General features: G+C 41.9%; 3 protein-coding genes and 1 long non-coding RNA gene across 6 annotated transcripts in view; 2 read left to right on the top strand and 2 right to left on the bottom strand.

Moving 5' to 3' along the window:
* LOC106567809 (plastin-3) overlaps positions 1-3,439 on the bottom strand; it is a 28,739-nt gene extending 25,300 nt beyond the window's left edge. Inside the window, exon 1 of one of the 3 annotated variants that reach the window (XM_014137565.2) lies at positions 3,309-3,439. The gene's annotated coding sequence lies outside the window, so the exon portion shown is untranslated. Of the gene's footprint in view, positions 1-2,188; positions 2,320-2,978; positions 3,217-3,308 lie in introns of those variants that run through there. The other 2 variants (XM_014137566.2, XM_014137564.2) reach the window with 2 other exon arrangements.
* Positions 3,440-29,862: 26,423 nt separating this feature from the next.
* On the top strand, positions 29,863-66,757 carry LOC106567810 (transcriptional regulator ATRX). The gene is made up of 35 exons (XM_014137568.2): positions 29,863-30,116; positions 30,629-30,738; positions 30,836-30,891; positions 30,997-31,049; positions 31,175-31,302; positions 31,438-31,554; positions 31,641-31,750; positions 31,906-31,973; positions 32,092-33,929; positions 34,058-34,124; positions 39,083-39,234; positions 39,523-39,687; positions 39,805-39,922; positions 40,062-40,167; positions 56,196-56,378; positions 56,527-56,671; positions 56,783-56,892; positions 58,150-58,293; positions 58,402-58,579; positions 58,694-58,831; positions 58,973-59,148; positions 59,290-59,407; positions 59,508-59,638; positions 59,728-59,765; positions 59,917-60,059; positions 60,222-60,378; positions 61,096-61,196; positions 61,304-61,412; positions 61,618-61,795; positions 63,424-63,618; positions 63,712-63,855; positions 65,639-65,755; positions 65,891-65,986; positions 66,104-66,232; positions 66,335-66,757. Exons 1-35 carry the CDS (start codon positions 30,097-30,099, stop codon positions 66,449-66,451), a joined length of 5,955 nt encoding a protein of 1,984 aa, XP_013993043.2. The 5' UTR covers positions 29,863-30,096; the 3' UTR covers positions 66,452-66,757.
* Positions 51,010-56,342, bottom strand: LOC106567812 (uncharacterized). The gene is made up of 2 exons (XR_001320179.2): positions 56,176-56,342; positions 51,010-51,131 (listed from the first exon to the last, which is right to left on the bottom strand). It is a non-coding gene; the product is annotated as an uncharacterized lncRNA (long non-coding RNA).
* Positions 66,758-67,430: 673 nt separating the features above from the next.
* On the top strand, positions 67,431-71,134 carry LOC106567811 (cysteinyl leukotriene receptor 2). Its single transcript, XM_014137569.2, has 2 exons — positions 67,431-67,664; positions 69,887-71,134. Exons 1-2 carry the CDS (start codon positions 67,628-67,630, stop codon positions 70,924-70,926), a joined length of 1,077 nt encoding a protein of 358 aa, XP_013993044.1. The 5' UTR covers positions 67,431-67,627; the 3' UTR covers positions 70,927-71,134.
* Positions 71,135-72,089: the final 955 nt, after the last annotated feature.

Below are 72,089 nucleotides of genomic sequence, written 5' to 3'. Positions count from 1 at the left end.
CAAATCAGATCACACCTCCATCCTGCCTATAGGCAGAAACTTAAACTGGAAGCACCCGTGGTAAGGACTGTTCAACTTTGGTCTGACCAATCAGAATCTATGCTCCAAGACTGTTTTGATCAAGCAGACTGGGTAATGTTCAGGTCGCCTCTGGGAATAGTAGCGATATACACTGCACAAAGGCGGAGGTAGCAGTCCTGCTGCTGGGTTGTTGCCCTCCTACGGCCTCCTCCACGTCTCCTGATGTACTGGCCTGTCTCCATGCTCTGGACACTACGCTGAGACACAGCAAACCTTCTTGCCACAGCTCGCATTGATGTGCCATCCTGGATGAGCTGCACTACCTGAGCCACTTGTGGGTTGTAGACTCCGTCTCATGCTACCACTAGAGTGAAAGCACCGCCAGCATTCAAAAGTGACCAAAACATCAGCCAGGAAGCATAGGAACTGAGAAGTGGTCTGTGGTCACCACCTGCAGAACCACTCCTTTATTGGGGTGTCTTGCTAATTGCCTATAATTTCCACCTGTTGTCTATTCCATTTGCACAACAGCATGTGAAATTTATTGTCAATCAGTGTTGCTTCCTAAGAGGACAGTTTGATTTCACAGAAATGTGATTGACTTGGAGTTACATTGTGTTGTTTAAGTGTTCCCTTTATTTTTTGAGCAGTGTATTTCATTTGAGATTCTTCAAAGTAGCCACCCTTTGCCTTGATGACAGCTTTGCACACTCTTGGCATTCTTTCAACCAGCTTCACCTGGAAAGCTTTTCCAACAGTCTTGAAGGAGTTCCCACATATGCTGAGCACTTGTTGGATGCATTTCCTTCACTCTGCAGTCCAACTCACCTCAATTGGGTTGAGGTTGGATTATTGTGGAGGCCAGGTCATCTGATGCAGCACGCCATCACTCTCCTTGGTCAAATAGCCCTTACACAGCCTGGAGGTGTGTTTTGGGTCATTGTCCTGCTGAAAAACAAATGATCGTCCTACTAAGCGCAAATCAGATGGGATGGTGCATCACTACAGAATGCTGTGGTAGCCATGCTGGTTAAGTATGCCTTGAATTCTAAATAAATCACTGACAGTGTCACCAGCAAAGCAAACCCACATCACACCTCCATGCTTCCTGGTGGGAACCACACATGGCGATCATCCATTCACCTACTCTGCGTCTCACAAAGACACAGCGGTTGGAACCAACAATCTCAAAATGTGGACTCAGACCAAAGGACAGATTTCCACCGGTCTAATGTCCAGTGCGCATGTTTCTTGGCCCAACCAAGTCTCTTCTTATTATTATTGTTGCCCTTTAGTAGTCATTTATTTGCAGCAATTCAGGCTCTCACACAACCGGCCGCCATTGGGAGTCCCATAGGGCGGCACACAATTGGCCCAGTGTCATCGGGGTTTGGCCAGTGAAGGCCATCATTGTAAATAAGAATTTGTTCTTAACTGACTATACTAGTTTTATATACAAACACACTAAGAAATTCAACCACGAAGGCCTGATTCACGCAGTCTCCTCTGAACAGCTGATGTTGAGATGTCTGTTACTTGAACTCTGAAGCTGGTAACTAATGAACTTACCCTTCGCAGCAGAGTTAACTCTGGATCTTTTCCTGTGGCTGTCCTCATGAGAGCCAGTTCCATCATAGCGCTTGAAGTTGTGCAACTGCACTTGAAGAAACTTTCAAAGCTCTTAATTTTCCAGATTGACTGACTTACATTCATGTCTAGGACTGTTGTTTCTCTTTGCTTATTTGAGCCATTCTTAGATATATTTTTTTCACCTTTATTTAACCAGGTAAACTAGTTGAGAACAAGTTCTCATTTGCAACTGCGACCTGGCCTAGATAAAGCAAAGCAGTTCGACACATACAACACAGAGTTACACATGGAATAAACAAAACATACAATCAATAATAATACAGTAGGAAAAGAATCAAGGGGCATATTGAAATCCAAATGATCCTAATGCATGTATTTACTCAACATCCAAAGTAATTTCCCCTGGTATAGTTTGTGATGGTTAGCTGGCTAGTTTGGGTTGATAGCTGAATCGCTAACATACTACTATAAAGCAAACAAACGTATAATTAATTAATGGATGAAAAATAGGAATGTTTTTGACAAGTTTAAACAAACCATGATGTAACATTAATTTGTATTCTTAAAAATAACTTACTTCAGACACCACAATTACGCACAACGTCCAGTTCGATCCCAGAGACTTTCTCCCTCATCCAGCAATGCACAGAAAAGTGAGCGGGTGAAATGCACTAGCAACCTCGGCCTACTGACGAGCCAATAAGTGTTTAGAGCAAATTAATGACAGGCTGCGTTTACAGAGTCAGCCTAAATCTGATCTTTTTTTACACTTATTGGTCTTTTGACCAATCACAACAGAAATTTTGACATCAGCTATTTATCAGAGCTGAGCTGATTGGTTAAAAGATCAGAATTGGGCTGCCTGTGTAAACGCAGCCAAAGTGGGCCCAATTCGGATCTTATTTAGACTAATTGGTATTTTGACCAATTACATGTACATTTAAGTCATTTAGCAGACGCTCTTATCCAGAGCGACTTACAAATTGATATCAGCTCTGATGTGACTGGTCAAAAGACCAATTAGTGGAAAAAAAGATCAGGGGCATAATCATTTTTATATTTGATTTAACCTTTATTTAACTAGGCAAGTAAGTTAAGAACAAGTTCTTATTTACAACGACGACCTACCCCGGCCAAAACCTAAACCGGACGACTCTAGGCCAATTGTGCACCGCCCTATGGGACTCCCAATCACAGCCGGTTGTGATACAGCTTGGAATCGAACCAGGGTCTGTAGTAATGCCTCTAGCACTGAGATGCGGTGCCTAAGACCGCTGCGGCACTCGGGAGCCCCGATCATTATTCTGATTCTGTTGCAAAACGTTTTTTAAAAGGAAGCAAATGGAACGAAACGTGGAGGGACCTACCTGAATTTGTCCAATAGAAACTCGTTTTGCGCTGTTTGCTTTCGTTTAGTTCTTTAATGGTAAACTGTTTCCGTAATTAATAAACCCCTGAATTGGGCTGCCGGAATAAACACAACTGTGAATGTAATCTCCACAATATGTATATCACATCTCAATGGCGATTCGTTTTGGCGGAGTGTTCCTCCGACTACATCGAGTTGGTATCATTCTATGTGACCCCTGTCAAATTGCGCTGCACAATCTACTGTTTTTGCAATGAAGTTAGCAACTTCAAACATGCATTACCACTCGATCATTTTATACATTTCAATTAGTTAACGCTTTATGTACCTTGTCCTGATTGTTATAGAGTTGTCAGTGGGCGTTGATTAAAACAAATTCTATGCATCCTAAGCCAAAACAAAAAAAATCTGACTTGCAATGACGGGGCTGCTCTCTCAAACAACTGCTCCCTTGGTGGACGTCGCTTATAATGCTATTTGTTTATATAAAAAAAACTACGGATTGCAGCACCTTTACACGGGACCAAATATGACAAACGCACTGTAAATCAGTTTATACTCCTGTTTTATGTTTGCAATATTGTATATTCTGTATGTTGACTTTGTGTCTGTGTTCTTTTTGTAAATTGTCTATTGCTGGCAGCACCTATTCGCCTAGTCAAATTCCGGGTATGTGTAAATGGACTTGGCGAATAAAGTGATTATGTTTTTGTGCTTTTTAATGGAACAACCAATTTGGCTGAATTTCGTAGCGTGACGTAAGGCCCTACATGTCGCTTTGGATAACAACGTCTGCTATATTACCGTATTACTTCAGTACTGTATGATCATTGTTTATGCAGGGAGTCATCACTCACACAACCCTAAAGCAGTTATAATGAGTTTACTTCGGTCAAAATTGGAGCTGTAGGACAACAGGACAAACCCGTTGTTTCACTATATTGGATCACTCCACTATATTGGTATCGCTCTGCGGCGGAGGGATACATCCGAGGTGAGGATTTACAGATTTACTCCCGTGTACATCTGTGTCACGGCTGGGGTCCGCCCCTATATGTAACCCCATGGCCTCGACACACGTTCTCTTTCATTTTCTCGGCGATCGTCTGTATGGTTTGAGGTACAAACTTTCTGAAGTTCGTTTGGTAAATCACTGGTAAGTGTAATATCTTGTGTGGAAGTATACTCACTGGCTGTTTGCAGTTTTCTTGTTCTTTCTCCTGCAGAATATAAGAGTATGGTGGTGGGCTGCCACTAAGTTGATGGAGTTCCCTAATGGAGTTACTCCATATGGTGCAGTCCCTTACCGGGTTCCTATTCCTCCAAGCGAGTCACGACATAGCTCTTCCAGGGCGTCGGACCCCTGCTCCGTGGCCTTGTTGGCTTGGCTGAGCTTATGGCTTCCCTTTGTGATAGGTGTGATGTTGGCATCCCCCTGGGGATCTGCATACCTCGCGTATGCACTGCCTGGGTTTGAGCCATACTGGATGTCTGTTTGTGTGGTGTTCTTAGAACACCTGCACCTGGTGTGATTGGAGGCCTTGCGCAAGTGGGTCGGCCAGGCTGGGGACGAGCTCCCTTCCTCAGGAGTGATGCAGCAGCAAGCTGTTAGTCCCTCTACTGGGCCCAGTACCACGCCAAGGAAGCGTGTCCAGAGCCACCGCAGGCAGAGCCAATCTGCTGCCAGTCCTGGACGGGGGCATGAGTCAGACCGCTGGGACCGGCGGGCCCTCGGCGTGTGGTGTCAGGAAAATAACCTCGCACTCAATGTCAACAAAACAAAAGAGATGATCGTGGACTTCAGGAAACAGCGAGGGAGCAGCCCCCTATCTACATTGACGGGACAGTAGTGGAGATTTTTAAGTTCCTCGGCGTACACATCACGGACAAACTGAAATGGTCCACCCACACAGACAGCGTGGTGAAGGCGCAGCAGCGCCTCTTCAACCTCAGGAGGCTGAAGAAATTTGGCTTGTCACCAAAAACACTCACAAACTTTTACAGATGCACAATCGAGGGCTTCCTGTCGGGCTGTATCACCGCCTGGTACGGCAGCTGCTCCGCCCATAACCGGAAGGCTCTCCAGAGGGTAGTGAGGTCTGCACAACGCATCACCGGGTGCAAACTACCTGCCCTCCAGGACACCTACACCACCCGATGTCACAGGAAGGCCAAAAAGATCATCAAGGACAGCAACCACCTGAGCCACTGCCTGTTCACCCTGCTAACATCCAGAAGGCGAGGTCAGTACAGGTGCATCAAAGCTGAAACCGAGAGACTGAAAAACAGCTTTTATCGCAAGGCCATCAGACTGTTAAACAGCCATCACTAACATTGAGTGGCTGCTGCCAACATACTGACTCAACTCGAGCCACTTTAATAATGGGAAAATGTATGTAATCAATTTATCACTTGCCACTTAATATTATTTATATTAGATAATGTTTACATAACCTGTTATTCATCTCATATGTCTATACTGTACGCCATACCATCTACTGCATCTTGCCATCTTGATGTAATTAGATGTATCACTAGCCACTTTAAGCAATGCCACTTTATATAATGTTTTCATAACCTATATTACTCATCTCATATGTGTATATACTGTACTCTATACCATCTACTACATCTTGCCTATGCCGTTCGGCCATCACTCATTTATATATTTTTATGTACATATTCATATTCATTCCTTTTACACTTGTGTGTACAAGGTAGTTGTTGTGGAATTGGTAGATTACTTGTTAGATATTACTGCATGGTCGGAACTAGAAGCACAAGCATTTCGCTACACTTGCATTAACACCTGCTAACCATGTGTATGTGACAAATTAAATTTGATTTGATTTGGGACCACCTTGAACGGAGGGTGCATGCCCTGCGTCAGGAGGTTGATAGCTTCGATGGCAACGACAGCTGTTCCCTGTTGGCCAGTGATGGGCTGTTCCTGGGGGACGATGCTGGCACTGTTCACTACGTGGGGGGGGGCCGCCAGCGGCTCAAGAGGCTATGAGAGGCCTACTCACTTGGGTAGCCACTGCACTGGACATCAGCTGGTGGACAGTGAGGACTCCATCTGTCCCCATCTCTGCTGTGTTCTGCTAGGCCTTGCAGGAGAGCTGGGCCTCTTTTCAGTCACTTCTCTTGCGTTCTGTGCAAGCAGAGTCAGGGTATGTGCAGCAGTTTGGGTCGCCTGGCTCGATGTAAACTGTGTGAAGATCATTTCTTCCTAACAAAGACCGTAATTAATTTGCCCGAATTTTACATAATTATGCCATAACATTGAAGGTTGTGCAATGTAACAGCAATATTTAGACTTAGGGTTGCCACCCGTTAGATAAAATATGTAACGGTTCCGTATTTCACTGAAAGAATAAACATTTTGTTTTCGAAATTATAGTTTACGGATTTGACCATATTAATTACCTAAGGCTTGTATTTGTGTTTATTACATTATAATTAAGTCTATGATTTGATAGAGCAGCCTGACTGAGCGGTGGTAGGCAGCAGCAGGCTCGTAAGCATTCATTCAAACAGCAATTTACTGCGTTTGCCAGCAGCTCTTAGCTATGCTTGAAGCACAGCGCTGTTTATGACTTCAAGCCTATTAACTCCCGAGATTAGGCTGGCAATACTAAAGTGACACTTGGATGTTCGTATAGGCATATGAAATACATATGGTATAGAGAGAAATAGCCGACGTGTCATAATTCTTACAATAACTACAACCTAAAACTTCTTAACTGGGAATATTGAAGACTCGTGTTAAAAGGAATCACCAGCTTTCTCATGTTCTGAGCAAGGAATTTAAACGTTAGCTTTTTTACATGGCACATATTGCACTTTTACTTCTCCAACACTGTTTTTGCCTTTATTTAAACCAAATTGAACATGTTTCATTATTTATTTGAGACTAAATTGATTTTATTAATGTATTAAGTGTTAATTATCATTTTAATATATATTAATCAGTATCGGCTTTTTTTGGTCGTCCAATTATCGGTATCTGCGTTGGGAAAATCATAATTGGTCGACCTCTAGTTTCGACTGATTCTGGGCCTCCGCAAACTCAATGGGTACTTGAAGGTACTGAGGTTTCACATGCTGTCCCCAGCCCGTGTGTTGCAGGCCGTGTCCAGGGACAAGTGGTTTGTGAAGCTGGACGTGATGGATATGTACTTCCATGTTCCTCTTCACCTAGCTCATTGGCAGGACCTCCGAATCGCGTTCGAAGGGAGGGCTTACAAAATTATGGCTCTTCCCTTCAGCCTCTCCTTGGCACCCCACACTTTCACAAAGTGCATGGACGCCGTCCTGGCACTTCTCACGTCCGAGGATTGTTTATCCTCAATTACCTGGACGATTGGCTGATTTGTGCCCCGACTAGGACCCTGGTCCTGTCAGATAGACGTGCTCCTGACCCACATCGGTGGGCTGGACATTACTGTAAATGACAAGAGTCATCTGACACCCACCCAGAGGGTGGCCTTCATTGGCATGGAACTGGACTGTCGTCATGAGTGCACCCCTGCCCACCAGAAGGGTTCAGGCATTCTTATCTTGCCTCGACTACTTTCATAAGGGGCGGGTGGTATCCGCCCTAACCTGCCAATGCCTGTTGGGCTTGCTGACTGCGTCCTCATTGTTGACTCCCCTGGGCCTGCTTCATCTGCGGCCTTTTCAACGGTGGTTCAACTCCCACCAGCTTCACACTGTGCTGGACAGGACCAGGATGGCAGAACATTGTCTGCTTCTGGTGGCCCCATACTGGCCCAGATGACACTGGTTCAGCCTTCTCCTGTCCCTGTTGTCTGGGACACCTTGGCAACTTCCCCTGAGACCGGACCTGCTGTCTCAGGTCGGGGAAACTCTGAGGCCGCACCGCCTCAGTCTGTGGGCTTGGCCACTGAATGGCACCAGTGGTACATGTTAGGACTATAGGAGGCTGTAATGAACACCGTGCAAGGGTGCTGGTTACAACCGCGGCATACCAGTTGCACTGGCGGTTGTTCTGCTCTTGGTGCACTGGTATTGAGGTTGTGCCTGAGTCATGGGGGGGTGCAGTATGTCCTCCAATACCTGCAGTCTCACTTGGATGAGGGCTTGGCAGCCTCTACACTGAGAGGGTATTTGGCCGCTATATCTGCCTGCCATGCGGGGTGGATGGACAGGCCAATGGGGTGCCATCCCTTGGCCTCCAGGTTTATGAAGGGGGTTTGTCGCCTGCGTCCAGCTAGGACCCGCTCAATGGCTATGTGGCCTTGGCAGCTTTAGCAAAGCCACCTTTCGAACAGTTGTCTTCCTCCCTGAAACACCTATCTATGAAGGTGGTTTTCTTGGTAGCAATTACTTCCATGAAGAGGGTGGGTGAGCTCCATGCCCTTTCGGTAAATTCTGAGTGCTACCAGACTGACCCTGGGGGGAGGAGTATATCTGTTCGCCCCAACCCTTCATTCCTCCCGACTGTTATGTTCACATGCCTGTCTGACAGCACTTTTTATCCTGTCTGTTTTTGACCTCCGGTGCTAGCGGCTCCTCAAAAATGATGTGGAAAACGTGTTGCGGCCATGGGGTATTTAAAAATATATATATTTATTTTTAATATGGGCGGACCCCAGCCGTGACACAGGTGTACACTGTGTAAATCTGTAAATCCTCACCTCGGATGTATCCCTCCGCCGCAAAGGCTAAACGGGACCCTTGGAAAGTCGCACTCTGTCATCTAATCGAAGTTGAAAAACTAAACTCAGCAAAAAAAGAAACGTCTCTTTTTCAGGACCCTGTCTTTCAAAGATAATTTGTACAAATCCAAATAACTTCACAGATCTTCATTGTAGAGGGTTTAAACACTGTTTCCCAAGCTTGTTCAATGAACCATAAACATTAATGAACATGCACCTGTGGAATGGTCGTTAAGACACTAACAGCTTACAGACACTAAAGAGGCCTTTCTACTGACTCTGAAAAACACCAAAAGAAAGATGCCCAGGGTCCCTGCTCATCTGCGTGAATGTGCCTTAGGTATACTGCAAGTAGGCATGAGGACTGCAGATGTGGCCAGGGCAATAAATTGCAATGTCCGTACTGAGACGCCTAAGACAGCGCTACAGGGAGACAGGACGGACAGCTGATCATCTTCAGTGTCAGACCACGTGTAACAACACTTGCACAGGATCGGTACATCCGAACATCACACCTGCGGGACAGGTACAGGATGGCAACAACTGCCCAAGTTACCAGGAACGCACAATCCCTCCATCAGTGCTCAGACTGTCTGCAAAAGGCTGAGAGGCTGGACTGAGGGCTTTTAGGCCTGTTGTAAGGCAGGTCCTCACCAGACATCACTTGCAACAACGTCGCCTATGGGCACAAACCCACCGTCGCTGGACCAGACAGGACTGGCAAAAAGTGCTCTACACTGACGAGTCGCGGTTTGTCTCACCAGGGGTGATGGGCTGATTCACGTTTATCATCAAAGGAATGCACGTTACACCGAGGCCTCTTACACCATCCTCCTCCCTCATGTGGTACACTTCCTGCGGGCTCATCCTGACATGACCCTCCAGCATGACAATTCCACCACGCACAGAACGAGCAGTATGGCTGATTTCCTGCCAGACAGGAATGTCAGTGTTCTGCCATGGCCAGCGACGAGCTCGGATCTCAATCCCATTGAGCACATCTGGGACCTGTTAGATCGGAAGATGAGGGCTAGGGCCGTGCAGGTGCCTTGGTGGAAGATTGGGGTAACATCTCACAGCAAGAACTGGCAAATCTGGTGCAGTCCATGAGGAGATGCACTGCAGTACTTAATGCAGCTGGTGGCCACACCAGATACTGACTGTTTTGATTTTGACCCCCTGCCTTGTTCAGCGACACATTATTCAATTTCTGTTAGTCACATGTCTGTGAACTTGTTCAGTTTGGCTCAGTTGTTGAATCTTATGTTCATACATAAGTTACAGTTTTGACTTAAATCTATGGCAAGAAAATTGCTGTCTAGCCATGAGGGCTTCAAGAATTATGAAAAGAATATTGCGCAATCAAGGTATGTAAAGTTCATTAAAATGTACCCAAGAAGGCATACGGCTGTAATCGCTGCCAAAGGTATTTATAACAAATATTGACGGAGGGAGCTGAATACTTTTTTTTGTATTTTTTATTTTTTTTTTACATTTAATTTCTGTCAATCATTTAATTAAAAATAATTCTTCCACTGACATTAGTGTTTTTTTGTAGATTGTTGACAAATGACAAATCTATTTAAATCCCACTTTGTAACACAACATGTGAAGAAATTCACGGCATATGATTGACATACAGTGCCTTGTAAAATTAGTCTCATTAACCTGTTAAATGAAAGCAACAATGTAATCTCCAGAAGTAATTATTATGAAAGGGCTATAAACCATAACTAGTATTGCTGCATACTCCAAGAAAGGTTAAAATCTCACTTTTCTGGTAATATTTTTAATAAATTGCAACATTGTGTAGTCACAATGTCAAGTATGATTTTTTTTTTTTTTAATATATTTGTTGTACAGTATTTCTTAAACAAAACTGTATGAATACGGCTTGAAATGACATGCTTTCTAAATATAGTATAATCTAATTATAAAATGACTAACTATGAGAAGTCATCTTCCTTATAACTGTAAAATACATTTGTTTGGTGTTAGAGAAAATGTGCAGGTCAAAATGTCTGCCCCATTGCTGTGAATGTCTCAGAGCTCTAGCTTGGCTTCCTGAACTCGTTAGGAACTTGTCCGTTCATGGAAAAACAGGTGTTTCTTAGTTAAAATTTATGAATGATGAGATTTCTGGCAAAAATGGATCTCTCTATGCGATACAGTGACAAAACCACACGATATAAGGTTTCCAGGCATATGCGTTGTCAGTGGCTGTGAGGTAGGGGTCAGACAGGAGTTGATGGACAGTCAGAAAAGCGAATGAAATGGTAGGAGGGACAACCCAGCTTCAAGTGGTGTCAGATTTCACATCCTGCTTCATACAGGCAAAATATACATCAAATTTTATTTGTCACATGCGCCAAATACAACCGTTATAGGCCTTCCAGTGAAATGTTGGTTAAGGGCTTGTAAGTAAACATTGCTTTAAGAATAAGTGTTAAGGAAAAAAAATAAGTAAAAATATTTATAAAAGTAACAAATTCCACAGCAGCAGTAAAATAACAATAGCGAGGCTAAATACAGGTGGCACCGGTTAGTTGAGGTAATCCAGCTTAAATCGGAAGTTTACATACATTTAAACTCAGTTTTTCACAATTCCTGACATCTAATCCTAGTAAAAAAATCCCTGTTTTAGGTCAGTTAAGATCACCACTTTATTTTAAGAATTTGAAATGTCAGAATAATAGTAAAGAATGAGATTTCAGCTTTTATTTCTTTCTTCACATTTCCAGTAGGTCAGAAGTTTACAGTGAGGGGGAAAAAAGTATTTGATCCCCTGCTGATTTTGTATGTTTGCTCACCGGCAAAGAAATGATCAGTCTCTAATTTTAATGGTAGGTTTATTTGAACAGTGAGAGACAGAATAACAAAAAAGTCCAGAAAAACACATGTAAAAAATGTTATAAATTGATTTGCATTTTAATGAGGGAAATAAGTATTTGACCCCTCCTGCAAAGCATGACTTAGTACTTGGTGGCAAAACCCTTGTTGGCAATCAGAGGTCAGACGTTTGTTGTAGTTGGCCACCAGGTTTGCACACATCTCAGGAGGGATTTTGTCCCACTCCTCTTTGCAGATCTTCTCCAAGTCATTAAGGTTTCGAGGCTGACGTTTGGCAACTCAAACCTTCAGCTCCCTCCACAGATTTTCTATGGTATTAAAGTCTGGAGACTGGTTAGGCCACTCCAGGACCTTAATGCGCTTCTTATTGAGCCAACCCCTTTGTTGCCTTGGCTGTGTGTTTTGGGTCATTGTCATGCTGGAATACCCATCCACGACCCATTTTCAATGCCCTGGCTGAGGGAAGGAGGTTCTCACCCAAGATTTGACGGTACATGGCCCCGTCCATCGTCCCTTTGATGCGGTGAAGTTGTCCTGTCCCCTTAGCAGAAAAACACCCCCAAAGCATAATGTTTCCACCTCCATGTTTGACGGTGGGGATGGTGTTCTTGAGGTCATAGACAGCATTCCTCCTCCTCCAAACATGGCGAGTTGAGTTGATGCCAAAGAGCTCCATTTTGGTCTCATCTGACCACAACACTTTCACCCAGTTGTCCTCCGAATCATTCAGATGTTCATTGGCAAACTTCAGACGGGCATGTATATGTATTCTTGAGCAGGGGGACCTTGCGGGCGCTGCAGGATTTCAGTCCCTCACTGCGTAGTGTGTTACCAATCATTTTCTTGGTGACTATGGTCCCAGCTGCCTTGAGATCATTGACAAGATCCTCCCGTGTAGTTCTGGGCTGATTCCTCACCGTTCTCATGATCATTGCAACTCCACGAGGTGAGATCTTGCATGGAGCCCCAGGCCGAGGGAGATTGACAGTTCTTTTGTGTTTCTTTCATTTGCGAATAATCGCACCAACTGTTGTCACCTTCTCACCAAGCTGCTTGGCGATGGTCTTGTAGCCCATTCCAGCCTTGTGTAGGTCTACAATCTTGTCCCTGACATCCTTGGAGAGCTCTTTGGTCTTGGCCATGGTGGAGAGTTTGGAATCTGATTGCTTCTGTGGACAGGTGTCTTTTATACAGGTATCAAGCGGAGATTAGGAGCACTCCCTTTAAGAGTGTGCTCCTAATCTTAGCTCGTTACCTGTATAAAAGACACCTGGGAGCCATAAATTGAGAGGGGGTCAAATACTTATTTCCCTCATTAAAATGCAAATCAATTTCTAACATTTTTGACGTGTTTTTCTGGACTTTTTTGTTATTCTGTCTCTCACTGTTCAAATAAACCTACCATTAAAATTATAGACTGATCCTTTCTTTGTCAGTGGGCAAATGTACAAAATCAGCAGGGGATCAAATAAATCCCCCCCCCCCACTGTATAGCCTTAAATCAGTGTATACAAGTGTTTAAGCCTATGCAAGGTCAATGACGACCAGCCAACATTGCTGTAGAGATCACAATGATATGTTAGACGTTTTTGATTGGTAATGAACCTAAGGGCCATATGATATACTGAAATAAATGCTCTCAGGATAGTGGTTGAGGCATAGAGATATATATCACTACCATTCAAAAGCTTAGGGTCACTTAGAAATGTCCTTGTTTTTGAAAGAAAAGCACATTCTTTGTCCATTTTTAAAATAACATCAAATTGATCACAAATACAGTAGACATTGTTAATGTTGTAAATGACTGTTGTAACTGGAAATGGCAGATTTTTTTTATGGAATATCTACATAAGCATACAGAGGCCCGTGATCAGCAACCATCACTCCTGTGTTCCAATGGCATGTTGGGTTATGTAATCCAAGTTTAGCATTCTAAAAGTCTAATTGATCATTAGAAAACCCTTGTGCAAATATGTTAGCAGGGCTGAAAACTGTTGTCCTGATTTAAAGAAGCAATGAAACTGGCCTTCTTTAGACTAGTTGACTATCTGCAGCATCAGCAGTTGGGGGTTCGATTACAGGCTCAAAATGTCCAGAAACAATGAACTTTCTTCTGAAACTCGTCATTAAATAGTACCCCCAAACACCAGTCTCAACAGTGAAGAGGCAACTCCCGGATGCTGGCCTTCTAGGCAGAGTTGCAAAGAAAAAGCCATATCTCAGACTGGCCACTAAAAAGAAAAGCTTAAGATGGGCCAAAGAACAGACACTGGACAGAGGAAGATTGGGGGAAAAAAAACGTGTTATGGACAGGCAAATCAAATTTTTAGGTGTTCGGATCACAAAGCATGACTTTCGTGAGATGCAGAAAAGATGCCGGAGGAGTGCTTGATGCCATCTGTCAAGCATGATGAAGGCAATGTGATGGCCTGGGGGTGTTTTGCTGGTGGTAAAGGGGGAGATTTGTACAGGGTAAAAGGGATGTTGAAGAAGTAAGGCTGTCACTCCATTTTGCAACACCATGCCAATCCAACTTGTGGGAGGTGCTTCAGGAAGCAAGAAATCTCTTCAGATTACCTCAACAAATTGACAACTAGAATGCCAAAGGTCTGCAAGGCTGTAATTGCTGCAAATTGAGGATTCTTTGATGAAAGCAACGTTTGAAGGACACCATTTCAATTAAATATCATTATAACCTTGTTAACGTCTTAACTATATTTCCTATTCATTTTTCAACTCATTTCATGTATGTTTTCATGGAAAACAAGGACATTTCTAAGTGACCCCAAAGTTATGTATGTTTCCAGTCAAAAGTTTGGACACACCTACTCATGCCTGGGTTTTTCTTTATTTTTACTATTTTCTACATTGTAGAATAACAGTGAAGACATCAAAACTATGAAATAACACATGGAATCATGTAGTAACCAAAAAAGTATTAAACAAATCAAAATATGATTTAGATTCTTCAAAGTAGCCACCTTAACAGCTTTGCACACTCTTGACATTCTCTCAACCAGATTCACCTGGAATACATTTCCAACAGTCTTGAAGGAGTTCCCACATGCTGAGCACTTATTGGCTGCTTTTCCTGCACTCTGTGGTCCATCTCATCCCAAACCATCTGAATTGGGTTAAGGTCGGGGGATTGTGTAGTGCAGGTCATCTGTAATGTGTAATGTACATCATACCAGCTCCTTCCTGGCCTCCAGAGAAAAACAAGCCTAATGCTGGTAATAAAAACTTATTCTCAGCTTGAGCTTCTTTATCAAGTTCTCCACATGAACAGTGAAGCTCAGCTTGTCATCCACCCACACTCTCAAATATTTGTACAATTTGACCTGCTCTATAGTATGTCAATCCAATGTAGCAATGACATGTTTAGTAACATCCCTGGCATTTGAAAATACCATGCATTTTGTTTTACCTGAATTCAGAACCAACTTCAAATCACATAGATTCTGTTGTATGTTAAATGCTCTTTGGGCATTTTCAAAAGCTAAAGATAACTGCTACCACTTGAATAAAGAACAGTATTATCGGCATGAAAATGAACATCCGCTGTTTCAATATGATCCCCAATGTTGTTGATATACAAAATTAACAGTGGGCCTACTTGACCTTTTGATAGGTTAAGTAGAAATTATGCACCAATATATAATTTTAAAGGCCTGTTCTATGTGCCCTTTTAATATAGACTCCATGCAGAATTCAATAAATCAGATTTTCAATATGAATAAAGCCTTTCTAAAGTGCCAAAATTCATCATTTTGACATGTCCCTCCATGCACCCTCTGTGACTTCTAGGAAGATTTTAACTCCAAGTTTTCACCATCATTGTAAAGACCTAGTTATTTTGTTGCTTTGACAAAGTTATTTCTGAAGATGATTATGTATTTCATGTGATTAGTGATTCATTTACGTCTGTCCCTCATTTTAAGGTCAACCCTGTGACCTGAACTGAACTCTCATTTTAATATAGCAAAACTATTCCTTTTGAAATATTTATTTCAAAACCAACATTGAATATCTAATCAAAGCATAGTAGAACCAGTTCACCTGGTTTTACACCACTTTTTGCAATTTTCTCGTGTTTTGTGTTGGAAAAACTAGTAATTACCAGTTATTACCAGCCTTTTCAAGTGTTTTTTTTTCTTCCCCCAGATGTGATAGATTACAACTTTCAACTTGGTTATGAGAGCACCATAACATTGCCAACCATCCACTGAGGAGCCATATAATATCACTCATTGGAAGCACAAAACCAAGACCTACACATATTGACACATTGTGGCGTGTTGTATGATGTATAGTTTGTTAGAATCGATTAAAAACAACAAAAACACACACAAAAACAGCCAATTCTTTTCATTATTTAATTAATTAATTACTGTGGGGGTTTTTCACGTCTTGAGATGGGAAAACGTGTTTTTTATGAAGTTGAACATGTGCTCTTTATGACAGAATGTAAAACATTTTGTGAAATCAAAAGTTTTCTTTTTACACACCATAACAATCTAAATTATATCACTGGCAAAGTTTTGGCTCGGTGGCCGAAAGAATCATCTCCATTGATCAATATGTAAAGAGTTAGGAACCACTTTGGCCACCCTGTGGACTAGATGTCATAGCCATGCATATCTGGAATATTGTCAGGCATTACATACATTTCAGCAAAGATGCAAATGTATCTACGTGTATTTGAAGTACATTTTAAATATATATATTGAAATAAATGTTTTCCTGTACAAGTTAAAATGGTTAGGGATGTCCCAAGGATCCCTGGATAGCATTAACCATTACACTACCCTCTCCATTCAGGATTCAGATTGTTTAATAGTCACATGTACAAGGTTGCAGGTGTGATTGCAGGGTACAGTGAAAATCTTAGGCTTCAAACTCCAACATGCAGGACTAATGAAATTAGTAATAAAAACTATAGAAATAGCACTATATAAATAATAACAATGGGCAGAGATGAATAAATAAATGTCCATTGGGGTGGAGGCAGAGTAAAGACTGTTGAGGGAGTGGAATGACCATGGCCGTACACGCCTTTCCAATGGCCTCAGGGGTGCCATCCTACTTCTCACACCAGTGTAGTGAACAACGACTGTGCATCGTCTCTTTTGAGTCTCAAACTTGGGTCTCCCAGGCAACCTGCTAAGGCGAGATCGTAATGACGACCCAAGGGTTGTTACAATTCCAATGTGGCTCAGAGGCTTTGCGTGATCATCTGTACAATGCGAGTAGCCTACAATAAAAACACTACCTGGAAAGTGACCACCGTAACATTTTAACTCGGAGTGAGATTCTGGGGATGGAGGAAGCTGATGTGGAACTTGAATCAAATGGCGGTAGAAAAAATGAATTCATGGTAAAAGGAGCAAAATTGCTGTGGAAAATATGTCTAGTTCTCATCATACCCCATTGTATCTGGTAGGAGTGTGGTTTTTGGAAAAACAATGTATGCCAGATTTGGTGAATCCATTTTAAGCTTCTAAAATGGTGGGGAAAGCTTTGGGTAAAGTGAAATTGGTGACGTTTATGAGAAGTGGGCATGTTTTCATTTCGTGTGTTTCTGCTGATCAGGTAAGGTGTATTTTGGGTCTCGCTCTAATTGATTCATTTAATGTGTCTTGCTTTGATCTACGGAGAAGGGCAACTGGAAAGGAGTCATTTCTGGTGTCTCGGAAGAAGTCTGCATTGCTCTAGAGTGGTCAATGCACAAAGATGAATTGTGTGGTAAATGGCATAAAGGTGAAGAGTACATCTGTTCTTGTGTTTTTAAGGCAGCCCCTGCACCTCTCTGATTCAGAGGGGTTGGGTTAAACTTTAATGAATATTTTACAGACAAAGTGGAAAAGTTGAGGAATGCCATGATTCCAACTGATGGCTCCATGTCATATACCCTTATAAAAGATTGTATCATGAAGGAGAGGCAATGCATGTTTGAATTTCATCAAGTAGAAAGAATGCTGTTGTCTCTTTCGGATGACAAGTCACCTGGTACAGATAATCGTGACGCCAAATTGCTTAGAGTTACAGCAAACCAAATATCTACCACAAACACTGATATTTTTAATAAGTGCTTGATGTATGGGGTGTGACCAGAAGTCTGGAAAAAGTCAAAGGTTAATTCACTACCTAAGGATAAATAATCTGCATTCACTGGACCTAATATTTAGTATTTTATTAGGATCCCCATTAACTGTTGCAAAAGCAGCAGCTACTCTTCCTGGGATCCAGACGAAACATAAAACATAATACAGAATGACATAATACAGAACATCATGAGACAAGAACAGCTCAAGGACAGAACTACACACATTTTTAAAAAGGCACACACAGCCTACATATCAATGCATACACACAAACTATCTAGGTCAAATAAGGGAGAGGCGTTGTGCCGCGAGGTGTTGCTTTAACTGTTTTTTGAAATCAGGTTTGCTGTTTATTTGAGCAATATGAGATGGAAGTTCCATGCAATAAAGGCTCTATATAATACTGTACGTTTTCTTGAATTTGTTCTGGATTTGGGGACTATGAAAAGACCCCTTGTGGCATGTCTGGTGGGATAAGTGTGTGTGTGTAAGTTAACTATGCAAACAATTTGGGATTTTCAACACATTGTTTTTTATAAAAAGAAGTGATGCAGTCAGTCTCTCCTCAACTCTTAGCCAAGAGAGACTGGCATGCATAGTATTAATATTAGCCCTCTGATGACAATTAAGAGCAAAATGTGTCACTCTGTTCTGGGCCAACTGCAGCACTGGACCACACGACTGGACAATAGTCAAGATTAGACAAAACTAGAGCCTGCAGAACTTTCTTTTTGGAGTGTTGTGCCAAAAAAGCAGAGTGTCTCTTTATTATGGCTAGACCTCTCCCCATCTTTGTAACCATTGAATCTATATGTTTTGACCATGACAGTTTACAATCTAAGGTAACGCCAAGTAATTTAGTCTCCTCAACTTCTTCAACAGCCACACCATTCATTACCAGATTCAGCTGAGGTCTAGCACTTATGGAATGATTTGTACCAAATACAATGCTCTTACTTTTAGAGATGTTCAGGACCAGTTTTACTGGCCACCCATTCCAAAACAGACTGCAACTCTTTGTTAAGGGTTTCAGTGACTTCATTAGCTGTGGTTGCTGATGCGTATATGGTTGAATCATCAGCATACCAAAATCTTTTGTATGATCTCTTATACACTATTTTAGGCCCAGCTGTTGGAACTTTGGCTTTCCTGGATATAGCCACAATATTGTGATCACTGCATCCAATGGGTACGGATATAGCTTTAGAACAAAGTTCTACAGCATTAGTAAAAATGTAATCGATACATGTGGATAATCTTGTTCCTGTAGTGTTTGTAAACACCTTGGTAGGTTGATTAATAACCTGAACCAGATTACAGGCACTGGTTACAGTAAGAAGCTTCCTCTTGGGCGGACAGCTTGATGAAAACCAGTCAATATATAGGTCCCCAAGAAAGTAGACCTCTCTGTTTACATCATAATAGTCGTCCTATAAGCTTGCTGCCTGTGTTAAGTAAATTATTGGAAAAAATTGTATCTGTACAAATCAAGGATTATTTCTCATGTAATGGTCTGATCAGGTTTCCAGCATGAATAGAAAGAAGGGCATTCTACGAGTACGGCCTTAGCATAAAATAACAGATGATTGGTTAAAGAGTATGGATGACAGGAAGATAGTTGGTGCAGTGTTGCTAGATTTCAGTGCTGCTTTTAATGTAATTGATCATAAACTGTTACTAGGTAAACTCAAATGTTATGGTTTCAAGTCTGCAGCTCTATCCTGGATGGAAAGCTATCCAGGAGAAGTGGTAATGGTAGCTTTTCAAACAGTAAAGATATACACTGTGGTGATCCTCAAGGAAGTTGCCTAAGCCCACTTCTCTACTCTATATTTACTAATGATTTACCTTCAGTAATGAACAAAGCAAGAGTGGTCATGTATGATGATGACTACAATGTATAGCAGCATCAGAATGTAATGAGCTAACAGATGTACTGAGCAGTGAACTAAGAATGGTGTCTGAGTGGGTTGATATGAACAAATTGGTGTTGAACATTTCTAAAACAAAATGTATTGTATTTGGTTCAAGATATATGCTTGCTGATGCTCCCCAATTGAATTTGTCGATGAATAGAACACATGTAGAGCAAGTGAAGAAAACAAAACTACTAGGCATCATGTTGGACTCAGCTTTATCATGGTCAGAACACATAGATAATATTGTTATTACGGGTAGGGGAATTGCTGTTTACAAGAAAATGTTCAGAGTACGTAACATCTAGCACACTGAATCAGGTGATTCAATCCCTGGTCCTATCACACTTAGAGTACAGTCCAGTTTTATGGTCATCTGCAGCAAAGAAAGATCTAAAAAAGCTCAAAATCGCTCAAAACAGGGCTGCCAGATTAGTTCTTCATTGCTCTATACATATGAATATTATCCAAATGCATCAGAATCTCTCATGGCTTCATGTTAAAAACGAATTACTATCCAGTCTTCTGATTTTCTTTAGGAATGTTATATTTTTCAAAAAACCACAGTATTTTTCAGGTCAGTTAGTACATACTAGCAACAGGCATAACCACCAAACCAGACAGGCAAATTCAGGACAGCTAAGACAACCCAAGCCAAGGACAAATCGCCTTAAATCTACAGTTTTATATAGAGCCATAGCTGAAAAGAACTCTTTACCAATCCATATTTCTCAGGTAAAAAGTAAATCTACCTTAAAGAAAAAAATTAAAACATCTAATGCGATAGACCGTATGACTGGACAGGAAATAGAAAGCATCAACTGAATGTTAAATGTGTTTACTGTTAGATATTTTAATTGTCTGTATTGTCTACTTGTTGAATGTTTGAAGTCTTGATTTGTGGTTGTTTATAATGTCTTGTTAATTGGTGTTGGACCCCAGGAAGATTAGCTAGCATTACGGCGTTAGCTAATGGGGATCCTAATAAAAATGACAAATGCGGAAGACACATTTCAGTTGAATGCATTCAGTTGTACAACTGACTAGGTATCCCCCTTTCCCCTTTTTGATGTGGATTGTCTCTCTATGTCTGAGGAGTTACATGAAGTACTTTCTCGAGCGACCCCACCCTCTCAGGCCCCAGAGCCTGAGTAGGGAGTTATGGAGTTTTTTTGAATGACTCAAGGAGTGGAACAATTTTTGGAAAGATTTATTTATTAGTAGTGTGTGAGGATGAATGACTTTTTCCCCTTCTGTATTTTTTTCCACTCCCACCAGTTGGTGGCGACAATACAACATTAGTTGTGGTATGCCATAAAACCTTAGGAAAGAAGATGTAGCTTTGTTTGAATACTCAGGTTGCAGTTCAAACTCATAAAAGACACAGCCTCGTCCACTTACTCTCACCTTATGCCCTTGGGGGATTCCCTGTCACCATCTTGGAGAGTGGTCCAAATGATTAGACAACTAAGGGAAGTTTGCAACGTAAACACCTCAGCCCTCGTTTTTAGTCGAGCTTGCGAGTGAACAATTATGTTCACTTCGGGGCCTGAAACTCCCCATAATTCAATTTGCGACGATTGTACATCCCCTAAGAAAAGTCTGCCAAAAATTAAAACCTCAACATCAATATATGGAGTCAACATACAAGTAAGTAAAAACGAATGTAAATAAGTTAGAAATTGTGCTACTAATGCACATGAGGGCACAAACACATCTCGTAAAAGTAATTATGTTTTTGTTTGGTTAACTTTTGGAAATTGTAAAAATAAAACATTTTCCTTCTTCAGAAGTTCCAGCTAGGCAGGTGTAACGCCCTGGCCATAGAGAGGGGTTTTTGTTCTTTATTTTGGTTAGGCCAGGGTGTTACATTGGGTGGGCGTTCTATGTTCCTTTTTCTATGTTTTTGTATTTCTTTGTTTTGGGCCGTGTGTGGCTCCCAATCAGGCACAGCTGAAGCTCGTTGTTGCTGATTGGGAGTCACACATAAGGAGCATGTTTTTCCTTTGGGTTTTGTGGGTAATTGTTTCTGTTCAGTGTGTTTCCTGTCAGTACTGTTTGGCTGTCGGTTTTCCTGGTTTTTGTATAGTGTTCTCTTTGTTTGAATTAAATGTCAAGATGAAGACTAACTCCGCTGCACCTTGGTCTTCTTCCGACGACAGCCCTTACAGCAGGCTAACGTTATTTAGCTAATTCATTTGCTAGCTATCATACAGTAGGTGTATATTAATAATGGTATATTTATGCAATCATAATTGACTGTAGCGCATATAAAGCACCCACAAGTTACCGGTGGCTGAAAACACAATCATCACAGGATGAACAAGTGACGAATTTCCGGGCATGGGCGGTCGGTTTAAAAATCATTCCTTATCGCTTACGTTTTTGACTCATCCTACTACAGCTTATACTTTTATCTAATCTTTGTTGTTTTTGTCTTTGTCTATAGTTTCTCTTAATGCTAGGGGGTTACGAAACAATGTGAAGCACAAGGCCTTATTTTTATTTGCTAAACAATTTCAAACAGATTTTTGTTTTTTTCAAGAGTCTCACTCAATTTCGGCTGATGCCAACTTCGGGAGGCCACAGTGGGGCAACGATATTTGGCTTTCCCATGGATCTGAACGCTCCGCTGGTGTCACTACAATGAAAAATACCTTTGGTGGTAATATTCTACACTCGGAATGTGACCCCATTGGTCACTTTATTTGGAATCCTCATCTCTCCCAAGTGGACATTCTCTCTTTCTCCCCTGACTCATCTGTCTATCTCCTCATTTGAATTCCATGCTGTCACAGTTACCAGCCCTTTCAAGCTTAACATCCTTATCATTTATCGCCCTCCAGGTTCCCTTGGAGAGTTCATCAATGAGCTTGACGTCTTGATAAGTTCCTTTCCTGAGGATGGCTCACCTCTCACAGTTCTGGGTGACTTTAACCTCCCCACGTCTACCTTTGACTCATTCCTCTCTGCCTCCTTCTTTCCACTCCTCTCCTCTTTTGACCTCACCCTCTCACCTTCCCCCCCTACTCACAAGGCAGGCAATACGCTTGACCTCATCTTTACTAGATGCTGTTCGTCCACTAATCTCATTGCAACTCCCCTCCAAGTCTCCGACCACTACCTTGTATCCTTTTCCCTCTCGCTCTCATCCAACACTTCTCACTCTGCCCCTACTCGGATGGTATTGCGCCGTCCCAACCTTCGCTCTCTCTCTCCCGCTACTCTCTCCTCTTCCATCCTATCATCTCTTCCCTCTGCTCAAACCTTCTCCAACCTATCCCCTGATTCTGCCTCCTCAACCCTCCTCTCCTCCTTTTCTGCATCCTTTGATTCTCTATGTCCCCTATCCTCCAGGCCGGCTCGGTCCTCCCCTCTTGCTCCGTGGCTTGACGACTCATTGCGAGCTCACAGAACAGGGCTCCGGGCAGCCGAGCGGAAATGGAGGAAAACTCGCCTCCCTGCGGACCTGGCGTCCTTTCACTCCCTCCTCTCTACATTTTCCTCTTCTGTCTCTGCTGCTAAAGCCACTTTCTACCACTCTAAATTCCAAGCATCTGCCTCTAACCCTAGGAAGCTCTTTGCCACCTTCTCCTCCCTCCTGAATCCTCCTCCCCCTCCCCCTCCTCCTCCCTCTCTGCGGATGACTTCGTCAACCATTTTGAAAAGAAGGTTGACGACATCCGATCCTCGTTTGCTAAGTCAAACGACACCGCTGGTCCTGCTCACACTGCCCTACCCTGTGCTTTGAACTCTTTCTCCCCTCTCTCTCCAGATGAAATCTCGCGTCTTGTGACGGCCGGCCGCCCAACAACCTGCCCGCTTGACCCTATCCCCTCCTCTCTTCTCCAGACCATTTCCGGAGACCTTCTCCCTTACCTCACCTCGCTCATCAACTCATCCTTGACCGCTGGCTACGTCCCTTCCGTCTTCAAGAGAGCGAGAGTTGCACCCCTTCTGAAAAAACCTCCACTCGATCCCTCTGAAGTCAACAACTACAGACCAGTATCCCTTCTTTCTTTTCTCTCCAAAACTCTTGAACGTGCCGTCCTTGGCCAGCTCTCCTGCTATCTCTCTCAGAATGACCTTCTTGATCCAAATCAGTCAGGTTTCAAGACTGGTCATTCAACTGAGACTGCTCTTCTCTGTGTCACGGAGGCTCTCCGCACTGCTAAAGCTAACTCTCTCTCCTCTGCTCTCATCCTCCTAGACCTATCTGCTGCCTTTGATACGGTGAACCATCAGATCCTCCTCTCCACCCTCTCCGAGTTGGGCATCTCCGGCGCGGCCCACGCTTGGATTGCGTCCTACCTTACAGGTCGCTCCTACCAGGTGGCGTGGCGAGAATCTGTCTCCGCACCACGTGCTCTCACCACTGGTGTCCCCCAGGGCTCTGTTCTAGGCCCTCTCCTATTCTCGCTATACACCAAGTCACTTGGCTCTGTCATATCCTCACATGGTCTCTCCTATCATTGCTATGCAGACGACACACAATTAATCTTCTCCTTTCCCCCTTCTGATAACCAGGTGGCGAATCGCATCTCTGCATGTCTGGCAGACATATCAGTGTGGATGACGGATCACCACCTCAAGCTGAACCTCGACAAGACGGAGCTGCTCTTCCTCCCGGGGAAGGACTGCCCGTTCCATGATCTCGCCATCACGGTTGACAACTCCATTGTGTCCTCCTCCCAGAGTGCTAAGAACCTTGGCGTGACCCTAGACAACACCCTGTCGTTCTCTACTAACATCAAGGCGGTGACCCGATCCTGTAGGTTCATGCTCTACAACATTCGCAGAGTACGACCCTGCCTCACACAGGAAGCGGCGCAGGTCCTAATCCAGGCACTTGTCATCTCCCGTCTGGATTACTGCAACTCGCTGTTGGCTGGGCTCCCTGCCTGTGCCATTTAACCCCTACAACTCATCCAGAACGCCGCAGCCCGTCTGGTGTTCAACCTTCCCAAGTTCTCTCACGTCACCCCGCTCCTCCGCTCTCTCCACTGGCTTCCTGTTGAAGCTCGCATCCGCTACAAGACCATGGTGCTTGCCTACGGAGCTGTGAGGGGAACGGCACCTCCGTACCTTCAGGCTCTGATCAGGCCCTACACCCAAACAAGTGCACTGCGTTCATCCACCTCTGGCCTGCTCGCCTCCCTACCTCTGAGAAAGCACAGTTCCCGCTCAGCCCAGTCAAAACTGTTCGCTGCTCTGGCAACCCAATGGTGGAACAAGCTCCCTCACGACGCCAGGACAGCAGAGTCAATCACCACCTTCCGGAGACACCTGAAACCCCACCTCTTTAAGGAATACCTAGGATAGGATAAAGTAATCCTTCTACCCCCCCCCCCCACCCACCCCCCTTTAAAAGATTGAGACGCACTATTGTAAAGTGGTTGTTCCACTGGATATCATAAGGTGAATCCACCAATTTGTAAGTCGCTCTGGATAAGAGCGTCTGCTAAATTACTTAAATGTAAATTTGTCTTGTGATCAGTTACAATGACATTACGCTCATTACTGTAAACCTCTACGGGTACAACACGAAACATGAGAATAATGAGTTGCTTGAATTTATAGAGAAACATATACTTCATTGGTTATCTAAATTTCCGAATTCGTTATTATTGATAGGAGGGGACTTTAACATTACTATAGATAATTCAACTGATAGATGGCCCCCAGGTAGTCCAACCAATCAGAAATTGGGTTTAATACCTTTTATGGAAAAGTTTGATCTTACTGATATATGGAGAGAGAGGTTTCCGGCCGACAAATCATTCACTTGGAGTAACAAAACAGGTTCCAGACAATCCAGAATAGATTTTTGGCTTATATCCAAATGTATTGATAGTGAGTGTGTTACTAAAAATATTTGTACTACTCCCCTCACAGACCATAGGGCCATTTACATTGATATCAAAATATTTACCCCTGATACTAACCTTGGTAGAGCATCCTACTGGAAGCTAAAAAGCTCGTTATTAAATAATGATATAGTTAAGTTTGAGGTTAAAGATCTGCTTTCACACTTTTGGGAAAGGGCTTGTGAAGAAAAATCTTATTGCAAGAACTGGGAGCTCTTTAAATTTGAGGTGTCCAAATACCTTAGAAAATATGGTAGTAATCTTGTAAGACCAGAAGAGCTGAGGAGGAAAAGGTGAAGAGCTGAGGAGGAAAAGGTGATCATTAAGATCACTTCCCTTTCTCAGAAGTCCCCAGCCGGCCTCTCGGGGGAGGAGAAGATGGAACTGATTGAGTTACAAAATAAACTGGATAATATATATAGATTAAAAGCAGAAGGAGCCTTTTATTAGATCTAGGAAAAAATTGATTGAGGTGGTAGAACAGAGTTCTTCCTATTTCTTTAGACTTGAGAAATTTCACTCTACAAATAATACTATCCATAAGTTAAGCATTGATGGTGTTATTACAGATGACCAAAAATGAATCGCTAAATACTGTAGCAATTTTTTACATAAAATTGTATAGCTCTACGTACGGTCAGGAATCCACAGATATGTTTTTTGACTCACTGAATACTGTTTACTCTCAGTGATATAGAATCTAAACAGTGTGATGAATCCATCAAAGTTGAAGAGATTATAGAGTATCAAACATCTAAAGAACAATAAATCACCAGGTGTTGATGGAATTACATCAGAATTTTACAAATTATTTTCTGAACAAGCAGCTCCCTTCCTATTTGAAGTCTTTTTAGAGAGTATTAAAAGCAATGTTCTCCCTCCTACAATGAGTCAGGGGTTAATAACACTGATACCTAAGCCTAAAAAATAAGTGCTGCTCATCGATAACTGGCATCCAATTTGTCTTCTTAATAATGACTATAAGATATTAGCCTTACTACTTGAAAAAAGAATTAAAGAAGTCCTGGATGCAATCATTGATGAATCACAGTCTGGCTTTATGAAGAACAGATATATTTCTAACAATATCAGACTAGTATTAGACATACTTGACTACTCAGACCTAATAACCGAGGATAGCTTCATATTATTTTTAGATTTTTATAAAGCATTTGACACAGTAGAGCATCAGTTCCTCTTCCACTCCCTTGAGAGACTTGGCTTTGGGAATTTTTTCTGTAAGGCTATTAAGACTCTATACAAATGGTAACAGCTCTATCAAATTGAAATATGGCACCTCACCTAGATTTGAGTTAAAGAGAGGAATTAGGCAAGGTTGTCCTATCTCTCCGTACCTGTTTTTATTAATCACCCTTCTTACAAAGTCTTTAAATAATAGTCCTGTACAAGGTATTTCCATAGCTGGTAAAGAAATGATTATAAGCCAGCTGGCTGACGATACAATACTTTTTCTGAAAACGCTAACCAAATTCCCATATTGATTAATGTGATACAATCCTTTTCCAAAGCGTCTGGTCTATATCTTAACATCAATAAATGTGAACTCATGGCTGTCAAAGATTTTGTGACACCTTCATATTATGGTATTCCATTACAAAGGATCAGAAGTCTAGAGGCTTACTCAATTTTAACCCTCTTATTAAGAAAAACCCAGAAGAATCTAAATCAATGGCTACAGAGGGACTTATCTTTAAAGGAAGAGTCCTAAAATCCAAGGCTGAAGGTATCTCTAGACTAACATATGGCACTCTATCTTTATATCGTGACAGTAAAATAAGCAAGGAGATAGACCAGATGCTTTTCAACTTTCTGTGGAGAAACCGTACCCATTACATTAGGAAAACTGTTGTAATGAACACTTATGAGAATGGTGGGCTGAATTTTTTGGACTTTACTACCTTAAATAATACTTTTAAGATCAATTGGATAAAACAATTCCTAAGAAGACCCACTTCTATGTGGAATTTTATTCCTCATCATGTCTTCTATACTTTTGGTGGCCTTAACTTCATGTTGGTTTGCAATTATAATATTGCCAAAGTTCCAGTGAAACTTTCTGCTTTTCATCGGCAGGTTTTCTTGTCATGGTCCTTAATTTATAAGCATAATTTTTCTCCACACATATATTATATATGTAATAATCGGGATATATTGTATAAAAATACTTCTTTGTTTTTGGAATATTGGTTCCGAAATAATATCCTATTGGTGAGCCAACTGGTAAATGCAGAGAGTATTTTACTTAGTTATAAGGAATTCTTATCACTTTACAAGGTCCCTGTAACACCTAAAGATTTTGCAATTGTTTTAGATGCCATTCCCTCGAGTGTTGCTTTATTATTCAGGAATGTGTCAAGACCTGACCCTCAGAGCCTACCTTCCATTGACCCTGTTGACTCATCAGTAGGAAAGATTTGTTTCTCTTTTGGTCCATTCAACAACCTTGTTTCAGCAGGATGTTGTATCTATACCTTATGTCATGCCTTATTGGAATGGCTTTATTGATAATATCTGTTGGAAAAAAGTGTGGATGTTGCCACACACATACCTACTTGTTAACAAAATTAAGGAAGTTTCCTTTGAAATTATTCATAAATATTATCCTGCCAACCACTATATGAAGAAGTTTAAGGAAAACATCAACTCAAATTGTTCCTTTTGTAATGATCACCCAGAAACAGTGTTGCATCTTTTTTGGCATTGTATTCAAATTTATTCAAATTTCATATTCACGAATGTAAATTTACAAACAAAACACCACATTTTCTTACCTTACAAAAAGAAATTGAATTGTATTTTAAGACAATTACATACTCTACAAACAAAAAATCTGTTAGAATAATAAGTATATGTATGTCCCTTAAGGTCCTTGTGTAATGTGATATTGTACCCCCTAGCCCAATTGTCCTTTGTATATTATTTATATATACTTGTGTTACCAGATGTACTTCCTGTATTGATTTGTTGTTAATAAAAATAATAATAATACAAATAAATCCTTCTTCCCTCGCCCTGCAAGTGTAAACTCGTCAGACGTCATGAAGTGTATACTCGTCAGACGTCATGGCCAGGTCGCAGTTGTAAATGAGAACTTGTTCTCAACTAGCCTTTCTGGTTAAATAAAAATAAATACAAAATGAAACGTCATCAGAAGTGTCAACTTAATTTGAGGGCTGAAGGGATAGGGTGTCTAAGTGTTTGGACTGCTGCCTCATACTAACCGCACTATTTCTGATGTACATTAAGTATATAGTATGCTTATAGGTCATAGTATGGATATAGTTAGTATGCCAAAAGTCCCCGGATGTCGTACTAAATTCGCCAAAATACGAAGTATGCAAGCAGTGGACGTATTTCCGTGCTTTAGGTCCCATAATGCCATTCTTTAGAAAATGGGTGTGGCTTCACAACGTTTTCAGATGTGAAGAAAATGACAGAAAATATACAGGCGAAGTTCGACGAGAGCGGATACTAATTAATTGCTTTAACTAACTATGACAAATGTTAAGAAATGTAATAAAGTAATGACTTCTCAAATAAGTTACGATGACTGACAATTTGTTAGCTAATATCCTTACGAACCGCATAGCATTACAGCAGTATGATGTTATATGTTAGCTAGTTACCTAACGTTATTTGGCTAATACATCGAACTTGCCAGGCAGTACATTAACTAACTACCCAACGTTAATTTACTTGATTATTCACATTCTTAGTTAAGTGCTATAGTCGTTGTGCGTTCTCAATGGGCATTGTTAATTCTGGCTATCTACTCCGATATCAGAGCACTCTCATCTGAGCGTGCAAGAGCACATATCTGATGAATGTAGGAATGCTCAACACTGTTGAATGTGGCCGTTGTCAGTGAACGTTGGCAAAAAAAAATGCGCTATTAAATTGTTGCCAGCAGCACAGTTACAGTCACCAACGCTCTGGATGAAATGAAAACAGTCTAACCATCTCTGCTAGGGCGAGTAAAATGGTCAGAGTGAGGTGTTCTCTCATTTGTGTCTGGAAGTAGCAAGCCAACGTTAGCCAGTTAGCTTGGGTGCTTGACTGACGTTGAACACTCGGTTCAACCCTATTCCTCAGCCAGAGCGTCCGGTGTGGGCCCTGGAAGTACAAACGGACAATCTGACAAGGCTCTGTATTTACGAACGCCCAAGCGCATTCTGGCACTCCATATTGAATTTACAAAACACCCGAAATCATAAAATGTCTAGCAAGTCATTTGTTACACTAACAAGCTAGCAAGATGTTGCATAGCAACATAATCAACTTCCGGTAGATAGGCGAAACTATAGTAGGCTCAATTGAAATGATATGTTTCGTTTACAGTATACTAAAATGAACTAATAGTATGTAGTATACAGCTACAGTCTTTATACCGAGATACAGTACGCCCAATGATTTTTTTTATAACTAGCTCATTGTTCTTTCTGTGGTAGGCCTACAGACTGGAACGCGCCCATTTTCAAGTCTGCGCAGTCGCAATGACGAAGGCATCGGAGAAACAGCGCCATTTTTGCTTAGCTAGCGCCTCTGTCGGTGTCTGGCATTGTGTTAGAAATCTGAGCAAAAATTACTTGGAATAATGAGGGTAATTGTGAAATTTTGGGGGGAATAAGCCCATATAGTGCGCCGTTTGCATAAGGTGCATTTGACCATCTCAACATGTCCTCAGAGATGCTCAGGTAACGTTAATATAGCAAAGGTCTCCAGCTGCCTGAACAAGCTAATCGGGCAAGCAATAGCTAACTAGCTAGTTTATTTGCTGCAGATAGTCCTAAAGTAGCTAGTTAGTCAGTTTTCGCATTCAAGCTGCTACTCCTACTTGTAACATTTACATTAAATTAGTACGTGCATCAAGATGGCCACATATCTGTGCCCAAAGTTATGCATGTTGTTTGATATTTAAGTATGATAGCTACTAGCGAACGTTAGCTAGCTAACGTTAGCTAACTAAATTGTTTTGTCAATGATCTGGAATGCATTACTAGCCAAGTATTGAATCATGATAATAACTGTGCCTGAAGGAAATGGACCGATGCGCACAAGGACAGATATGTCCACATCATAGCTATATCACATCCAAACACTTTTGGTTAGGCATTTGAACGAAGGTGGGGGGGGGGGGTTGTTGAAAGAAACTCGCATGATTGAGGACATATGTTGAATTACTGGTCATTCTATTCATTCCTTTTAGCGTTCCACCTGGCACGAGCAAGCTCGATGTGTTGGTGACCAAACTGCATGAATTCTTGGCTCATGCTCCAGAGGATGATGAGGACAGACTGGTAACAGAAAGTCCTGATGGTGAGAACTTTAATAAGTGTAACTTTAACTCAGGCATGGTGGTGTTTGTAGTAATATTAGTAGTGACTCACAATTGTCTACTGATTTTAATTCACAGGTATGACAAACAAGGACTGTGTGGAGCCACACTCAACAGACCGAACCCCTCTTGAGGTATTAACATGAGAAGTATCAGTTTAGGCTGTTATAGACCAAAGAGTATTCAGTGTTGATTCAGATCTAGAAGATATATTTGTAAAATGTTCTTGTTGAATACAGCCTCAACAGACCTCGACAGACACCTTGAAGCAGTCTGGATGTGGTTCCAGGAGGTGGGCTTCCTTTTGATATTTTGAAAAATTTGATATTTCATGTACATTGTTTATGGATGGGGAAACATAAAAACACAGTATTTTGATGTATGTGCATGCTCTAATGGATGTCACTTGTATTACAGAAAACCTTCAGTTGTAATTAAACACAGTGGACTGGATGAATCTGGTGCTTCAAATGAAAGTGATGATGATGATGATGGCTTGATCATCAATTCAAATGGTTATCCTGATGTATCAAGGTTACCTAAAGGTTAGTTTTTCTACTACTGCTTGCAATTAAACTGTACGGAGATATAATCACTGGAAATTAATAATGTAATAATGCATTAATGAACTGAAAATGCTTTGGTTTTCATTCATGTGTTTTTACATGTCTTATGCACAGGCACTGTACTGGTGAGGCCTGAGCCAGTGGAAAATGTCAGAGATGACTTCAGAGGTCCCGAATTCCGTTGCGGAAAATCTGGAAATCTGAAGAGAGCTTTTTCTAGGAGACGTGGAGGTGAGCTTTCGTTAATAAATGGGAAAATACATATCCTTTAAGTTAAAATAGTGTGCCACAGAATGATGATTGATGTGTGTTTGTAGGTGGTGAACACTTGGAGATTGTTAGCTGTACAGCCTGTGGCCAGCAAGTTAACCACTTCCAGAGGGACTCCTTCTATCAACATCCAGTACTCAAAGTACTTATTTGCAAGGTGAGAGGATCCTGGGTCTGTCAAAGAATGGGTCAATTAAATAAATGGGCTTAATATCACATTGGTTAAAATGGGCATTCTTCAGCAATGTTGTTGAGCTCATCTACATTTTTAGGGGCTCCATTCCTAATTTTCTTATCTTATTATTTTCTCAGTCTTGTTTCAAGTATTACTCAAGTGATGACATCAGCAAGGATTGTGATGGCATGGATGAACAGTGCAGGTACGATGGGGTGGTTCTCTTATATAACAAGATGCTCCAAGCAAATCCTGAGATGTTAATAAACATACAGGTTGGTTCGTTAATCATTACTTCAGTCTATTATATTTGCTTTTTACAGATGGTGTGCAGAGGGGGGAAACCTGATCTGCTGCGACTTTTGCCCCAATGCCTTCTGTAAGAAATGCATTTTGCGGAACCTGGGGCGAAAAGAGTTGTCTGGCATCCTGGATGAGGAGAGTAAGTGGTACTGCTACGTATGCAGCCCAGAGCCTCTTCTGGACCTGGTCGTCGCTTGTGACAACGTCCTTGACAACTTGGGGCATTTGTGGCCAGACCACCGCAAGAGGGGCAGAGGCGAGGGAAAATCTGGACATTATGACTCCCATCCAAGGCATTCTCAAAACATTCCCGTGGGTCATTGGAACCATAGTGGCATGGATGGTCACGTTGTGTTCAACTACAACACCCTTCAAATTCCAGAGGAGATGGCCAAAAAGGCTAAAAACCTGGTGGACTCAACAAACACCGTAAACACAACTTTTGTGAAGTTCATTCAAGGTGGCATGCAGCAGAAACAGACAACTGAGTTAAAGCTACAATACCTGAAGACTTTCCAGTCAGTACTGAAGGGTCTGAAGAAGTCTCAGACAGCTCTGGAGGAAGCCCTTTTGGAGGAGTTCAGAGAAATGGGTTTGCCAAATGGTGGCGAAAACCCCACGTTTGATGATACTGATGTACCTCAACAAGAACAAGAGGGTTGTGTGGAAATTGACATTTCGGATAAGAATGGCCTTCATTACTTAAAGAAAATTGCAGCTGAACATTTGGAAGAGAATGATTCAGACTCAAATGGCTTTATGGATGATGGAAGGCCTTCGTCCTCAATTGAAATGAAAGGTGTCCTTGGCACAGAGATAATTCCCAGACGAGGTAGAGGCAGGCCGCGGAAAAACTCAAAGCCTGGAGAAGATGCTTGCAACGTGACAAAACAACTGGTGGTGCAAATTTCACCTGCCCCTGTTGAACAAGAGCCACTCTCTGGCCCCTCAGAGTTGGAGGTGGAAGTGGAGTTGGAGGCAGAGGAGGAAGAGGAAGAGGGAAAAGAAAAAGTGGAGGAACGGGAGGGAGACTGTGAATCTATTGAACTTGTAACTGAGGGGGAGTATGAATCTGCTGAGGGAAGTGAATCTCTGGAGCTGGAAGAGGAACCAGATAATAGACGCTCACCTCGGGTAAAGACCACTCCCTTGCGCAGGCCAGGTGAGGGCAAGACCCAGCCTACCCCCTCGGGTGCGGACAGTGAGAGTGACTCGGACCCTGACACCAGCCCCAATGCTGAAGTGCCTCAAGGAGCTGACGAGGGAGGGCTTGGGAGAGGAACTGATGACTCTGACTCCGATGAGGTCCCAGCTGTCCTCCAGCGGGCCGCCATGACGCGCAGTTCAGACGAAGCCGAGAGTGACGATGGAGACCATCGGAGTGTGACCAAGAAATGCCTCTTCGGCCTGAAGAAGAACACGCCCCTCTCTCCAGAAAGAGTTGTCCGCAAACGCAAGGTGCCAGACCGCTCCTCTGACTCTGATTCCTCCAGTGACGATCCGGACTTGCAGAAGGAGATCAAAACTATGACCAGGCCCAGGGGGAGGCCTCGGAAGGTTAAGAGAGAGGATGAACCTACCCCCAGCAAGGACAGTCCGCAACATAGGCCCAGGGGCAGACCTCGGAAGGTCAAGAAAGAGGATGAATCTACATCCAGCAAGGAGGGTAATACCCAGGCAGCCAAGCCTCAAAGCACACCTCAATCCGAGCATAGAACGAAGCAGACGCCATCCTCTTCCAGTCAAGAAGAGGGGGACCTGGACTCTGAGTCTAGCGATGACAGTGGTGACCAGAAGATCAAGCCTATCACTGAGGAGGTGGCCTTACTGGGGGCAGCAGCTTTCCACCAGTCGTCCGGTGAGCTGGTCTCTCACTTTCTCTGTACTTTTTAGACAATGCACTGCATTCCTGAGCTGTATTTTTAACAATTTTCAGCTCAGTGGCAAATGTTGAAATAACCTTCTCAATTTTTTTGTACTCTGTAGGCGATGAAGAGCATCCCCAGTCTGGGCCTTCTTGGGCAGCAGAAGATGATGACGATCCAGAAAATAGGTATGGTTCAGAACGAACGGACATAGCGTTTGTAACACACCCTAGGCGCAGGAGAAAGGCCATGCCACGGAACCCTAAGTTGAGTGCTAATAATGGGGACTCCTCTGTTGTCAAGACCCCGTCCCAATCGAACCGGTCTCGTCCAACTCGCAGCTGCAGTAAACCAGCAGCTATCCCATACAATTTCTAGTGTTAAGTTCAGAGGTACGTGTCAAGCGCAGGGAGAAACCCCTCCTCATACCTCGCTTAGGCTGTGTTATAAATGATAGGCCACTTATGCCACTCTGTTTTCGTTGATTACCTATTCTTTAATTCATTTTTTTGTCTTTAATTTGAAGTTAAATGTGACGTGTCTATTAGCAGAATGTGGCATCAGTTGAGTCCATGTCTCTGTGCATACCAAGGCGATTAAGAAGGGAAAATGCTGTTTAATGCATCACTTTGCACAAAAGCATTATAAACTTATAAAAACAGATTAAAGAAATGATTTTATCTCATAGTTTCTCATTGGTTAACAATTCTGTAAGTCCGGGGTGTCAAACTAATTTCCCCCCGGGGCCGCATTCAGTCTTAAACGAGGTCCAGAAGGCCGCACAGAATATTTTTGGTATTTCCTTGCCGTCAAAATGTGCAATTTTTTTTTCCCTATCCGTCGTTTTTGGAATTTGCGATGGTCCTTGACTGTCTAGCTTTAATTTCTGGGATTTATTCATGAACTGGACTCAGTCAAGAATCTATGAATGTTGTTTGATTATCATTTTTACAGTTTCGATTTGGTTTGAGTCATAATAAGGTAAATTGAGTTCGCCCCCCTCCACCAGAAAAGAAAACCCGCGGGCCGGATTGCACGCCCTCCCGGCCCGCGTACCGTATGTTTGACACCCCTGCTGTAAGTCATCCTTATTTCTTCCACATACAATATTCTTTTAATTTTTTACAAAAATAAATGACTGTATACTGAATATTAAAACTTATTTTAAGCCATGTTAAGGATTTGATTGCATTATTTGTAAATAATGTATCATTTTATTTGCTCCAAATATATTAAGTTACACTCATTTGAATCTGGATTCGGTTCTTGATCTATAGTCTGATGGTAGTACAAGTTACATGCATGAAAACCAGTAAGGTGATGTTTTTGTAGAATTTTTGTTTTTCGCAAAGCATATCCTAAAATGGTTAACTAATAAACCACACCACCAATCCACACCAGTGTACGCAATACAAACCTGAAAATGCCCTTAGACTTCACTTACAGATCTGGATATATCTGTGTCATTATACCAGATGGGGTGAATTATGTTCCTCTCACTGGGAATTAGTCATCATGGAGTTTGATGTTATTTCTGAAGTGACTGGGATTTAGAACCCAGACCCTGATGATATTATACATGCTGTAATGGTCAACTTATGATCAGGCATTCTTTAGGCTGGCAGTATTGTACATGACTGCACCCTTGTACAGTGGTGTAAAAGTAACTAAGTAAAAATACTTTGAAGTACTACTTAAGTTATTTTCTTGGGTATCTGTACTATTTATGTTTAAACTTTTTTTACTTTTACTCCACTACACTCCTAAAGAAAATAGGTTATTTTTACTCCCATTTTACTGGGCACCAAAAAATACTTGGTACATTTAAAATGCTCAGGCAGGACAGCAAAATAGTTAAATTCACGTACCTATCAATATAACGGGTTGTCATCCCTACTGCCTCTGATCTGGCGAACACACTAAACACACAAATACTGCGTTTTATAAATTATTTCTGAGTGTTGCAGTGTGCCCCTGGCTGTCCGTAAATAAAATAGTTTGAATAATATAAGGAATTTGATGTGTAGCTTCTGCATTTACTCAAGTATGACAATTAAGTATTTTTTCCACCACCACTTAAGTCAATTTTAAACCACTTTAACTTAAGTAGTGTTTTACTGGGTGACTTTACTTGAGTCATTTTCTGTTACGGTATCTTTTTACTCCAGTATGACAATTGAGTACTTTTTCCACCACTGCCCTTGTGGCTGCTGGATTTGGCTAATTTCTCTAAGTCATTGTAAAATCATACAAGTTTCTGCTAGTATTTGGTAATTCTGTTGGTATATGGTTACCATATGGAGATTTCTTTCTTTGCTATATTGATAACGTTCATGTGCAATATGTCAGTGGTTATGTGGCTGTTTTACGTGCTGCTATTCTCACACTCATACTAATAAGATGGGTTGACGATCCGATTCTCTCTGAACAGACTGGCACTACAATCTATTCTGCTTGATTCAATTTTAAAATATATGATATATCGCTTCTGACAGGTTGAGGGCTAAGCAGAGTAAGAGGACTTGTGATGCTAAACAGCAGTATACCAAATACACTGATTATTAGACCTACTGTACTGTATTTGGGAGCCGTTTTTTTTCTTACCACAGGCACCAAGCTGAATTTCTTGTATGCTTTGTTTATTGTACTCGATCCATAATCATATTTTCAGTATTTTCATGTCTGTTTTGCATGCAAGGCCACATTTATTGGCCATTTAGCTACTTTTAAAAGTATTTAAATGCAATTGCATTTCACTTTGGAGAAGCTCAATGCCCTAAGCAACAGCTCTGAAAGCTGGTCCTGTAGAATGGTTGTAATGCATTTTATTCAACCACAACTTTGTGACCTCTGAGGTCAGCCTTACAACATTGCTGTGAGACGAGTATGTAGTGAAGTGTCTTTTTTTCTTCCATTTTTCTCTCTTCCCAGTTTAAACACTTGAGGTAAGGCCCAGGCCGAGGCTGTTGCCAGCCGCTGCTGTTTGTTACTGCCTCATATGGGGCCCTCATCATGTACACGTACTTCTCGCTGAGGCTTCATCAGAGGCTTCGTTCAACTATTACTATCTGCCAAAAGGATTCTTTCTGCAAAACATATTCATGTCTAAATGGATACGTACATGTATTTCACAGAGTATGGAACTTGGAAAAAGCCCTACAAAACCATTTTGACCCTGTTTTCTTTTTTACCCTTTACAAACTTTCTTTCGTACCAACAAAAAAAACAGTGGTTAGAAAACGTATTTTCAAATTGAATTAATCATTTATGTTGTCTTTAGCTCTGAGGTGCTGTAGTGTTAGCCTTGTAGAGGCCTGTTACTTGTAGAGCATGCATTAAACAAGAATATGTTCTTACTTTTGTAATTGAATGAACTCTGTAAGAGAAACTATTCGTTGTAATAAATTAATACCCTTTATGATGTCTCGTATGTCTTCCTTATTCTATATAGGACCGGGTTTGTTCATCTTGTTCTGAGTGATAAGTCTTAGATATTTGTTATGGAGGGATTGTTTACAAGGTCATTAAGTCATCTGACTTTTGACTCAATGTGTTGCGTTAAGACAAAATTAAATGAAGTGAAATCGTCCTTGACAGTGTTTTAGCTCTATCTATTTTCTCACAGCATACACTATATATGCAAAAGTATGTGAACAACCCTTAAAATTTGTGGATTTGGCTATTTTAGCCACACCCGTTGCTGACGGGTGTATTAAATTTAGCACGCAGCCATTCAATCTCCATAGACAAAAAATGGCAGTAGAATGGCCTTACGGAAGAGCTCAGTGACTTTCAATGTGACACTGTCATAGGATGACACCTTTCCAAAAAGTCAATTTGGAAAAATTCTGCCCTGCTAGAGCGGCTCAGGTCAACTGTAAGTGCTGTTATTGTAAAGTGGAAATGTCTAGGAGCAACAACGGCTCAGCTGTGAAATGGTAGGCCATACAAGCTCATAGAACGGGACTGCCGATTGCTGTAGCACGTTAAAATCGTCTGTCCTTGATTGCAGCATTCACTATTGAGTTCCAAACTGCCTCTAGAAGCAACGTCAGCACAACAACTGTTCGTCAGGAGTTTCATGAAATGGGTGTCTGGCTGAGCAGACAAGCCTAAGATCATGCGCAATGCAAAGCGTCGGCTGGACTGGTGTAAAGCTCACCGCCATTGGACTCTGGAAACGTGTTCTCTGGAGTGATGAATCATACTTCACCATCTGGCAGTCTGAATGACGAATCTGGATTTGGCGGATGCCAGGTGAACGCTACCTTCCCGAATGCATAGTGCGAACTGTAAAGTTCAGTAGAGGAGGAATGATGGTCTGGGGATGTTTTTCATCGTTCTGGCTAGACCCCTTAGTTCAAGTGAAGATAAATCTTAACGCTAAAGCATACAATGACATTGTAGACGATTCTGACTTTGTGGCAGCAGTTTGGGGAAGGCCCTTTCCTGTTTCAGCATGACAATGCCCCCATGCACAAAGCGAGGTCCATACAGAAATGGTTTGTTGAAATTGTTGTGGAAGAACTTGACTGGCCTGGACAGAGCCCTGACTTCAACCCCATTGAGCACCTTTGGGATGAATTGGAATGCCAACTGCGAGCCAGGCCTAATCGCCCAAACTCACTAATGCTCTTGGCTGAATGGAAGCAAGTCCCTGCAGCAATATTCCAACATCTAGTGGAAAGCCTTCCCAGAAGAGTGGAGGATGTTATAACGGCAAAGGGGGACCAACTCCATATTAATGCCCATGATTTTGGAATAAAATGTTTGATGAGCAGGTGTCCACATACTTTTGGTCATCTAGTGTATTCACATCAGTAAAGAAAACATTCAACTACTTAATGCAATGGCCTTTCCCCTCTCGTAGTCACTTAAACTCTATTGTCGGCTGTTTGCAGGTGGGGGACTGCAAAGTGATACTAGAATAGCTAACATTACCTTGTTATTTTCATTAATTCTAGAATAAATGTATCTCCTGGTAATATTAAGTTTAAGGTGAAATCCTGCATCTTGATTGTAAATTCCTATATAAAGACCAGTTCCTTTAGAGAATAAACCTATTAAGCAGTGCTTGATGGATTTGATGTGATGATCATTAAAATGATCCCCCGGTCCCTTTCCCTCTCTCCCTTGCTTCTGAAAGAATCGCTAAGAAAATGCTCTTGGCCCAAATCAAAGCCAACTACTCATCGGGGGAGGATTTCTCTTCAGACGTGGAGTCATCACATGATGATGAATCTGACAGGGAAGAGAAGGAGCAAGAAGATGGGAAAGATGAAAGCTCCGATGAGAATGGTGAGTGATCCCTCCATAGCGCCGCTACAATTTCAAGTTTATTTTGAGATGCAGCAATAAGCTCAATTTAGTGTTGCTTTAAATAAGCCATTTTTTTTTTACATTAGGCTGAAATACTTATCTGACATCACCTGTTGCTTAGTAACTGAACATTTTAAAGTAGGCCCATTATTGTTGTGATGATCTAAACCATCACCCTGTGTTACTGTGTGTTAGTGTACAGGTTGCATTGACATTCACTATAGGAATATGATGTCCTGACAATATAACATGTTGTTTCTGCTGCAGGGGAGACCTCCAGTTTGACCTCTGACTCTGAGTCCAGTAAAACACGTCACAGACATCGTCTGCTACGCCACAAGCTCAGCCTTGACAATGGAAATCCAAGTGATCAGAAAACCGCTGAAGAAAATGGGATTGAGCAGAAAGTCAGGAAGTCTAGAAGAACCAAAGGTTTGTATGGGATGGGTTCTGTGGTACGACTATGATTGGATATCATCAGTGCCCTAGTGTTGGAGTGGCTCTGTTACCCAGAGTAAACTCATTCTCTGCTTTCTTCCATCACCTCAGGTGAGAAATTGGATAGCCAGAGTAGTGATGATGATAGCCAATCACAGCAGGAAGAGTCTGGTATGAGTGAAGAGCTGAGCCAATCGGAGAACGAGGGCAATGAACAGATGCTCAAAAGGTAAGAAGACTCCTTATTGGTCAGTGTTGCTAACCAGGAAGGAAACCCTAATTTTCTTTCATTACATGTGCATTTCTTTCATTATATGTGCATTACATGTGCATCAGTGAAATATCTTTCTGCTCTTTTGTCTCCTTAGCTCTACATCATCTAGCTCTAGAGTCGAGAGGGAATCAGTCCGTAGTTATCTACAGAAGAAGCAGCAACCCTCGTATATTGTGCTGTCTGACTCCAGTGTCGATAAGGTAACCAATCACTAGTTGTCGCATCCCCAGTTGAATGAATGGTCAACTCTCAAACTGATGGTTCATGAAAGTTTAATGCGGTACCATTTCCATAAACACACCGTAAGAGCTGATGGAGAAACAAACCATAAATGCTCTTACAATATGAACAACAGAGTGCACAAACAATACACTTTTACACAACTTTACATTGGCATGCTTCATATGTCAAATGCACCAATATGCATGAGAATTTCTACCCAAATAGTTGATTACGTGCCAATAGCTTGTTAATGTGGTGCAAGATTAACTAATATTAGCCAGCACCAACAGTGGAGCTAGGCTACAGCTAATAACGTTATATTGCTAGCAGACTTCAGAAAATCAATTACAATACAAATATCTGTTCAGTAGACGTTCTATAGAATTAGAAAGATTTCTGAAACAAGACCAGTATTGAAAGACAGTAAATACCTTGATCTCTTTCCAGCTAGGTGCTAAGTTTGACGTTGTTTCTTGGACGCCCATTTCCCATGTACCCTTTGCGTGTAAAACAGGCAAAAAACATGCTGTCAAAATGTTTATTTTTTTATTTACTTAGGGATTGGTGTCCCGTCCACGGGACAGTTGAGCTAATGTGATTAGCGGATTAGCGTGAGGTTGTAAGTCATTTAGCAGACGCTCTTATCCAGAGTAACTAGAAAATTTCCCAGGACATGGACATATCTGATTTTGGCAGAAAGCTTAAATTCTTGTTAATCTAACTGCACTGTCCAATTTACATTGTGGTCTGACACTTGTTTTTGGGGTTTCATTTACACTCCCACGAGCAATTTACATGGTATACACAAAGCACAAATTATTTCTGTACTTTAAATGACTTATGACCATATATAGGGTATCATAAAGGTATGGAATCATAGTACAAACCATTCAAAAGTATGAGATTATGGTTAGATACCAGTCTCCAGCAACAAGACCAGTTTCTGAACTGGGCGTTCGAACACTGACAGCTTGGTGAGACGCTTGCCTGTCTTGTCTAACATCCGATCACCAACACATATTTTGACTCTCTTTACTAGTCCATCTTTATCAACAGTAGTCTCTGAAACTCTTCCCAAACGCCACTCATTCCTAGGCAGATCATTGTCTATCATCATCACTATGTCACCGATTCGCAGGTTTCTCTTCAGGGTGTGCCAGAGCTGCCTGATGGCGATGTTGGCTAGATACTCTTTTCGCCAGCAGCTCCAAAACTGTTCTGCTAGATAATGAACATGCCGCCACCTTTTCCGAGCGTACATGTCCTCCCTCATGAACATACCTGGAGGAGGTAGAGCTGTGGTAGATTTCATAGTAAGCAGATGATTAGGGGTGAGTGGCTCAAGACTGTTTGGATCATTGAGGATGTCAACTGTGAGTGGGCGATTGTTTACAATTGCCATTGCTTCGTAGAAAAAGGTTCGTAGAGAAGAATCATCTAGTCTACCAGAAGAGAGTGTGGAGCTAAGGACACCTCTCACTGTCCTGATATGTCACTCCCAGACGCTGCCCACGTGACATGAATGGGGGAGCGTTCATGCTGAAGTCACACTGTTTCTCAGCGAGAAAGGCAGTCAGCCTGTCCATGTCAACTTCCTTGAGCGCTTCCTTCAGTTAATTTTTGGCTCCCACTAAATTGCTTCCTTGCTCACATTTAATCTGACAAACTGCACCACATAGCTCATGGCTTTGAAGCAGCGCAGACCATTAATGAAGGCATCTGTTGACATGTCATCCAACATTTCAATATGAACAGCACAAGAGCAAAAACGGGTGAAGAGAAGACCATACCTTTTGTGCACTCTTTGTCCTTGCTTAATGATAAATGGGCCAAAACAATCCATACCGCAGTATGTAAAGGGAGGTGATGAGTCCATGCTCTCTGGAGGGAGATCAGCCATATTTTGCTCTTCTGTGGGTCTCCTGAGCTTTCTAAGTCACACATCGGCGAAGATGAGGTGCTACGGCCCGATTAATACCTAGGATCCAGTAGTCATTTGACCTGATCTCATTAATGGTGTGAGGCCTTTTACCCTGGTGTTTCACCTTTTCCATGGTAGTGAGCAATTATCATTTTCGTGATGTGGTGTTCCTTGGGAATGATTGCAGGGTGTTTGACTGAGTTAGGAAGAGATGAGACAAAGTCTTCCTGCCACCTTGAGCACAGAAATTTTGTCTAGGAAGGCATTGAAGCAGTATAACTAATTTTGGAGTGGCAGCTGAGTCCCTTTACTTAGTAACTTAAGCTCATCTTCATACAGTGCATTCGGAAGGTACTCAGACCCCATTTACTTTTTCCACATTTTGTTACGTCACAGCCTTATTCTAAAATTGATTAAATAGTTTTTTTCCCTCATCAATGTACACACAATACCCCATAATTACAAAGCAAATACAGATTTTTAGCAAATGTATTAAAAATAAAAATGATATCAAATTTACATAATTATTCAGACCCTTAACTCAGTACACCGTTGAATCACCTTTGGTAGCGATTACAGCCTTGAGTCTTCTTGGGTATGACCCTAGAAGCTTGGCACACCTGCATTTGGGGAGTTTCTCCCATTCCTCTCTGCAAATCCTCAAGCCCTGTCAGGTTGGATGGGGAGTGTTGCAGCACAGCTATTTTCAGGTCTCTCCAGAGATATTCGACCGGTTCAAGTCCAGGCTCTGGCTGGGCCACCATTTGTCTTGATGATAGCTTTGCACACTCTTGGCATTCTTTCAACCAACTTCATGAGGTAGTCACCTGGAATGTATTTCAATTAACAGGTGTGCCTTTTTAAAAGTTAATTTGCGGAATTTCTTTCATTCTTAATACGTTTGAGCCAATCAGTAAGTGTTTTGACAAGGTAGGGGTGGTATAAAAAAGATAGCCCTATTTGGTAAAAGACCAAGTCCATATTATGGCAAGAACAGCTCAAATAAGCAAAGAGAAATTACAGGCCATCATTACTTTAAGACATGAAGGTCAGTCAATCCGGAAAATGTCAAGAATTTTGAGAGTTTCTTCAAGTGCAGTTGCAAAAACCATCTAGCGCTATGATGAAACTGGCTCTCATGAGGACCGCCACAGGAATGGAAGCCCCAGAGTTACCTCTGCTGCAGAGGATAAGTTCATTAGAGTTACCAGCCTCAGAAATTGCAGCCCAAATAAATCCTTCACAGAGTTCAAGTTTTTAATTTTAAATTTTTTTATTTCACCTTTATTTAATCAGGTAGGCTAGTTGAGAACAAGTTCTCATTTACAACTGCGACCTGGCCAAGATAAAGCAAAGCAGTGCGACACAAACAACAACAACACAGAGTTACACATGGAATAAAAAAACATACAGTCAATAACACAATAGAAAAAGTCTATATACAATGTGTGCAAATGAGGTAAGATTAGGGAGGTAAGGTAATAAATAGGCCATAGTGGCAAAATAATTACAATTTAGCAATTAAACAATGGAGTGATAGATGTGCAGAAGATGAATGTGCAAGTAGATATACTGGGGTGCAAAGCAGCATTTTTTAAAATAAATAACAGTATGGGGATGAGGTAGTTGAATGGGCTATTTGCAGATGGGCTATGTACAGGTGCAGTGATCTGTGAGCTGCTCTGACAGCTGGTGCTTAAAGTTAGTGAGGGAGATATGAGTCTCCAGCTTCAGTGATTTTTGCAATTCGTTCCAGTCATTGGCAGCAGAGAACTGGAAGGAAAGGCGGCCAAAGGAGGAATTGGCTTTGGGGGTGACCAGTGTAATATACCTGCTGGAGCACGTGCTATGGGTGGGTGCTGCTATGGTGACCAGTGAGTTGAGATAAGGCGGAGCTTTACCTAGCGGAGACTTATAGATGACCTGGAGCCAGTGGGTTTGGCGTTGAATATGAAGCGAGGGCCAGCCAACGAGCGCATACAGGTTGCAGTGGTGGGTAGTATATGGGGCTTTGGTGACAAAACGGATGGCACTGTGATAGACTGCATCCAATTTGCTGAGTAGAGTGTTGGAGGCTATTTTGTAAATGACATCGCCGAAGTCAAGGATCGGTAGGATAGTCCGTTTTACGAGGGTAAGTTTGGCAGCATGAGTGAATGATGCTTTGTTGCGAAATAGGAAGCCGATTCTAGATTTAATTTTGGATTGGAGATGCTTAATTTGAGTCTGGAAGGAGAGTTTACAGTCTAACCAGACACCTAGGTATTTGTAGTTGTCCACATATTCTAAGTCAGACGGGCGGGCAGGTGCGGGCAGCGATCGGTTGAAGAGGATGCATTTAGTTTTACTTGCATTTAAGAGCAGTTGGAGGCCACGGAAGGAGAGTTGTATGGCATTGAAGCTTGTCTGGAGGTTAGTTAATACAGTGTCTAAAGAAGGGCCAGAAGTATACAGAATGGTGTCGCCTGCTTACATTTTACATTTTAGTCATTTAGCAGACGCTCTTATCCAGAGCGACTTACAGTAGTGAATGCATACATTTCATACATTATTATATTTTTTTCCCCGTACCCCGTACCCCGTGCTTAGAGGTGCTAACGGTAACAGCAACAGACACATCTCGACATCAACTGTTCAGAGGAGACTACATGAATCAGGCCTTTATGGTTGAATTGCAGCAAAGAAACCACTACTGAAGGACACCAATAATAAGAAGAGACTTGCTTGGGCCAAGAAACACGAGCAGTGGACATTAGACCAGTGAGAATCTGTCCTTTTGGTTTGATGAGTCCAAATTTGAGATTGTTGGTTCCAACCGCTGTGTCTTTGTGAGATGCAGAGTAGGTGAACGATCTCCCCATGTGTGGTTCCCACTGTGAAGCATGGAGGAGGAAGTGTGATTGTGTGGGGGTGCTTGGCTGGTGATATTGTCTGTGATTTATTTAGAATTCAAGACACACTTAACCAGCATGGCTACCACAGCATTCTGCAGTCATATGCCATCCTATCTGGTTTGGGCTTAGTTGGACTATGATTTGTTTTTCAACAGTACAATGACCCAACACACCTCCAGGCTGTGTAAGGGCTATTTGACCAAGAAGGAGAGTGATGGAGTGCTGCATTAGATGACCTGGCCTCCACAATCACCCGACCTCAACCCAATTGAGATGGTTTGGGATGAGTTGGACCTCAGAGTGAAGGAAAAGCAGCCAACAAGTGCTCAGCATATGTGGGAACTCCTTCAAGACTGTTGGAAAAGCTTAACAGGTGAAGCTGGTTGAGAGAATGCCCAGTGTGCAAAGCTGTCATCAAGTCAAAGGGTGGCTACTTTGAAGAATCTACAATATAAAATATATTTTTATTTTTCTAACTTTTTTGGTTACTACATGATTCCATATGTGTTATTTCATAGTTTTGATGTCTTCACTATTATTCTACAATGTAGAAAATTGAACGAGTAAGTATGTCCAAACTTTTGACTGTTACTATACCTGTCCCTACACATTTTTGATTATGAGACGCACTGCGTTATCCGGTTCCATTACCGTTGAGAGACCATTTGATCTGACCTTGCTGATTTGTCCAAGAATACGTGCAACAGCTTGAGAAGCCCTAGACCAGGATGAGAGGTTACACAGGCGATCTGCAAGACTTACTTGTTCTGTGGTTCTTGTGTTTAGTGTTTGAGCCTTTCTGACTTCCGGGTCTCCTAATGGCAATTTTGAGACCACGTATTCTGTGAGAAATATTTTTCTTCTACAAAAACTTGGGTCCTGTGAACCAATCAGATGATAGCAGTTCATTGACGACAGTTAGGCCTCTGGATGCATGATCTGTGGGATTTTTGTAAGTCGGGACCTGTCTCCATTGGTGAGAAGATGTGCTGAGATGTATCTTCTGCACTCAGTTGGGTACAAATGTGTGGAATTGTCACGCCTCATTGTTAATTTACCATACAACTACTTTGGAGTTGGTCCAGAAGAACTCTTCAAAATCAGCATTTCTAAGTTCCTCCTTGAGAACGTTGCTTGCTTTTACTTGAGACAAATGCAGCTGTGAGTTCTAGTCTGGGAATAGTTGTGACCTTTTGTGGGAGTGACACAAGATCTTCCCATGACTAGAGCACAATGAATTTGGCCCTCTTCATTCTTGAGTTTCAAATATGAACACTGACCATATCGGCTCGTGCTTGCATCAGAGAAATTATGTAGCCCTGTTTAGGTAACCCTTTCAAAGTCAGTAGGTACATAACTACGGGGTATGTTCACCTCCAAATGAATAAGATCATTTTTCCAACATTCCCACTTTGGTTGAAGTTCATCAGTCAGAGGGTCATCCCAACCTGTGCCATGCCTACACATGTTCTGCAGTACTCTTTTTCCGTTGAGCAAGAATGGAGCTACAAACCCTAAAGGATCATACAAGGAGTCAACCGTAGACAGTACACCTCTACGTGTTGCAGGTTGGTCCTTGAGATTGACATTGAACTTGAAGCAGTCAGACTCAATGTGCCACTGAATCCCGAGTGCTCTTTCTGATGGCAAGTCATCACATGCGAGGTTAAGGTCCTTAATGTCGGATGCACGTTCACATGGCGGTATGCGTTCTAGGACAGCTCTGTCATTGGATACAAACTTGTGCAGTCGAAGACCACCGATGGCACAAAGTTTTCGAGCCTCCTGTGCAAACTGAATAGCATATTCCGAACAGTCTATGCTTGTGACCCTATCATCGACGTAAAAGTCGCTCATGATGAATTGTGAGGGTATAGGTCTCTGTTCTCCTTAGCTAGATGCTTCAGTCCATAGTTTGCACATCCAGGAATTGGTACAGTGCCAAACAGATGCACCTTCATGCGGAACTCTTGAGGCTCTGCAGTAATGTCTCCCTTTTTCCACCAAAGGAAGCACAGATAGTTTCGGTCAGTGTCGGGCACATGGAATTGGTGACACATCTCAATGTCACACATCAATGCAATAGGGTGCTGCCGAAAACGCATGAGAACACTGTTCAGCTAGCTCATCAAATCAGGCCCTGGAAGCAGATGGACATTTAAACTGGTTCCCTTGTACTTGGCAGAGCAATCAAATACTACGCGTAGCTTATCTGACTTCTTAGGATGATAAACGCCATGATGAGCAATATACCATTTCTCGCCTTCATTTCCATCATCTTCAACTTCTCCGCGTCACCCTTTTCAATGACCTCATCCATGAATTTGACATAACGTTCCTTTATATCTTTCATCCTTTAACAGTTTCCCTTTGAGATGTCTGAGCCGTACAATGACGAGTTGTTTGTGGTTGGGTAGATTGGGTCTCTCCTTAAAAGGCAAGGGCATTTCATAGTGGCCATGACTATTTTTCCTTATACCATCATTCAGCTTGTTCAGGAAGAGGATGTCATCCTGAGACACTGTCTTGCCATCTTCACTGGTGTCCTTGAAATTGGACTCCAGAATGCGAATAGCATCTGCAGGGATTACTGAGGGGACCTTTTTGACGATGACCCGGTGACAGACTAGTGACGCTTGGTGTATCGATGAATGGCGATGAGCGTCCCACAATGCTCTGTCCTAAGACAGTTCGAACAGCGTAGGGCTCATCATTTTCACCTAAAATCACTTGTTTTGGTGCCATTGCCCTTGAGCAGTTCTAGCCTATCAGAAATGTTGTGTCTGTGACAATCATTAACCTCTATGGGCTAGGCGGGACGAATTCGTCCCACCTACGTAACAGCCACTTGAAGCCTGTGGCGCGATTTTCAAAACCTTAAAATTCCTATTACTTCAATTTCTCAAACATATGACTATTTTACAGCTATTTAAAGACAAGACTCTCGTTAATCTAACCACACTGTCCGATTTCAAAAAGGCTTTACAACGAAAGCAAAACATTAGATTATGTCAGCAGAGTGCCAAGCCAGAAATAATCAGACACCCATTTTTCAAGCTAGCATATAATGTCACAAAAACCCAGAAGACAGCTAAATGCAACACTAACCTTTGATGATCTTCATCAGATGACAACCCTAGGACATTATGTTATACAATACATGCATGTTTTGTTCAATCAAGTTCATATTTATATCAAAAACCAGCTTTTTACATTAGCATGTGACGTTCAGAACTAGCATACCCCCGCAAACTTCCGGGGAATTCGCTAACATTTTACTAAATTACTCACGATAAACGTTCACAAAAAGCATAACAATTATTTTAAGAATTATAGATACAGACCTCCTCTATGCACTCGATATGTCCGATTTTAAAATAGCTTTTTGGTGAAAGCACATTTTGCAATATTCTAAGTACATAGCCCAGGCATCACGGGCTAGCTATTTAGACACCCGGCAAGTTTAGCACTCACCATAATCATATTTACTATTATAAAAGTTTGATTACCTTTTGTTGTCTTCGTCAGAATGCACTCCCAGGACTGCTACTTCAATAACAAATGTTGGTTTGGTCCAAAATAATCCATCGTTATATCCGAATAGCGGCGTTTTGTTCGTATGCGTCCAGACACTATCCGAAATGGTAAAGAAGGGTCGTGCGCATGGCGCAATTCGTGCCAAAAAAATTTCTAAATATTCCATTACCGTACTTCGAAGCATGTCAACCGCTGTTTAAAATCAATTTTTATGCCATTTTTCTCGTAGAAAAGCGATAATATTCCGACCGGGAATCTCCTTTTCGGCAAACAGAGGAACAAATCACAAAGACGGGGGCGGTCAGGTCACGCGCCTAAGCCCAGAGTCCCTTGATCGGCCACTTGAGAAAGGCGATAATGTGTTTCAGCCTGGGGCTGGGATGACGACATTCAGGTTTTTCCCGGGCTCTGAGCGCCTATGGACGACGTAGGAAGTGTCACGTTAGAGCAGAGATCCTTAGTAAAAGATAGAGATGGAAAAGAAGTTCAAGAAATGGTCAGACAGGCCACTTCCTGTAAAGGAATCTCTCAGGTTTTGACCTGCCATTTGAGTTCTGTTATACTCACAGACACCATTCAAACAGTTTTAGAAACTTTAGGGTGTTTTCTATCCATATGTAATAAGTATATGCATATTCTAGTTACTGGGTAGGAGTGGTAACCAGATTAAATCGGGTATGTTTTTTATCCAGCCGTGTCAATACTGCCCCCTAGCCCTAACAGGTTAAATGTGAAGATTATTTATATCAAATCAGTTCTCTAGGTTTAATTATTACGTGATTAAACTAATCATGTAAACATTAATTAACTAGGAAGTCGGGGTACCACAAAAAATGTTGAGATTAAAGTTATAATTTTCTGAATATAACTTCAGATATTTTAATATTGAATCAATTAGTCTTCTATTAATGAATTCTTAATTGTTACCTCATTAGTCTCATTCCAAACGTTGTAAAATTCTTGGTTATCTGCACAAACCCTAGTTTCAATAATGAGTCAGCAATATACAAAATGTCTTTAATAATTTATTTACTAACTAACTAAATAATCACAGAAATACATCACAAACAAACAGTAGATATTGGTTACTAACTGATAGAAAAGTCCAGAGTTGGCTAAACCAATATGATGGCTTGGTAGACAAAGGAAAGGGGTGGGGACTGAGAAAGTGCGGAAAAGGGATTTACTACACACAGTCTATAATTGTATTAATTGAAATGCTAATCCTTTGCACATGAACACGGATACTTCAGAGTACCATTCGGAAATGTTCTCATATATAGATGCTTCGGCGGTAATCGGTATTCTCGTTCTAGACTTATGTAATTTCTAGCTGCAGACTAGTAATTATTCGTCTAAGATTTTTATTCTGTAGTGATCGATAGTCTCAGAGTTTAACCATTTCCGGCCGTGTAGCCAAACTACAGCTGTATGGTCTCCGATGGCCTATAGAATTGTAGCCACTGACTAGTTCATCTTTATATGAAAATCCATACTCTCATTTAGAAGGTTAACATGACATTACATCTTTTCACAAATAGTTTCATGTTTAATCATATATGTTTCACAATATTTAGATGTAAACCTGACAGCTGGGACATGTACACTTTAAGAGATACAGTTATGTGTGTTTCCTGTCCTTCATGAGATCACCAAATGAAACATACTCGTCATAACCGTCCCTTAAGTGTCCATGAACCATTCCCACATTCTCAAAAATAGAAATATTGTTTAGTTCTCCCATTTTGGGGATTAGGAGTTTTGAACAAAATATGTACTTTGTTCTGGTAGACTGTCTCAATACTGCATGGCAGTTTCTATCAGGTATTTATGACCTGTCGTAAAGTCATAAAACTGTGGAGAGAGAGGGGGGGGCTATGATCTTCCCCCCAGGGCACGTCATGACAGAAGGCCAACCTGACAATCCTTCAGTGTTGGGATTTCATCTACTACCATGGAGTGATGATTCCAGTGCTTGGCCGTTTCACAGGTCGGAATGTGGGTGCGGTTTACAGGTATGCAATCCTTGGTTTAGGTAGGAGGAAGATCGATTTGGATGGTAGAGCTGTAACCTCTCACACGAAGCCCTGAGACTATTTTGCTTTTCACAACTGTCACGTCCTATCATAGTAGTTAATTTCAGTTTCACTGGCTTGTAAAGCATTGCTCACTTCCGGGTCAATGAATTTAGTATCATTCTTGGTGTCAAGCAGGGCGTAGACAAGTTTTTCAGCACCTGACATGTTCCTTTGACACCCACACTGATATGATCATGGAAGTGTTAGTAGATTGTCCTTTTCCAGCTATGTTGAGTGACAATGCAGTTGCTGCCTCATCCATATTATTTTGGTAAGAAATCGGCAGAGGTGTATGCTTTTCCCGTTTTACCTAACTGTCATTGTGGAGACACGTGGGATGCTTTCCTTTGCAGGTGTCAAATGTGTGGTGATGACGATAGTCCTTTGCACTGTGACCAGATTTCAAGCACCCATAGCAAAGCTTATTTTCTAAACATATTTCTGTCGCTCCTCCAGAGACTTGGTCATGAATTTAGAACAGCCATGGAGCTGATGCTTATTGTCCTGGCAATCTAGAAGAAAAAGAAACACACACCTATTAAGGCGAGGTGCTGGCTAGCGGAGTAAACTTGAAAATAAGGGAGAGCCGCACACTAGGAGCTCAGATGCAAAAATGTAATATCCAACGTTTCGACAGCCAAGCTGTCTTCATCAGGGTATGATCACAAACACTGCGAGATGACTCGTTTATATAGTGTCAAAAGACACACAGATGTCTGTAATCATGGCCAAGTGTGGCCTAATATCATTGGTTAATTCTCAAATATAAAAATGGCATACAAAGAACAGCATACAAAAAAAACGAATGGATAGCATACGATCATAGATTCATTTTAGACTACACAAGCTTACAAACAATTACAATGGCAAAGTCACAATCACAAGAATGGCTTAAGATCAAAGTCTATGTTGAGACCAAAGGGTGCGAAGGTCTTTAAGTTAAAGATCCAGGCAGCCTCTCATTTTAACAATAAATTATCAAGGTCACCCCCTCTCCTAGGGAGGGTGACATGTTCGATGCCAATATAACGCAGAGACGAAATTGAGTGGTTTGCTTCCAAAAAGTGGGCCGCAACTGGGTAAGTCAAGTTTTTGCACCTAATGGTGCTACGATGCTCTGAGATACGTACTTTTAATTCACGCTTTGTTTTACCCACATAATTTTTACCACAAGGACAAGTTATAAGATAAATAACTGCCTTAGTGGAGCATGTAATAACACCTTTGATTGGGATCGATTTTCCTGTTTGTGGGTGTTTGAAGGATCTACATTTATAAGTGCCATTACATTGAGCACAGCCATTACACTTGTAGTTTCCATACAGTATGGGTGCAAATAGACGTTGTTCAGGAATATCTTGGGGTGGTAAATCAGAGTGTACCAATTGGTCTCTGAGATTTCTGCCCCGCGAGAATACGACCAAGGGAAGGTCAGAAAACACATTACCGAGCCTATCATCGTATTTTAGAATGTGCCAATGTTTGAACGATTCCCTTAATTTATTCAGAGCACTTTGAATAGCGGGTAGTTAGAACGCAAGAATGCGTCTTTTTGCGAGATTGACCTTGAAAAAGGTCATGTTTTGTTTTGAATTTTATCAATGGCAATATTAATCTGATAATTTTTGTACCCCCTCTCCTTGAACTTTCTTTGCGTCTCAGCCATATTTCTGTCGAAATCTGATTGTTTTTTGCAAATTCTTTTGATTCTACAGAATTGGCTGTAGGGCAAACTATTTTTCAAGGGAAGTGGGTGACAGCTATCAGCCCTCAACAAACTGTTACGATCAGTAGGTTTCCTGTAAAGATCATTGTATAGAACATTGTCTTCACACAAGATCAGAAGATCAAGAACACTGATTTGACGTGTATCAGGTTGCATAGTAAATCTCAAATGCTCAGAACAGGAGTTAAGAAAAGCATGGAACGCCTGGAGCTGTTTTGCATAACCCCTCCATAGAACAAAAATATCGTCAATATACCGTTTCCAAATAATGATGTAAGGCAAGAAAACATTTTTGAGAGGATTGAAAATAGACTGTTTCTCCATGTAACCCACATACAAATTAGCAAAGTTAGGAGCCATGGGGGATCCCATTACAGTACCCTTCTTCTGAATAAAGAAATCGTTTAGAAACATGAAATAGTTATGTGTGAGTACTATTTCAGACAATGTTATAATGCAGGCACTGGAAGGTAGTTCATTAGGGTCACGTTGCAGAAGAAAATGTTCCATAGCTTCAATACCGCCCTCGTGTGGAATATTTGTGTATAACGACTCAACATCAAAAGTAACTAACACGGTATTCTCAGGGAGAGGATCAGAGATCATACTGCTGGTGTCCTTTACAAAGGAGGGGAGCTGTTCTGCGAGTGGTCTAATAAAAAAGTCAACAAAAGTAGATAGAGGGGCCGTTACTGTGAGACAGGGGTGGATGGAAGTAAGTGTCATCCCACCTGCGTCTGCCCTGGAGGTTTTGTAACATTCTTGTGTAATTTCGGCAAAGTATAGAAAGTGGGAATTTTAGGGTGTTGAATAGCCAAAAAGTTATGTTTTTTTTTGGTTATCTGACCAGAACTTAAATACCCATCTAGGACAGCAAAGATAGTATTCTGAAATTGGGAAGTAGGGTCACTTCTGAGTTTCTTGTAAAAGGTATTGTCAAGCAGCTGTCTATGACGCTCATTTACATAATCTGTCCTATCCATGAATACCACCGACCCACCCTTATCAGCAGGACGAATAAGGACTGACGTATCAGATTGTAAATCAAGCAAAGCTTGTTTTTCATCCTTAGATAAATTATGGAAAGATTTGGACTCCTGTTTGTTCTTAAGGAGATGAACAACATCTTTTTCAACAAGTCTGCAATATGTCTCAATAGAGTGATTGCGATTGGCTGGAGGTACAAAATAACTCTTACTTCTAAAAGGAGTCGGAGTACGTGCAGGTGAGCAACCTACTTGTTCAATAGAAACATCACGATTAGGGGAGCTGAAGTATTCCCTTAAACGGATGTTTTAAAAAAACTTAAACATGTCTACCTTAACATCAAAATCGTTACACTGAGTTGTAGGCATAAAATATAACCCTTTATTAAGCAAGGAGATATGGGCAGGGCTCAATATCTTGCTTGATAAATTAAAGACACTCAGTCCCGTGGGTTCTGGGACTGTGAACGGTCTCCTCTGCCTCTGGGAGTAGTTTCTTCTTACCCCGTTGGGTGCGGCATCTCGTCGGTGCACGTGTCCACGGCCACCTGCGCCCTTCCGTCGGCCCAGTCTCTCGTTGAATAAAAAACTACCACTGGAAGCCGATGAGGCGCTGGTTGTAGAGTGTTGGTGAGACGGGGGTGGATGGAAGTAAGTGTCATCCCACCTGCGTCTGTCATGGAGAGGAGGAGCAGGACCTCCTCTGTCAGGGTTTCTCCAGAAGTAGACTTTATCCTCGGCCTTGTCTTTGTTGAATTTCTTGATTTTAAGTTCCTTTATTTCTGTAGACAACTTGTCCTGGAGCACTTGGTTAGTTTTCATCAGTTCATTGAATATGACATCATCATTAACAGCTATGCTTTCCTTTGCAGGTGTCAAAGGTGTGGTGATGACGACAGTCCTTTGCACTGTGACCAGATTTCAAGCATCTATAGCAAAGCTTATTTTCTTCACATATTTCTGTCGCTCCTCCAGAGACTCGGTCATGAATTTAGAACAGCCATGGAGCTGATGCTTATTGTCCTGGCAAAACATACACGGAGGCCTTGCACTTGCTTTGGCTGACTTTTGATTCTCACTATCTGTGAATGTTTGAGTGCTGAGAACACTTTCCATTCTCCTCTTAGTCTCCCTGACATTTCGTTTCTCAGTGGTACATTCGGATGAACGGAGAGCATAGAAAGAAGTTATCTTATTGCAAGCAATCTCTGCTTCCATCGTCATCAAAGTAGCAAATTCCTGGAAACTGGGGAATTCTTGACTATTGTTCAAGGTTTGTGTAACTTGTCTGTTCCAATAAGAAGCTGCCCAGTCAGGCAGTTTTTGAACTAGCTTCTGATTCTCTTTACAGTCATTTAATATCTGAAGACCTTTAACATAGGTATAGCATCCTGACAGGCATTTAAAAAAATCTGAAATATCTCTGAGTCCTACGGTGTCCTTAAGTTGAGTTTTTGGCCAGTTTGCAAGCCTTTCTCTAAATGCCCTCTGTATGACAAATGGCTGGCCATATCTATGGTTGAGTTTGTTCCACACGTCTTTGTAGGCCTCGTCATCATTTCTGTAGAAAGTACCATTCAGGGTCTTACGAGCTGGGCCACCCACGTACTTCTTAAGATAATAAAGCTTGTCAACTGACAAGACACTTCTTTGATCGATAAATGACACAAAAGAGGCTTTCCACTCAAGGAATTGAATTGGATCACCATTGAATACAAATGGCTCTGGCATTGGAAGTCGATTAAGGGCTATGCTATCTTGGAAGGCTTGAGCCAGAGAAGTCACATCCACATGAGGTAATGATGCTGGGGCATTAGAGAGTTGTTGAATGGTAGTTGGAGTAATGTTGTTGACAGTTCAGAAGCTAGTTTTCCGTACTACCTCCTGGTTCTAGGCCTATAACCTGGCCCGAGCTGCCTTTACATCTCGCTTTGCCTGTAGTTGTTCCAACTCACATCCTTACTTTACTGCTCTTCTGAGTGTTGTATCATTTCCTTTTGTTTCTTTTTCTCCAGCAACACTTCATACTCAACTTCCTTTGCTGTCAGCTCTGCTGCTGCATCTGCACGTTTGGCTGCCATACATGAGGCCATGGAGTGATGGCTGCATTGAGCACTGGACTTGTGACTCATTTGTGAGACTGTAGATCCGTAAATGGAGCGAGTGTAGTCGCGATCAAGTAACTCACTGAGACAACGTTTTTCCTGTTCAGCATCAAGCTCTTCATCAATGCCTGATATCTTTTCATAGGCAATTCTGATAATATCTGCTGTAACTGCCACACCTGTGTCGACACGACGCCTTAACTCAGTTGACTGTGTGATGTGACCTTGAATTTCAAGATAGATGCTCATGACATCATCCGTTCCTTTCTTCAATGTGTCGATCAGAAATGCCAGCTGGCTCTCTGTTATATCTGACTTTAGCTGCTCTCTTGCTTTGCGGGCTTGGATCTTTCATTGGTCATACATTGGTCATGCTTGCAATGCAAGCATTTTGTATGTAGGGTTCTTTGGTCGGACAGAGCATCGAAGGCCTTGAGGTTCCTCGTAGACATCTTGAAGTTGACCTTGGAGGTCATTCAGAGCTTGTTCTTTGGCTTGATTTTCTTCCTCAAGGTCGTTATCACCATCTCATTTTACATTTGCGTTGTCAGTCACCCTTTTGTATCTTTCTTACTAACTTCATTGATGTGTAACTATTGGATTTCTGAGATGTATGATGATCATTTTGCTATTCTTGATTTATTGTTTGTGTACTATCAGGTGCTAAATGTATCATTGTTAAAATGTATGTTCTTTTTTTACAGTGTGTTAAAGGGTTCTTTAACTGCTGGTGACTTACTGATCTATCTATCTAAACAGAGTGACGATGAAGAGAAGGACGGCGAGGAAGGGGACAACAAAGGTACACCTAAGGGCCGCAAGAAGATCCGCAGGATCATCGTAGACGAGCACCTTCGCTCGGAGACCCAGAGAGCCCTGAAGGAGGAGGAGGAGAGACGCAGACGCCTGGCAGAAAGAGAGCAGAGGGAGGACTTCAGAGAGGTACACTACACACAGCTGACCCTCTCCATGCACTGTAGAATCCATGCACTATCAGAAATGTCATACTAATACAACATTTTATTTGATTAAATTATATATTATAACATTTTGTATTATCAGTTTTGGTCTAATGGTGGTTTCCTCGCAGGTGATTGTTATTGAGGATGAGGCGTCTCATGTGACCTGTCCCATCACCACTAAGCTGGTCCTGGATCAGGATGAGGGGACAAATGAGCCACTCATCCAGGTGCACAGGAACCTGGTGACCAGGCTCAAGCCTCACCAGGTGGATGGTAAGTCTCGGTTTTTATTTCAGTTGTACAAACCCAATACAGAGTAAGTCAAATACAGTGGCTATCAGCATTGCCCCTTCAATTTGCTGTATCTCTTCCTCCTTTTGATAGGTGTGCAGTTTATCTGGGACTGTTGTTGTGAGTCTGTGAAGAAGGCCAATTCAACCCCTGGATCAGGCTGCTTACTGGCCCACTGCATGGGCCTAGGGAAGACACTGCAGGTAAAAGGAAGAATACAGTAGGAGTGTTGTCATATGCATATGTCATTCATAAAACAGTATCTTTTGTTAACAATACTAGAGATACTCCACTGAACAAAAATATAAACACACCATGTAAAGTGTTGTTCCCATGTTTCATGAGCTGAAATAAAAGATCCCAGAAATGTTCCATATGCACAAAAAGATTATTTCTCTCAAATTCTGTGCATTAATTTGTTTACATCCCAGTTAGTGAGCATTTCTTCTTTGCCAAGATTATCAATGCACCTGACTGACAGGTGTAGCATATCAACAAGCTGATTAAACAGCATGATCATTAGGGATGCGTGTTTAGTCCCCTCCTGTACTCCCTGTTTACCCACGACTGTGGCCAAGCACGATGCCAACACCATCATTAAGTTTACTGACGACACAACAGTGGTAGGCCTGATCACCGGCAACAATGAGACAGCCTATAGGGAGGAGGTCAGAGACCTGGCAGTGTGGTGCCGGGACAACAACCTCTCCGTCAATGTGAGCAAGACAAAGGAGCTGATCGTGGATTATAGGAAAAGGAGGGTCGAACAGGCCCCCATTAACATCGACGGGACTGAAGTGGTGCGGGTTGAGAGTTTCAAGTTCCTTGGTGTCCACGTCACCAACAACTGTACCCCGCACATTGACTCGGTACCCTCTGTATATAGCTTCGTTATTGTTATGTACATTTCTTGAGTTACTTTTTGATTGATTCGATTTTTTTACTTTAGGTTATTTAGTAAATATTTTATTAACTATATTTATTGAACTGCATTGTTGGTTAAGGGCTTGTAAGTAAGCATTTCACGGTAAGGTCTACACCTGTTGTATTCGGCGCATGTGACAAATACAATTTGAATTGCACAAGTGCACCTTGTACTGGGGACAATAAAAGGCAACTCTGAAATGTGCAGTTTTGTCACAACACAATACCACAGATGTCTCAAGTTTTGAGGACTATTTCTATCTGTAATAAAGCCCTTTTGTGGGGGAAAATTCATTCTGATTGGCTGGGCCTGTCTCCCTAGTGGGTGGGCCTATGCCCTCCTAGGCCCACTCATGGCTGCGCCCCTGCCCAGTCATGTGAAATCCCTAAATCAGGGCCAAATGAATTTATTTTAATTGACTGATTTACTTCTATGAACTGTGACTCAGTAAAATCTTTGAAATTGTTGCATGTTGCGTTTATTTTCGTTTAGTATATAATACCAGAATCTCTTGCTTCAATATTTTCTCATGTAGGTGGTGACATTTCTCCATACGATGCTGCAGTCAAAGTGCATGAACTTCAGGACTGCCCTGGTGGTGTGTCCACTCAACACAATCCTCAACTGGGTCAACGAGTTTGAGAAGTGGCAAGTTGACATGGGAGCTGACAAAGTCAAGGTAGCCAAGAAGATATATATATATTTTTTGTCAAATACATGCAGAGGTTATTGATATGCATTGTAGTATATTCAAGGTATTTCATGTTTCTTCTTTTCCATCTCGTAGGTGACAGAGTTGGCCACACTGAAGCGACCACAGGAGCGTTATATTGCCCTGCAGAGATGGCAGATGGATGGTGGTGTTATGATCATGGGCTATGAGATGTACCGTAACCTCACACTAGGCCTCAAAGTCATCCACGGAAAATTCAAAAAGACCTTTGACAGTACTCTGGTCAATCCAGGTACATCCTCCACCAATTATGTGCATGTGAAGTGTTGAGAGGTATGTACAATTTTGAAGTAGTATAATTGATTGGTGTTGAAACTCTTAATACACTACATTTGTTGTACTCCAGGTCCAGACTTTGTGATCTGCGATGAGGGTCACATCCTGAAGAACGAGGCATCCAACATCTCTAAAGCTATGAGTGCCATTAAGACCAAAAGGAGGGTGGTACTGACAGGCACACCACTGCAGAACAACCTCAATGAGTGTAAGGAGGCCTGCTTCAGTTTGAACACAGCCTATAACAGCCTTTCCATTTAAGCTACTTCTCTGGGCAGTATGTCAACGTTTGGGTTAGTTTATTCATGTTTCAGGTGTAGCCGTGTCTTATATATTTTTGTTTTCTCAGACCACTGCATGGTCAACTTCATCAAGGAAAACCTTCTGGGCTCAATCAAGGAGTTCCGGAATCGCTTTATCAACCCCATTCAAAACGGCCAGTGTGCAGACTCCACCCCAAGAGACGTCCGCATCATGAAGAATCGCGCCCATGTCCTTCATGCAATGTTGGCGGGATGTGTACAGGTGAGACAGCTCAATTACTAGGAGTGTATGGCACCTTTATTTGTAGTTTATCAGAACCACTGCTTACTTTTTTACAAGTATTGGTTGTGAAGTTCTTTGTCAGTTTCCAGTGGCTACACTTAGTGTGTTTTCCTCTGTCAGAGAAGAGACTACTCAGCCTTGACCAAGTTCCTGCCCCCTAAACATGAATATGTTATGGCAGTGAGGGTGACCCCTCTCCAGTACAGACTGTATCGCTACTACCTGGACAACTTCACTGGTAAGAACCTCCATCGTTAGCTCAGAAAGCTCTGTACATATCAATGAAATGTGCATTATTTAATAAACCTTTTGGAGAAAAAAGCTGCATGTGTGTTTAGGAGCTAGGTCTGTGGTTGAGGGAGCCAGGGGCAAAGCCGGAACCAGCCTTTTCAAGGACTTCCAGATACTCAGCCGAATCTGGAACCATCCCTGGTGTCTGCAGCTCAGTTATATCAGCAAAGAAAATAAGGTAAACAAAAACGACTATTTTCTCATCTGCAGACGGATCCTGAGGCATGTCAGTCAAACCGTCATCAACATAATGCTCTTTGTTTTCAGGGCCATTTTGATGGGAAGCACCAGGAGAAAACTGAGAGGTGTGTCAGCATGAGTATTCAGTAGGCTACCCAAATCTTTTAACTGCTACCGCTGTGTGATGCCTGAAGTAGTTTATTACCACCAAATGACAGATAAAATGCAAATAATAGATTGTTGCCTTTCATAACTTTACCTTTATGTCCCACTCAGGAAAGAGAAGGAGAACAAGGGGAAAGTGGTGAATGCTGATGAAGACAGCAAGGATGTGGTGATCCTGGTGTGGAACAGCACATCAAAGGGTGTCAATGTGGAAGGAGACCAGCAAGCAGGTCCACTGGTTCCAGTGGTAAAAGGTAGAGTTGTCTCTTCCATTCAGGAAATTACTTCACCGAGTCTATTACAATACCTTCTAGTGTTACTATTGAACATTTTGAAGGATTTACCTTATATTAATGACTTATTTGTTAGTCTCATTCATTTGAGGTCAGTGGTGATATTGTATGCTCTGTGTTCAGCGTTGAGAGCGTCCACCAGTTTCAGGCCTGACAGTCCGGCTGCAGACTGGTACAAGTCAATGCTGAGTGACTCTGACGCCACCATCCTGGGGCACTCAGGGAAGATGGTGCTGCTGTTTGAGATTCTCAGAATGGCAGAGGAACTGGAAGACAAAGTGTAAGGCTGAATCCCAAATCATCCCCCTTCCCCTCGCCCCTCCATTTATGCGTTCACGCACGCCTCCGCCATATTCACTAGTGTCCCAAAGCTGAGGAATTGAAAATGATGGAGGGTGTAGGGGCTATTTAGACCCTCCGATAAACACTTTGACCGAGCAAGCTATGCTTCAGAGCGAATAGGTATCCCAAAAACACACCACATTATTTTGAGTTTGCACAATTTCACACAAAAGAATGGAGAGCCGTGCCTAATTATAAGCCACCTGTATTTGTTTTTGTCTAATTTCAAAGCTTGACACATGTAACATATGAAATACATCCCAAATTAAACGTTTAACTGTTACTGATGTTTATATCTTGTAAAACGACAGGGAATTTTCTCATTTGAATTTCATGCTAATTTTATTATTTAAATGTAGAACATGAATTGCATCATTCAAGTCACGAGTGTGTCCTGAAGTTGAAGGGTTTATTTGATCCCCCCGCCACTCTAGAAGTCACCATCTAAGTTTCGTCAGCAACATGACAACAGAGGGCCCTCCAAGCGAGTTGGTAGGGGTGAGGGGCTGGTTTGGGATTCACCATAAGTGTGCTTGGGAAATGGATTCAGGCACCAGGGGTGCATTTCAAAAAAGAAGGATCAAGTTAGCCAGTTTCACAGAGCAGATTTGTTGAAATAACCAATTCTTCATCAGTTGCTGTTGTATATTTACAGGTTGGTGTTCAGTCAATCCTTGATCACATTAGACATGATTGAAGATTTCTTGGACCTCACCAACAAAGCCAAAAACAACAGGCAATCATCCCTATACAAAGGTACCAGTCCCGTTGGCTTTTCAAATGTTATAGTTTTACAAAAAAAAATGCATCTTCATAGTCTATTATTGTGTAATATTTTCTTTATTTCCTTTTCTAAACTGTAGGTGATGGCAGCTGGATCAGAAACACTGACTATTACCGTATTGACGGGTCCACCAGCGCCACATCCAGGATGAAATGGGTGCAAGAGTTCAATGATGCCACCAACGAGCGGTACATTTCTGTCTTACTGCTGTACTTTTCTACATCTCACAATTCGCTGTACCAAACCACAATATGAAGCATAACACTTTACTTAGTGATGTATTATTATATGGCAAGGCATCAGTAATTGTAGACCTAATGTGAATTGATGAGATGGTCTGTTTTAAGATCACACTCACTACTTTGATTTAATTTCATCCCCCTTTTCATTCAGGGGTCGTCTGTTTCTCATCTCAACAAGAGCTGGGTCCCTTGGGATCAACCTGGTAGCAGCTAACAGGGTCATCATTTTTGATGCTTCATGGAATCCCTCCTATGACATCCAGAGCATCTTCAGGGTGTACCGTTTTGGCCAGCTGAAGGCTGTGTTTGTCTACCGTTTCTTGGCTCAGGTAATCACATCTCGTATGACCCTATCTCCTGTAATATGATTGTCGGACACATTGTATGATTACATATTGTGGCAAACCTCTTCAAAGTTAGGAGCGTTTGTCACAAATTAAGTGGGAAACTGTCACCAAAGTCAGCCCAGAATGAAAGTTCTTTCGAACATGACAGTACCTGTGTGTTTGTTTCGCTGTCCTGGTCCACCCAGGCCGCAGGTAAGGTCAAGAATAGCAGGGTTCGGTACACAAATCTGGTTCTCGGTAGGTCCAGGTCTAAACGCCAACAGGTAAGTCCAAAACAGTCCAGCTCGTACACGGTAAATCCAGCCAATGTAGATTGTCTCTTTCTCTAGGGTTCATAGATCCTTCCCGCCCTCTCTCTCTCTCTCTTCCTGGTTTTTCTTGACCTTTTATCTGTGGGTCGGCTCCACCTTCTGAGGGTTCCCCTTGCTTCTGGGAATTGTAGTTTTGGCAGTCGGCCATTTTGTGATCTGTAGTTCTGATCGGGGTGGCCATTTTAGTGATCGGGCAGAGCCCGTTTATTAGTTCTGCCCTCACATATCTGCCATTTATCACTCGACCCCCTTCTTTGCCACAATATGAACTCAGCAAAAAAAGAAATGTCCCTTTTTCATGTCCCTGTCTTTCAAAGATAATTTGTAAAAATCCAAATAACTTCACAGATCTTCAATGTAAAGGGTTTAAACACCTTTTCCCAAACTTGTTCAATGAACGAACATGCACCTGTGGAACGGTCGTTAAGCCTCTAACAGCTTACAGATGGTAGGCAATTAAGGTCACAGTTAATTGCAATGTCCGTACTGTGAGACGCCTAAGACAGCGCTACAGGGAGACAGGATGGACAGATGATCATCCTCGCAGTGGCAGACCACGTGTAACACCTGCACTGAATCGGTACATCTGAACATTTCCTCCGTTTTTTTTCAGGTTTTCCATCTTAAATTCACAACTTTTTTTTATAGGAAAAGAAAATACAAAATTTGGATGTTCTAAGTACACAACAATGCTCAGGAGACCAATTTTGGGAAATGGTCTGGGAAAACTAGAAGTTTGGTTATTTAGGTGTAGTAACCCTTTAATGCATGTGTGTACCAGCAAGAGACCGTTGCTACGCTTCTGTTTCTGTAGAGCTCATGCATTGCAGTGTGCAAAACATATGGCCACTGGATTGATGCAAATAATCATGATATTATTCTGCCAGGTAGGCATAGGTTACTTTGTAGTTAACATTTAATTGAGATGTATTTTTTGGCAAGCCTTTCCATCTCTACCAGAAGAAGGTTATCATTAGCATCATCGCTAACAGTTTAAACATATGTGCACACACACTCGGACAGGGACATTCCTGTGCAATTTTCATAAAGTTGCAGGAAAATATGAATCACTGATGCATTTTGTTCATGTCTTGTGAACTTTGGCAAGTTAATGAATTTTCTAATAATATATTTAGTTGATTTCCTACTAAGTTGAACATTTAAATTTTTGAATATTGTTGAATTCCGTTTTAATGTCTAGATTCCGTGATTCCGTCAGCGTTCTTCACAAACGCGGATTTTATAGGGCCCTACATATAATTCTGTAATCACTGACATTGAATTGCTGATTCTTTCCAGGGCACCATGGAGGAAAAGATCTACGACCGGCAGGTGGCCAAGCAATCACTGTCATTCCGGGTGGTGGACCAGCAGCAGATACAGAGACACTTCACACTGTTTGAACTGACGGAGCTCTACATGTTTGAGCCAGACCTGCTGGATGACCCCAACTCTGAGAAGAAAAGCAAGAGGACCACACCCCTGCTGCCCAAGGTGACCAGAGCTACAAATTAAACACACAAGACCATTATAATCTCAATTATTAGAGTAGGGAGTGGAGTGACATTGTTTGTCTGTGTTTCCCAGGACATGGTGCTGGCAGAGCTGCTGCAGAGCTGTAAGGGGCAGATTGTCTGCTACCATGAACACGAGTCCCTGCTGGACCACAAAGAGGAGGAGGAGCTCAGTGAGGCTGACCGCAAAACTGCCTGGGCTGAGTACGAGGCAGAGGTAAAGAGGAACTACTATACATTAGTTTTACAACACAGCTAAATACGTTTTCATTGACAGTGGTGAGCAGTCTAGTAGTCAAATCAAAAGTCATATTTTATTTGTCACATGCGACGAATACAACGGGTGTAGACTAGCGTGAAGTGCTTGCTTACGAGTTCTTCCGAATGATGAAGACTTAAAAAAACACGAGGAATAAAATGCATAAGAATTAATCTATATTCAGAGAGTGCTAGTACTTTATCACTGTGCAGCTGTACAAGGTATTTAAGGTAGATATGTACATAAAGGCAGGGTACTCTCCATCAGGATAGATAATAATAAGAGTAAAATAAAGAACAGTACGTAGTATATGTGAATGCGTATGTATGTATATAGATAGAGATAGATATCTCTCTATATATATATATATATTCGTTTTGTGAGTATGCATAGTCAGTGCAAGATGGGGTCAATGCAAGAACACATTGGCCTCCATCATTTTTAAATAGAAGAAGTTTGGAACCACTAAGACTCTTCCTAGAGCTGGCAACCCGGCCAAACTGAGCAATCAGGGGAGAAGAGCCTTGGTCAGGGAGGTTACCAAGAACCCAATGGTCACTCTGCCAGACCTCCAGAGTTTCTCTGTGGAGATAGGAGAAGCTTCCAGAAGGACAACCATCTCTGCAGCACTCTACCAACCAGCCCTTTATGGTAGAGTGGCCAGACGGAAGCCACTCCTCAGTAAAAGGCACATGACAGCTTGGAGTTTGCCAAAAGGCACCTAAAGGACTCTGACCATGAGAAACAAGATTCTCTGGTCTGGTGAAAACAAGATTGAACTTTTTGGCCTGAATGCTAAGTGTTACGTCTAGAGGAAACCTGGAACCTGGCATGGTGGTGGCAGAGTCATGCTGTGGGATGTTTTTCAACAGCAGGGACTGGGAGACTAGGCAGGATCAAGGGAGAGATGAACGGAGTAAAGTACAGAGAGATCCTTGATGAAAACCTGCTCCCGAGGCACTCAGGACCTCAGACTGGGGCGAAGGTTCACCTTCCAACAGGACAACAACCCTAAGCACACAGCCAAGAACGCAGGAGTGGCATCGGGACAAGTCTGAATGTTTTATAGTGGCCTAGCCAGAGCCCAGACTTGAACCCGAACGAACATCTCTGGAGAGACCTGAAAACGCTCCCCATCCAACATGTCAGAGCTTAAGAGGATCTGCAGAGAAGAATGGGAGAAACTCCACGAATACAGGTGTGCCAAGCTTGTAGCGCAATACCCAATAAGACTTGAGGCTGTAATCGCTGCCAAAGGTGCTTCAACAAAGTACTGAGTAAAGGGTCTGAATACTTATGTGATATTTAATTATTTTTTGGGGCAAGAATTTCTAAAAACCTGTTTTTGCTTTGTCATTATGGGGTATTTTGTGTAGATTGATGAGGTGATAAACTATTTGATCAATTTTAGAGTAAGGCTGTAATGGAACAAAATGTGGAAAAAGTGAAGGGGTCTGAATACTTTCCGAATGCACTGTAATTAGCAGTCTTATGGCTTTGGTACCGTTTGCTGGACGTTATAGCAATTTGTGTCACCGCCTGATGGAGGTCCTGTATTGAAGGGAGCTCGGACCCCCCCCCCCCTCTCTCTCACTTCTGCTCTTGCCTGTAAACAGAGTAATTATAGTTTTGAGACATTGCGACTTCCTTACTTGAACTCTTGTTCATCAAAAATAAGTAAAGTGTGAATGATATGTATGATGTGTAAAAACAGCTGTATGTTTATCTCTCCACTATGAAGGGTGCTTTCTTCTTGAACAAAGCAGAACACAGCAACACCAACGTTCCCAGCCCCTCCACCTCCACTATGGCTGTCAGTCTGTCATCCCTGTACAAGAAAACTAATGGGCAGCTGAAGGTATCAGGCCTGTCTCACCACCACACTTGTGTGATAATCAGTTGCTTATCTCTAAAGTTTCTGTTTGGGATTATCTGTCAGTGGATAGATGCCTCTCACATTAACATTTGAATGCATCTCTCTCCTGAATAACAGAACATGATTTATTCTAGCTGTGAGAAGGTCAACGAGGCCATCAAGTCCCTGCATTCCTTACTGAACCTCTCCCTGGATGACTATGTGTTGCGCTTGGTTAGTCCCTCATATTACATTACATTAATATTCGTATTTAATATTACACTGATGCCTCCTTGAAGTATTGTGTGGAAAAAAATCTAATGCGCATTACAATGACATGTGACTTTACAGTCGCAAGATAACCCAAGTCTAGATGAGAAGCAGGTGAGAGCCCTGGCCCAGACCTGGAAAACCAGCAATGACAGGGAGCGGGAACGACGACAGGCCTTACATCACGACCTTCTCGCAAAACAACAATCAGTAAGCCGCAATTCTCAACATTTAGTTTTTTCTTTCTGGTTTTGATATGTCTTTAACTTGTAACTGCTTAACCTTACATCTTTCCATGATTCCCCTCGACAGCTTACAATGTGCATCCAGACCATTTTGGCCAGTAGAAACACCGAAATTACCCATACTGCCATGGTCACCAATCACACACCAGCTCTGACAGATTCCGCCAATAAACCTACACAGTGAGGCAGAAGGGATGTCTCCAGCCTCAGTCCCCTGTTCCACTAGAGGACGCTCTAGTCTAACCACAGTAACTACAGAGGGTTCTTAGTGCTTATTCACCCCAAAGGGGTGACAGACAACATTTCCGTTAAGGATTTACTTTATTTTACATTGAAAATGAATGCATTTTCTGTAGCAAAGCTATTGTTAAACACATGTTTTTGTATTTGTCTGCCTTACAATTATTTGGAAAAGATTTTCCTATGTGATTAATTCTATATTTCTCTGTCTTTCTCTAAAGCTATAATAAAACCTTTGTCTAACACGTTATAGGTTTTATGGTGAATTTTTGTTACACTTTATTTTATGGGTACAGTCAAATTACTAGGTAGTTGACCTCAAATAAGATGGTAATAATGATTGGTACTTCTTGGTACTTAATTCAAAAATATTTAATTAGTAACATTTGGATGATATGTGACTGTTAGAGGTACTGAATCACTTCAATAATACATCCTGTTCAATACATCCTCCCTCAGCGAAAATTACACATTCAGGTCAAGAAAACTGGGTTACTAGGATTGGAGAGATTGTTCATCAGAAAAGTGTTTGTGCTCAGTAGTTTGGTTTTTACTTTGGTGTAGAGCGGATGCTAAACTGATCTTTATCTCTGATGCTCCAGAAAGGTTGAATCAAACAGAAGAAAACAGGTCAGAGCCTGTCATGGAATAAAAACACGAACATTGCATGTTACAGTAAAAACAGCAAAACTCACTATAACATTGCTTTTTATAGGACATTGTGAAACTACTTAAGTGGAACTAATTGCATGCACAATGGTTTGTCAAAAACGATAACAACTATATATTCCAATATAAACGGTCTCAATCATATTTCAAATGTTATCTTAACTTACACAAAGCTACAGCCTTGTCATAAAAGAATTGAACACACAGTTGCTTTGCATAGCAGTTGAATAGCCTCACTGACCTGTTTACAATGGCAAATGAGGTAGAGTTGGACTTGGAGAGCAGCAGAGTGGTATTGCAATACATCAGAGGAAGTCACACCCCGAGTAAACCCTGAAGGCATTATAGAGAAAGAGATTGCACTCATTTCTGTTTGGCTTTCTCCAGATATAGTTCAGACACTTATTACCACAGCCATCAGAAGACTGATTCAACAGGGTGCACTGGACTGATGACAAGTATGCAACAGTATTGGACCACAGAGAGAGGTACTGTCAACTTTCATGTTTATTTTTGTTGTATTTAATATTAGACCTGTTGAAACGAGTGAATACTAAATCCATATGAGAAACCAGATTCCCTGGAATAAATCAACAGCAGATCAGCTAGGTCTAATAGAGGGCTCTCCGACCCTGTTCCTGGAGTCCTGTAGGTTTAACCTTCCAACCCTAATCTAGCACACCTGTTTCTAATAATTATCTTGTTGATCATCTGAACCAAGTTAGTTACAACTGTGGTTGGAGTGAAAACCTACAGATAGCTCTCCAGGAACAGGGTTGGAGACCCCTGGTCTAATATCATTAATTTACAAAAAAATTATAATTAGACATTGGACATCAATTTGGAAAGTATTCTGACCCCTTGACTTTTTCCACATTTTGTTACGTTACAGACGTATTCTAAAATGGATTCAATTGCCCCCCCCCCCCCCCATCAATCAACACAATACCCCATAATGACAAAGCAAAAAGATTTGTTGACATTTTTGCAAATTTAAAAAACAAAATAAACATATCACATTTACATAAGTATTCAGACCCTTTACTCAGTACTTTGTCGAAGCACCTTTGGCCTCGAGTCTTCTTGGGTATGTCACTACAAGCTTGGCACACCTGTATTCGGGGAGTTTCTCCCATTTTTATCTGCAGATCCTCTCAAGCTCTGTCAGGTTGGCTGGGGAGTGTCGCTGCACAGCTATTTTCAGGTCTCTCCAGAGATGTTCTATTGGGTTCAAGTTCGGGCTCTGGTTGGGCCACTCAAGGACATTCAGAGACTTGTCCCGAAGCCAGTCCTGCGTTGTCTTGGCTGTGTGCTTAGGGTTGTTTTTCTGTTGGAAGTTGAACCTTTGCCCCAGTCTGAGGTCCTGAGCTCTCTAGAGCAAGTTTTCATCAAGGATCTCTCTTTGCTTTGCTTTGCTTTGCTTTGCTTTGCTTTGTTCATCTTTCCCTCTATCCTGACCAGTCTCCCAATCCCTGCCGCTGAAAAACATCCCCACATCATGATGCTGCCACCACCATGCTTCACCATAGGAATGGTGCCAGGTTTCCTCCAAACGTGATGCTTGGCATTCAGGCCAAAGAGTTCAATCTTGGTTTCATAAGACTAAAGAATCTTGTTTCTCATGGTCTGAGAGTCTTTCGGTGCCTTTTGGCAAACTCCAAGCGGGGTGTCATGTGCCTTTTACCGAGGAGTGGCTTCCTTCTGGCCACTCTACCATAAAGGCTTGATTGGTGGAGTGCTGCAGAGATGGATGTCCTTCTGGAAGGTTCTCCTATCTCCACAGAGGAACTCTGGAGCTCTGTCAGAGTGACCATCTGGTTCTTGGTCATCTCCCGGCAACCAGCTCGAGGAAGAGTGTTGGTGGATCCAATCTTCTTCCACTTAAGAATGATGGAGGCCACTGTGTTCTTGGGGACCTTTTTTGGTACCCTTCCCTAGATCTGTGCCTTGACACAATCTTGTCTCGGAACTCTACGGACAATTCTTTCGACCTCATGGCTTTGTTTTTATTCTGACATGCACTGTCAACTGTGGGACCTTATATAGGCAGGTATGTGAGTTTCCAAATCATGTCCAATGAATTGAATTTACCACAGGTGGACTCCAATCAAGTTGAAGAAACAACTCAAGGATGATCAATGGAAACAGGATGAACCTGAGCTCAATTTCGAGTCTCATAGCAAAGGGTCTGAATACTTATGTAAATAAGGTATTTCTGTTTTTATTAGTAATACATTTGCAAAAGTTTCGGTTTGTCATTATGGGGTATTGTATGTAGATTGAGGATTTTTTATTTATTTAATCCATTTTAGAATAAGGCTGTAACGTAACAAAATGTGGAAAAAGGGAAGGGGTCTGAATACTTAATAAATGCACTGTATGTGAAAAATACTTCCTGTAAAGTAGCTCTGGCTATTTTGTTAGAAAAACACAGGTTTAAAAATCTATCAGTCATTGTTGGCCAGTTTTATAAACTAACCACAACATCTGATAGTAAAGCATATAATCAGATTCTCTCTTTATGCCCCTCATGTGGCTGTAAAAATGTACGTTAAATAGGTAGCATCGGAATAGGAGAGGTCTGCAATTAAATGCCTCAACATAATGTACTGTTAGTATTCACCTTTTCAGTCTTTTGTTTGCTGTCTTTTTACCTTCCAGCACTTGTAGTACATTTTCCATACCTGTGTCTCCCTCCCTTTATTCACAGGTGTCACTGGAGGCACAGGCAATATGAGTCTGGAATCAGAGGTGACGTGCAATTGTTCCATTGACAGCTTCAAGCGCAGCGTGTTTCCTGCTGCATACCTGCTCTTCTTCTTCCTGGGCCTGATAGCCAACAGTGCCTCCCTCTGGGTCTTTCTGAGCATGTACAGGAGGAAGAGGAGCATCACCACAGTCAACCTGTACATGTTGAACCTGCTGTTGTCTGACCTCATGCTGGTGTGCTCACTGCCACTCAGGGCAGCATACTACCTGCTGGACTCCCATTGGCCGTTTGGGGACATCACCTGCCGCCTGGTCTCCTACGTATTCTATATCAACATGTATGGCTCTGTCTACTTCCTGCTGGCCCTGAGTGTCCTCCGTTACCTGGCCGTATCACGCCCCTATACGTTCATGAATCTGGAGGGGGGATCCTGTGGTTGGGGAGGGTGTCTACTCATCTGGATCTTTGTGTCCCTGGCCTCCGCACCCCTACTGAGTTCTGGGACTATCCAGGAGGGAGAAGAGCGGATCCGCTGTCTGGAATTGGGCAGCAGCCTTGGCACCATCATCGTCCTGAACCGTGCCTCCCTGGTGGTTGGCTTCACCCTGCCCTTCACTGTCATCTCTGTCTGCTACGTGTGTGTGCTGCTCAGCCTGAGGCAGTGTAGGGCTGGGGTGGAAGGGATGAAGAGGCCCTCCAGGAGGAAGTCTTGTGCCCTCGTTATCCTCGGTCTCGGCATCTTCATGATCTGCTTCTTGCCCTATCATGTAGTACGAACCTTCTTCCTGGCAGCAGAGCGGAATGCTCAGCTAAATGGTTGTGAGGATTCTTGTAGCTATCTCCAGGGGATTCGGAAGGCCGCCGTGGTAACGCTCTGTCTTGCAGCAGGTAACAGCTGTCTGGACCCCTTCCTTTTCTTCTTTGTGGGAGAAAACTTCAGAGATTTCTGTATGAACAATGGTAGGAGACAGAGGAGAGTTAACAACACAGAGAGACAGAGGCTTCAAGTGCTGCAGACCATTGAATTAACAGTAAATTGATCAACGTTACACTTTTTTTTTTAAACATACGAAAAATGTTGCATTCACTTTTACATCCAATGTTTTTTTGTTTTTTTTTACATTTGCTAATCTGGTATTGCATTATGAACTTTTGTTATGGGTTGTGTCAGTCATTTATCTATCTGCTTTAAAAGAAATGCATATCAATATGTAAAGAGTGATCTCAATAAATTAACTTTATTCTCAATCTGTCTCGACTTGAAATGTATGATTGGGCTACTTTTACATTGCACAAATTGGGCCTAGAGGCCTGTGCCTGTCACCCTGCTCTATGGATGTACGACTTGTAGTTCTGTAATTCGTTTAGAGCCAAATTGTTTGTGGTTTTAGATTTATGGGACCATTGAAAATAAGTTAATAATAATGACAATATTTAATTTGTAGAGCCCATTTCCCATGCTCAATGCGCATAAGGTAGAAAACAAAACAGCATCAATACATCAATAAGTAGAAACATCAAAACATTACCTACTAATGCAAAATATAGACTTTAAGCAAATTAAGCAATCAAACATTAAAAGCTAGCTTGAATAGGTATGTCTTAAGTTGTTTTTTAATGGTCTAAGCCCTTCAATCGCAGTAAATACTAAGGCTAAGCTAACACATGGAATTGTTTTTTATATGGTCATAAAGTGCATAGTTTAGTCATTTGATTTTGAATTTTAGGACCCATGTAGGTCTAAAAAATATATATATATAAAAATATATATATTTTATGAAATCTTGAATTTGGCCTTTACTGCTATAGCTCATAGAAACGCATTGAATAACACATTCATAAATGGCAAAACAGAAAGTCAAAAAATAAATCTGTCGTTCTGCCCCTGAACAAGGCAGTTAACCCACTGTTCCTAGGCTGTCATTGAAAACAAGAATTTGTTCTTAACTGACTTGCCAAGTTAAATAAAGGTAAAATAAAAAAAGGAACAAGGTTTTGAAGTGTCTGTCCTATAGCTGTACAGCCCGGTCCTGGGTTACCTACAGATGACTCCCCTGAAGCTTGTCTACCAGAGCTGTTGCTAGAGAATTTAATGTTCATTACTCTACCATAAGCTGCGTCAAATGTTGTTTTAGAGAATCTGGCAATATGTCCAACTGGCCTCACAACCGCAAACCTCTTGTAACCACGCCAGCACAGGACC

This window comes from Salmo salar, chromosome ssa13 (assembly GCF_905237065.1).
Source record: "Salmo salar chromosome ssa13, Ssal_v3.1, whole genome shotgun sequence".
In the NCBI taxonomy this organism is placed as follows: Eukaryota; Metazoa; Chordata; class Actinopteri; order Salmoniformes; family Salmonidae; genus Salmo; species Salmo salar.
This window is presented reverse-complemented; position numbering and strand designations above follow the sequence as displayed.

Excerpts from the sequence above, each read along its gene's own strand:
- LOC106567810 (XM_014137568.2), top strand. The coding sequence starts at position 30,097 with ATGTCCTCAGAGATGCTCAG. Across the intron at positions 30,892-30,996 it reads CAGACCGAACCCCTCTTGAG|CCTCAACAGACCTCGACAGA; the intron begins GTATTAACATGA and ends TGTTGAATACAG. Across the intron at positions 31,303-31,437 it reads TGTATCAAGGTTACCTAAAG|GCACTGTACTGGTGAGGCCT; the intron begins GTTAGTTTTTCT and ends TCTTATGCACAG.
- LOC106567811 (XM_014137569.2), top strand. The coding sequence starts at position 67,628 with ATGACAAGTATGCAACAGTATTGGACCACAGAGAGAG. Across the intron at positions 67,665-69,886 it reads GTATTGGACCACAGAGAGAG|GTGTCACTGGAGGCACAGGC; the intron begins GTACTGTCAACT and ends CTTTATTCACAG.